Source organism: Lucilia sericata, unplaced genomic scaffold (genome assembly GCF_015586225.1).
Source record: "Lucilia sericata isolate MDLA Ls3-8-SP2 unplaced genomic scaffold, ASM1558622v1 Contig001994F_arrow, whole genome shotgun sequence".
NCBI lineage: Eukaryota > Metazoa > Arthropoda > Insecta > Diptera > Calliphoridae > Lucilia > Lucilia sericata.
This window is the reverse complement of record NW_023995861.1, coordinates 1,403-73,491: the sequence shown is the minus strand read 5'-3', so window position 1 is coordinate 73,491 and position 72,089 is coordinate 1,403. Positions and strand designations below refer to the sequence as shown.

The window sequence follows — 72,089 nt, the reverse complement described above, 5'->3', positions numbered from 1 at the left end:
AAGTGTTGAAAAATCAATTAAAATGTCTTAAAAGAGTGTAAAGAAAAAAAGCACCAAAACTAAAAAACGCCAAAGCGTCCATACTATACACAAAATTTAAAAGAAAATTTTATTTCAAACATTAAATTAATGTGCCATACAAATCAAACAATATAAATAGAGGACAAAATGTAAAAAAAACGTGTTTTTTAAAAAGCACCAATACTGAAAATAACGCTAAATTGGCTTGAATTTGAAATAAAAGTTAAAATTTATAAAGATATTGGTCTTAAATTAATCAATCAATAAAATCAATAAAAAGTCATAAAATTGTGTTTGGAAAAAAGCACCAAAATAAAAGAAACCACTAAAAGTGTCACACTGTAAAATTTTTTTAAAGGAAATTTTGTTTGAAACCTTAAACTTTCTGTGAAATAAATGTAATACAATAAAAAAAGTGAATAAAATTAAGAAAAAAAAGTAAAAAGCACCAAAACTATAAATAACATTAAATTGGAATTCATATTACTAAAAAATTAAAAATTTGTGTGAATTTGACCAAAGAGGCAACACTACAAAACATTTTTAAGGAAAATTTTGTTAAAAACCTTAAACTTCTGTAAAATACATGTAAAACCATAAAGAAAGTAAACAAATTTAAGAAAAAAAGTCATTTTGAAAAAGCACCAAAACTACAAATAACTCTCAATTAGCATTCATATGAGTAAAACGGAAAAAAAATTTGTCATAAAACATTAAAAAATTAATAAAATATCATAAAAAGGGTTTTGGAAAAAAGCGCCAAAATAAAAAAATCACCAAAGAGGCAACACTATAAACATTTTTAAGGAAAATTATCTTTCAAATCTTAAACTTCTGTGAAATACATGTAAAACCATAAAAGTGAACAAAATTAAGAAAAAAGTAATTTTGAAAAAGCTCCAAAACTTAAAATAACGCTAAATTGGTATTTATATGAGTAAAAAGTAAAAATTTTTTGTGAAATTTGTCATAAACTAAAGAAGATTTAATAAAATATCACAAAAAGGTGTTTTGAAAAAAAGCACCAAAATAAAAAATCACTAAAGGGACCACATTTAAAAAAAATTAAGAAGACATTTGGTTAAAAGCTTTAATTTGTTGAAATTTAAAAAAAAACAAGAAATTTGTTAAACAATTTACAAAAACGTAATTTTGAAAAAATCGCCAAAACCAAAAATAACGCAAAATTCCTACATTTTTGTGTTAAAAGTTAAAAATTATAATTAAATGATTCTAATAAGTAAAAAATTAAAAAAAAAAATCATAAAACAGAGTTTAGAAAAAAGCTCCAAAACAATAATAAACGCCAAAGTGATCACACTATAAAAATACTTGAATGAGATTTTGTTTAAAGCGTCAAACTATTGCAAACTACTTATAAAACAATATAAAAATTAATGCTAAATTAAAAAAACGCCAATTTAAAAAAAAACACCCAGCATTTAAAAAGTCGCTCAAATTATTTAAAATGTTAAAGCCATACTAATTTATTTTTTGCAAAAAGCACCAAAATCGAAAAACCGCTAAATTGGTATTATTTAAAAAAGAAATTAATAAAATTTTGTTAATTATTTAAAAAAATGCTTTAAAAAACTTATATTAACAGTAAAATTTGTTGAAAACCCCAACTAATACGACAAAAATAGTTTAAAAATAAAAAACGCAACTTTAAGAAAAAGCTCTGAAACTAAAAAAAACGCTAATTTTAAAGTAAAACAATAATTTTAATTAAAATAAACGTAACAACAATAAAGTAACTAAGTTTTGATGAAAAATATATAAATTTAAATAAATGAGAAAAGCTTGAAGCTTGTTTAAAATTATTTAACAGAAAAAAAACGTCCAAATTTTAAAAATAATGAAAGTTTTTAAAAAATCAACAAAAAAAAATTTATATTAATTTTAATAAAAAAGTGTAAATTCTTTTAAAATGAGATTAAAAACTTCTGATTATAATGTAAAATTGGTAGTAAAAGTGATTAAAAACGTTAGTTATATAAAAAACGCTAAATTTGAAAAAGTCGCTTAAATTATATTTTTAAGCAAAAACCCCATAATTTGATAGAATTTCATAAGTTTCATGTAAGACATACATAAAATCGGTTTTTGGAAAAAAATCAAAATTTTAAAAAATTGCAAAAGAAATTGTTGACAAAAAAATCGCCAAAATAATTTATGTTTTAATTTAAACATATAAATGAAGAATTTATTAAAATATATTGAAAAAATTGTTTAATAGTGTATAAACGCTTGTAATATTAATTAAAACTTCTCAAAAAAGAAAAAACGCCAAAATTAAAAAAAAAACGCTAAAATTACTTTGAACCCGGAAACTGCTAAATTTATCAGTATATTACAAAACTGAAGAATTATTTACACATTATTGGTTAAAAATTTTTATTTAAAAAAAAAATCGCTTAGTTTTTTTTTAAATCTTCAAAATTAATTTTTTGACAAAAAATCGCCAAAATGAATTTAGCTTTAATACTAATAATATTAAATAACCATTATAATTGTTTAATTTCAGTTGTAATAAGGATGATTGATGATATTGTAATATAAAAAAAACGCCAAAATTTTAAAAATCGCTAAAATTTTTTATAAGTTAAAAGCTGTAGATTTTACTGAATTTCCTACTAACAGTTGAAAAAATGTGGTAAATCTATTAAAAAAAAATATTTTTGGATAAAAAACAGTAAAACACTTTTTTGACAACAAAATCGCCAAAATAAATTTTGCTTTAATATAATTAAAATTGGGAAAAAAAGATGAAATAATCTTTATAATAGTTTAATATGAGTTGTAATATTGATGAAAATCCTTTTTTATATAAAAAAAACGCTAAAATTAAAAAAATCGCTAAAATTATTTTTAGTGAAAAATCCTGAAATTTGTTACAAATTCAAACTAAAAGTGAAAAATATATGGAAAATCAATTTAAAACTCTTATTAGAAAAATCGCCAACATTTTTAAAAAGCACTAAAACGTTTATTTATCTTAAAAAGCTAAATTTAACCAAAAAAATTAATAAATTTAGGAAGTTTTTGTGAAAACAGCTAAAAATTTCATATTCAAAAACAATTCCTATTATTTCGTTTTCATTAACGCTTAATAAGCGTAGCGTAACTAAAAATTAGCAAGTGTTAAAAAAAATTATTTGTAAAAGACGAATGAGTAGGTAATGAGCAAATTAAACACTTGTTTAGTTTTTTTTTTTTTTCTGCAAAAAGAAAGTATAACAAATTGTAATTTATTTTTATTATTTGTTTAAGACATTATTAAATTTAACTACAAAAAAACTGTTATTTTACTAATTTGTTGCACAGTGTTTGCTTTTTAATAAAATATGATAATAACTCAAATCTTATCTTTAAAAACTGATAAAATTAGAAATTTAAAACGTAAAATTGTTAAAACAAAATCTTTTATTTATACAGACGAGATAAAGGTGTTCCTAATAAGAATAAATAAAGAAATGTTTTAAAATAATTTATGTAATTACTATATTAATAGAAATTACTTTATTATCTTAAAAAAAAATAAAGTTTAAGAGGTCTTAATGTAATTTTAATTTTAAAATATTTAATGTCTTTAAATTTTATTACAATATATAAAATAATGCTGTGGCATAAAAAGCTTTCGTTGACAAAAAACTTTTTGCCTTTAAATTACATTTCAACCACCAGTAGTTTGTTAATAATAGTGAAATTATTTTTAGTAATTATAGGCTAAATTACATAAAACATAATTATAAACATCAAAAAAAAAAAAAAAATAAGTGGTCAAAAAACTACAGGTAGAAAAACACACATAAAACATGACCAAACTAGCGAGAGATGACAGACAAAAAATTACAAATAAATAAAACTTGTATTAGATTGCATAATACTTTTTTTTGAGATAATTTTATGGGAGAGAAATTAACTAATTTAAAAGTGAAGTTGAAACTGAAATAAAACTTAATTTAAAAATTTTTTTGTTTTAGAAACAAAATCAAATTATTTTTCATATTTTAAAGAGAATTGTTTTTGATTTAAAATTGTTTTAATAGAAAGAATTTTAAGAGATTTTTGGGGGTTTTTAAATTATTTCAAGTAATTTTTCAAGTTTTTTGTAAAAAATTATTTTGGCGTTTTTTTTTATTTTAGCGTTTTTTTTTTTTGTTAAATATTGCATTTTTTAGTTATTTTTGAGCAAAATGTAGCAAATTATTGTTAATTTTTAATAAATATCATATTTTTGTGAAGAAATTTAAAAAAAGTTATTTTAGCGATTTTTATTATTTTTAAAATTATCTTTAAGTTAACAATTTTTTTAAGTTTAATAGTCGTTTTTGTGAAAAAAATCATTTTGGCTATTTTTTATTTTAGCGTTTTTTTTTTGTTAAATATTGCATTTTTGAAGTAGTTTTGAACAAATTGTATTAAATTATTGTTAAATTTCAATAAATTTTACTGTTTTGTTCAGGAATTTAAAAAAAGTTGTTTTAGCGATTTTTATAATTTTTAAATTTATCCTTAATTTAACTTTTTCTTAAGTTTAATAGTAATTTTGACTAATTTTTAATATTTTTTTGTAAATTTCTGTCAAATGTTGATTTTTTTTTGTAAAATAATCATTTTGGCGATTTTTTTATTTTAGCGTTTTTTTTTTTTTTTTTTTGTTAAAAATTACATATTTGAAGTATTATTAAACCAATTCATTTTAAATCTAACAAATCGTCTAGTTTTAAACATTACTTACAAATTTCTATAAAATTTTGTATTTTTTTTTGTGAAAAAATTATTTTGGCGATTTTTTCTACTTTGACTTTGTTTTCTTTTTTTCTTTTGCTAAATATTGCATTTTTCAAGTATTTGTTAACAGATTGTATTAAATTATTGTTAATTTTTAAAAAAAATTTAATTTTTTCTTCAAAAATTAAAAAAAAATGTCTTAGCGATTTTTTAAAAGTTATCAATTTATCAAATTTTTAAAGGCTTATATTTATTTTCGGCCTATTTTTAAACAGTTTTTGCTAATTTCTGTCAAATTGTATACACATATTTTGTAAAAAATTATTTTAGCGATTTTTTTCACTTTTAGCGCTTTATGTTAAATCTGGCGTTTTTTAAAAACATTTTATCCAATTATTGTTAATTTTTATTAAATTTCATATTTTTGTTTAGAATTTTTATAAAAGTTATTTTAGCGATTTTTATATATATATATATATATATATATATATATATATATATATATATATAATTTATTCTAAATCTAACAAAATGTTTATAATACTTAAACATGATTATCAGCTAATTTTGAAAGTTTTCGTTGGAAATTTTTATATTTTATTGAAAAAAAAAAAAGATAAAAAATATTTTGGCGTTTTTCTAAATTTTGTAATTTTTTGTAAAATTTTGCATTTTTGAAGGCTTCTTACTATTTTGTTTAACATTTTAGCAAATTATTTGTTAATATGTAATAAATTTCATATTTTTGTTTTGAAATTTCATAAAAAATATTTGAGCTATTTTTATAATTTGTAAATTTATTTTCAGTCTAAAAAATTTCTTAAGTTCTATAGTGATTTTCTTCTAATTTTTTATACTTTTGGAAAATTCCTATACAATTTTATTTATTAAAAAAAATTGGCGATTTTTTTTAGTTTATTTTTAAATGTATAAATTCATATTTTGTTGAAATTTTTCACATTTTTATAATTTTTTTTTAATTTTAATTATTTTTAATGATTTTTATGGAAAATTTGTTTTAGCGATTTTCTCAAAGTTGATTTTTTTCTTTTTTTTTTTTCTTTTTTAGATGTGTGTTTATACATTTTGCTCAAATTTATGAATTTTTAACAAAATTTTTACTTTTTAATCTGACATCAACTGTAGCGATTTTTTATATTTTGGCGATTTTTTCATAGTTTTATATATTCTACTGTATATACTTATAATTTATGCCTTATGTACAATACATGCCTTAATTAAAGAATTTTTATGATATTGTTTACTTTTTGTTGTAAAAAAAGGTTAGCGATTTTTTCAATTTGGTGATTTTTTTCATATTTTTGCTAATTTTACTTAATTTTGCAAAAAAATTTGAGTATAATATAATTCAAAGTATAATTTAATAAGATATTATTAAGCGATTTTTTTCAATTTGGTGATTTTTTCATAATTTTGCTGCTTTTAATGAATAAAATAAATTTAGTTTAAAAAATTTACGAATTGTCATGAAATGTTTTCTTTTTGTCATGAAATACTTTTAAGCGATTTTTTCAAATTAGGCGATTTTTTCATATTTTTCTTGCTATTGATGTATATTTTTAATTTATTGCTATAATTCCAGAAATTTTTTACTTTTATATAAATAATTTATTTTAGCGATTTTTTTAAAATTAATTTTGGCGATTTTTTTCATTTTGGTGCTTTTTGTAATTTTTATGTTTTTAACTCATTTAACTAGTTTTGCAAACATTAATAACATTTTTCACTTAAAAAACTTATTTTTTTTCCTATTTTTGTTTTAAGCGTTTTTTTCATACTAGCATTTTATTACAGCTGTTTCAATCTTAAACATTAATTGTCATTATGATTTCTGTTTACGCGTTTTTTTTTCTAGCTTTCCTTCATTGTTCGCAAAGTGTAGATATTTATCTTTTCAGCTCTGATAACGTTTGTTGTTTTAACTGCACTTTTATTTTTGCATCTTTCATTTACAACTTGAGTTTGTGTTTAAGCTGTAAACGTGTGTTTATGTGCGGTTTTTTTAAGCGGCTTCTTCATCAGACTTTTATTTTTCCTGAAGTTATCTTTTTCTTTCCAATATAATTAACTTTTTGCCGTTTGTTTAAACAACAATAAAACCGCAAATTTGTAATTTTCACAAAATGTGTAAAAAAATATAGTTGTAATGCGTTTTTTTCTTGGTATGAGAAAAAAATTTAAAAACAAGGTTTTTTATCTGATGATTTTATAACGATTTTGTGACTTTAAGGTCTTGTAATTTGTTGGGAATGTAAAATCATGAATTTAATTTGTTTTTTTAGGTAAAAATACTACATTTATTTTTGAAAATCTGAATTATTGATATCAACATAAAGGTTTGCAGGAATGTACTCCCTCAGCACAGGTGTGTGGGAACATGACACCTTTTAAGAGTAGTTCCGTTAGATTCTATAATAGACAATATTGATAAATATTTTATATAATTTTTTCCCTTTTACTAGCACTTACACTTATGGGCGGTATGCAGACTTCAAATATTGAAAAAATTATATAGAAAACGGCACAGAATAAAGCCACCCATATGCTGATTAGATACAGAATCAAAAACCATAAAATACCATTCAAAATATTGGCCATTTTAGGATTAAAAATGGAAATATAAAATAAAATTTTTTGAAAATGTCTAATTAAAAAACAAACAAAATTAGTAAATAAAAGCGGGTAATCGAAAAATCAAGAAAGTTTTCAAAACGTTTACAGTTTCAGTTTAGAAGTCACGATTATAAGTTATGAAAAATTTTAAATTTTTTCTTTCGGAAAAAATGTTTAATTTAATAATTTGTGGAAAAATTTTATGAATTCTGAAAAAAAAATTTAGCGATTTTTTTTTAATATTGGCGATTTTTTTTTAATTCTTAAGGTTTTTCAACTATCTTTGCTTTTATATTGATACAAGTTAGGAAATTGTATAAAAATGTCATTATTTGTTAAAAACTTATTTAAGCGTTTTTTTTTTTAATTTTTGCGTTATTTTATATATTATTAAAATTTTGTTAAACTTTTTAATATAAAAAGCCTTTAGTAGACAATTTGAAGCAGTTTTGTAGAATATATAATTTTAGCTTATTATCGTTTTGGTGATTTTTTTATTTTTAGCGTTTTTTTTTTAATTTTTGAAAATTTGCATGCATCAACCAAATAAGCTTTTTTTGTTCATAAATTGTTTTACTGATTTTTTTTTATTGAAAAATCTTGTGAAATTCTAACAAAATATCACAATTTGGTAAAAACTTATTTAAGCGTTTTTTTTAATTTTTGCGTTATTTTTATTTTTATTAAAATTTTGTTAAACTTTTTAATATAAAAAGCCTTTGGTAGACAATTTGAAGCAGTTTTGTAGAATATATATTATTTTAGCTTATTATCGTTTTGGTGATTTTTTTTTTATTTTTAGCGTTTTTTTCCTAATTTTTGAAAATTTGCATGCAACAACCAAATAAGCTTATTTTGTTCATAAATTGTTTTACTGATTTTTTTTATTGAAAAATCTTGTGAAATTCTAACAAAATATCACAATTTGGTAAAAACTTATTTAAGCGTTTTTTTTTTTGTTTTAACGATTTTTATAAGTTTTGTTGAATTTTTCCACATTTAATTAAACTTATTTATATAAAAAGCCTTTGGAGAGCAATTTTAACCAGTTTTTGAAACAAAAAATTTTAGCGATTTTTTTGTTTTGGCGATTTTTAATTTTTGTTTCAATGTTTAAAAAATTTATAAATATCAATAAAAAAATCACAAAAACATATATGTATGTTGTGTCGTTTTTGTAAATTTTAAAAATTTTAGCGTTTTTTTTGTCTTGGCGATTTTTTATTTTTTCGACTTTTTTTAACAATTTTTTTTGATATTTAAAATATTGCTGAATATCAATCAAATAAGCTTTTTTTGCTAATAAGTTATTTTAGCGATTTTTTTGTTTTGGCGATTTTTTATTTTTTCGACTTTTTTTTTACGTTTTTTGTTTTAATGTTTAAACAATTTATGAATTTCAATTAAATAAGCTTATTTTTGCTAATAAATTATTTAAGCGATTTTTTTCTTTTGGCGATTTTTTTAGTATTTTTTCTTAAAAATGTTTAAAGATGTTGAATAACGACCTCTTTAGTTTTATTATGGCTGAATTGACTAATAATATATTTAAGCGATTTTTGTAAATTTTGGAGGTTTCTTATTATCTTTTGGTTTTTAAGTTATTTTTGATGGATTGTTGTTTTTATTAGCGTTTTGTTAAATATTTGTTTTATGTATAATTTCTTGTTATTATTTAAACAATTGCAGTTCGTTGAATGGGCTTTATATTTCAGACATGGGAATTTCTTTTCAATATTTAAACAGTTTGTTTTTGCATTTTAACAAAAACAACAATATTTGTAAATATTTCCTTATTTTTCTTTATAATTATGTATTTGTTAAATTGTTGCATTAAAAAAGAAAATATATAGAAAAACCTCCTATCTAACCCAATAATTTCACATGAATTTTAAAATAGTTTTGTTTAAGTTAAACGTTACGCTTGAGTATTTAAAAAAAAACTAGTATTTGATAAAAACTAAAATTAAACCATTAAAGTAAAGAAACAAAAAAAAAAAAAAAAAAGTAAAAACCACCCTAAAGATAAAACAACAAACATTTACATAAATGTTAAATTTAATTAAATTGTTAGATTTTAAAGTAAATCGTAAGTGTTACAGAAGGTTTTTTTGTTAAACTTTTTTAAATTAAAAGTTAAAAGTCATGTTGGTAATTTAAACCTTTAAGTTTTTGTTTCTTGTAAAGTTCATTGAAGTGTATCATTTAATTGTTAAATATTTTTTTGGGTGTTTTTTCTTTAAAAACTTCAAGTTTTTTTTTTTTAATTTAAATGTAAATTTTGTTTAGAATCTGGGTTATTATTTGTATTTTCAGTTATTTCCAATGTGTTTTCAAAATGTTAAATGGTTTTGTTAATATCAAATATTTTTATTGTGTTTATTGGCCGGAGAGTTGTTTTTATTACACTTCAGTGGTTTTCTTTATGATTTATTATTGTATAATATTTAATTACAGGGCTAAATTTAAAAGGTTTCTAATAAAAATTTTTTGAAAAATGTTGCAGGTTTTCTGTTTTTGTTCTTTACTCTAAACATTATATTCTTTGCTAATTTTCAAAATTTTGGCAAATTTACAAATTACTTAGTTAATTTAACAAAAAAATACAAAAATACAAAACAATTTCAACAATTTAACTTGTAGATGAAATAAACAATTTGTTTAAAAAAACTAAAACAATATTCATTGAATTTAAATTCAATTATTTTTCTAAATGAAAACACTTTAAAATGACGTCATGTTAGCTAAATGTGTTGAGAAAAAATTTATAAAAAAATACAACAACAAACAAATTTGGCGTTTAAAATTATTAAGTAAAAAGTATAATATATTATTCTAACGTCATGCCCATCAATCAGAATAGGTACTAGAGTATAGGCTAGATTATAAACTAGACTATAGACTAGACTATAGACTAGACTATAGACTAGACTATAGACTAGACTATACACTAGATTATACACTAGACTATAGACTAGACTATAGACTAGACTATAGACTAGACTATAGACTAGACTATAGACTAGACTATAGACTAGACTATAGACTAGACTATAGACTAGACTATAGACTAGACTATAGACTAGACTATAGACTAGACTATAGACTAGACTATAGACTAGACTATAGACTAGACTATAGACTAGACTATAGACTAGACTATAGACTAGACTATAGACTAGACTATAGACTAGACTATAGACTAGACTATAGACTAGACTATAGACTAGACTATAGACTAGACTATAGACTAGACTATAGACTAGACTATAGACTAGACCTAGACTAGACTATAGACTAACTATATACTAGACTATAGACTGGACTATAGACTGAGACTCTAGACTAGACTATAGACTAGACTATAGACTAGACTAGATATAGACTAGACTATAGACTAGACTATAGACTAGACTATAGACTAGACAAGACAAGACAAGACAAGACAGGACAAAGACATAACTAGACTAGACTAGACTAGACTGGAATAGACATAGACTATAGACTATAGGGACTATAGACTAGACTATAGACTAGACTATAGACTAGATATAGACTAGATTATAGACTAGACTATAGACTAGCTATAGACTAGACTATGACTAGACTATAGACTAGACTATAAGACTAGACTATAGACTAGACTATAGACTAGACTATAGACTAGACTAGAGTATAGACTACACTATAGACTACACTATAGACTACACTATAGACTAGACTATAGACTAGACTATAGACCAGACTATAGACTAGACTATAGACTAGACTATAGACTAGACTATAGACTAGACTATAGTCTATAGACTAGACTATAGACTAGACTATAGACTAGACTATAGACTAGACTATAGACTAGACTATAGACTAGACTATAGACTAGACTATAGACTAGACTATAGGCTAGACTATAGACTAGACTATAGACTAGACTATAGACTAGACTATAGACTAGACTATAGACTAGACTATAGACTAGACTAGACTATAGACTAGACTAGACTATAGACTAGACTATAGACTAGACTATAGACTAGGCTATATTCTAGGCTATATTCTAGGCTATATTCTAGATACTATTCTGGTTTATAGTTGTATAGTCTATAATCTAGTCAATAGACATATCTATGGTTTAGTTTGTTTATAGCCTTGTCTATATTCTAGTCTGTAGCGTAATCTATAGTTCATTAACTAGTTTTTCGTTTCACCTTAAAATTTTTAATTTATTTAATATTTTTTCTGAATTCCTAGAATTGCTTGCTGTTCTATATTTTATATTTATATTTAAATATTTTTTTTTAAATGTTTATTTAGTTTTCCTTAAAAAACATGTTTTGTTTAAAAATATATTTTTCTTCTATTTAATTATAGTTTAATCTTTGTGTCGGCAAAAATATTTATTTGTGTCAATAAAGCGAAAGCATAGCACATACGCTTTTGCTTGCTAAATGAAAGAAATATGAGTCAAACATTTATTTGATGTCATTTTTAATATATTTTTGTGCGAAAAAAAAAAAACAACAAATAATAAACACAAGAAAAATTTTAATAAAATCTCGAGGAATAGGAGACTTAAAATTAAGCTATAGAGAAACTTAAAGTGGACTTAACATGGCGTATTTGTTTTTATTTTTATAAAACATTTTAAATACTGTTAAAGAATATTTGGAAATTTTTGGAACTTTAAAAGTTGCTTTATGGAAACTTTGAATATTTGTCTGGATTTTCTTGAGTAAAAGACCTATTATAGGGTGTTTTGTTCTCTCTGTTTTTATAGAAAGAAATTATTAAACTAATAAATAAAACGTGCCCTTAAAATGTATTCCCTAATTGTCTGTTTAGTTGTCATAATTCTAAGGAATTCTATTGAAAGTATATAATTCTTAATAATTCTCTTAAAAAAATCTTTGCAAATACCTTGTTGTTGTAGCTTTATTTGAGGCAAAACATTTTGAGGTAGGTTCGGTTTGATAGGCAAATAATTGATGTGTTTGGGATTTTTTTTTAAACAATTTATACAATATTTTTTTTTATTTCTATGCCAAATGTGTGTTTATTTTTCTATCACAATGTGGGCTTAATTGGGTTAAATGCTAGATAAAGATAAATAAATAAGAAATATTTAAATAATTATGGAAATTTTTTGGTTAAATTAAAGAAAAAGAAGAAACAATTTGTTAAAGAAAAAATATTTTTCAAGTTTGAATTGAATTTTGAATGATTTGAAATTGATTTAATTTAAAGATTTTCGGTTACTAGAAAGCTTAAAGTCTTAAGTTTTAAAAGCTTTTAAAATTTTGTGAAAATCTCTTTTAGTTTAAAAGTTATAGAGCTTTTAATAAAATTACTACTGAATTAATATTAATCATACGCCTAAGGGTGTGAAAACTAGATATGTTTGAATATTTTGGAAATTTGAAGGAAATTTTTTGAATTTTTTTCAGAAATCTATTACTTTTAGGGTAATTTATCTAATTAAAAGTTTATTTTATTAATAGCTTTCATTGTTTTCTACAAATCTTTAGATTTGCATTAACAACTAACTGCAGTTTTTTTTTAAATTTACTTTTTTCTCAAACTCATTTTTAACAGTCAACAAGGTCACATGCCACTTATTTGTTAAAATTAACAATAATTTGTTGTTGTTAACAGCGGAGAAAAAAATCGTAATAAAAATCATTTAACATAATGACAAATTGTTTTTACCTAAAAGCTCTCCTACTCACAAAAGAAGCCAAAAAAATAAGCAGTTTTTTTTTTTGACAGTTAAGACAAAAATAACTAAAAATCATTTAAATTTTTGTTTGACTTTTAAGCTTGAGGTTAAAACTGCTGCTGTGATTCATAATAAATGTTAAAGCCTCGCCTTCTAAAACCACAATAGTTGAAAAAATAACAATAAAAACATAATAAAGCAGTAAATTATCTGCAAAATATTAAAAGTATTTTTTGTTTAACAAAATAAAAGAAAATGTTAAACATATTAATTTAAATCATAATAAAGTAAAACATTTAAATTATACACAAACTAAAGTTAATACATATTGCTTAAAAATACTGTTAAAATATCCAAAATAACGGAAAATTTTTAAATACCTATAAAAAACTATAACTAATTTATGTTATTTTCTTCTTCTTTCTTTTTGCAGCTCTGGTCGACGGCATATGGTGGGATCCAATGCCCTAGCCAAGTAAGTATTGCCAATATTCATAACCTTATATATTTTTAGCTTAATAATATTAAAATTTATCAATCTTTCAAAAAAAATTGATAAAATTCCATCAAAAATTCCTTTTTTTCGCTTTAATTTTAATCACGACATCAATTTCTTAAGCAAACATTTTTAGATTTGTCTTTAAATTAAAAAAAAAAATCTTAAAATTACTGCCAAATTCCCTTGAACTCTGAACTCTACTACTCAATAAGCATTATGGGCAACATTTATTTAAGCTGGCAACTCTTAAGGTTTCAAAAAGTTTGAGGGTCATAGCTTATTGCAATGGCTTTCTAACTTTACACTTCATATTCAAAACAAGATGCCATAGTCATATTTTATGAATATTTTAGTGGGGACACAAACCTTAAAGAATTACCGCAGTTCTTAGTATGCGTAGTGAAGTCATCAAGTGTTAACTGCAGGAATAATTCACAATAATGCTAATGTTTTAAAAACATTACTATTGTTGTGAATGGTTTTTGGTTAAATTAAAGTGAAGGCACAACCCAGCAAGTAATTTTTTTGACATTTTTAGTTTAGTTAGTTAGTTAGTTAGTTAGTTAGTTAGTTAGTTAGTTAGTTAGTTAGTTAGTTAGTTAGTTAGTTAGTTAGTTAGTTAGTAGTTAGTAGCTAGTTAGTTAGTAGTTAGTAGTTAGTTAGTTTAGTTAGTTAGTTAGTTAGTTAGTTAGTTAGTTAGTTTAGTTAGTTAGTTAGTTAGTAGTTAGTTAGTTAGTTAGTTAGTTAGTTAGTAGTTAGTTAGTTAGTTAGTTAGTTAGTTAGTTAGTTAGTTAGTTAGTTAGTTAGTTAGTTAGTTAGTTAGTTAGTTAGTTAGTTAGTGTAGTTAGTTAGTTAGTTAGTTAGTTAGTTAGTTAGTTAGTTAGTTAGTTAGTAGTTTAGTTAGTAGTGTTAGGTTAGTTAGTTAGTTAGTAGTTAGTTAGTTAGTTAGTTAGTTAGTTAGTTAGTTAGTTAGTTAGTTAGTTAGTTAGTTAGTTAGTTAGTTAGTTAGTTAGTTAGTTAGTAGTTAGTTAGTTAGTTAGTTAGTTAGTTAGTTAGTAGTTAGTTAGTTAGTTAGTTAGTTAGTTAGTTAGTTAGTTAGTTAGTTAGTTAGTTAGTTAGTTAGTTAGTTAGTTAGTTAGTAGTTAGTTAGTTAGTTAGTTAGTTAGTTAGTTAGTTAGTTAGTTAGTTAGTTAGTTAGTTAGTTAGTTAGTTAGTTAGTTAGTTAGTTAGTTAGTTAGTTAGTTAGTTAGTTAGTAGTTAGTTAGTTAGTTAGTTAGTTAGTTAGTTAGTTAGTTAGTTAGTTAGTTAGTTAGTTAGTTAGTTAGTTAGTTAGTTAGTTAGTTAGTTAGTTAGTTAGTTAGTTAGTTAGTTAGTTAGTTAGTTAGTTAGTAGTTAGTTAGTTAGTTAGTTAGTTAGTTAGTTAGTTAGTTAGTTAGTTAGTTAGTTAGTTAGTTAGTTAGTTAGTTAGTTAGTTAGTTAGTTAGTTAGTTAGTTAGTTAGTTAGTTAGTTAGTTAGTTAGTTAGTTAGTTAGTTAGTTAGTTAGTTAGTTAGTTAGTTAGTTAGTTAGTTAGTTAGTTAGTTAGTTAGTTAGTTAGTTAGTTAGTTAGTTAGTTAGTTAGTTAGTTAGTTAGTTAGTTAGTTAGTTAGTTAGTTAGTTAGTTAGTTAGTTAGTTAGTTAGTTAGTTAGTTAGTTAGTTAGTTAGTTAGTTAGTTAGTTAGTTAGTTAGTTAGTTAGTTAGTTAGTTAGTTAGTTAGTTAGTTAGTTAGTTAGTAGTTAGTTAGTTAGTTAGTTAGTTAGTTAGTTAGTTAGTTAGTTAGTTAGTTAGTTAGTTAGTTAGTTAGTTAGTTAGTTAGTTAGTTAGTTAGTTAGTTAGTTAGTTAGTTAGTTAGTTAGTTAGTTAGTTAGTAGTTAGTTAGTTAGTTAGTTAGTTAGTTAGTTAGTTAGTTAGTTAGTTAGTTAGTTAGTTAGTTAGTTAGTTAGTTAGTAGTTAGTTAGTTAGTTAGTTAGTTAGTTAGTTAGTAGTTAGTTAGTTAGTAGTTAGTTAGTTAGTTAGTTAGTTAGTTAGTTAGTTAGTTAGTTAGTTAGTTAGTAGTTAGTTAGTTAGTAGTTAGTTAGTTAGTTAGTTAGTTAGTTAGTTAGTTAGTTAGTTAGTTAGTTAGTTAGTTAGTTAGTTAGTTAGTTAGTTAGTTAGTTAGTTAGTTAGTTAGTTAGTTAGTTAGTTAGTAGTTAGTTAGTTAGTTAGTTAGTTAGTTAGTTAGTTAGTTAGTTAGTTAGTTAGTTAGTTAGTTAGTTAGTTAGTTAGTTAGTTAGTTAGTAGTTAGTTAGTTAGTTAGTTAGTTAGTTAGTTAGTTAGTTAGTTAGTTAGTTAGTTAGTTAGTTAGTTAGTTAGTTAGTTAGTAGTTAGTTAGTTAGTTAGTTAGTTAGTTAGTTAGTTAGTTAGTTAGTTAGTTAGTTAGTTAGTTAGTAGTTAGTTAGTTAGTTAGTTAGTTAGTTAGTTAGTTAATTAGTTAGTTAGTTAGTTAGTTAGTTAGTTAGTTAGTTAGTTAGTTAGTTAGTTAGTTAGTTAGTTAGTTAGTTAGTTCTTTAACTTTAGTTTCTTTAATTTTTCGGACACAACTGCATTTTCGGGCCCGCTACGGCCTTCTTTATTGAGTTAGATCGAAGTTTACGAGCTTTTCCAGTGCTGTAATTCTTATCTATTAATATTTAAGTTTTATTGGCTGAATAGTAAAATTTGTTAGCTGAAAAGCTAGTTAACTTCGCTGAATTGAGTTTTTTACAATATTAATGTATTTTCATTAAATATTGTTTGCTGAATAGCTAAGTTATATTTTCGATTTATTTTGAATTTTCTTCACATTTTATTAGCTGAATAGTAAAATAAGTTAGCTGAATAGTAGAAATTTAGCAAATTAAGTTAGCTGAATTGGCATTTTTTTTTAATAATGCAGATTATTTTAAAGTTTTCATCAAAATTGTTTAGCTGAATAGAGATTTAAGTTAGCTGAATTAAGTTTTTTTTGGCTTATTTATGTTATTTTGCTTTTTTTATATTTTTTTCCAGTCAACTTTATCGTTCTTCCAGTTTCAATTCCTCAGGCCGTAGTTCCAACTGTGATAATTCCGAATCTGATATGTATCCCGATATGGAGGATGTACAAAATATTAACTATAAGGTAACTACAATTTTTATAATTCCCTGTTTTATAGTTTTTTTATTCAACTACAAGTTTTCAAACAAAGTTATTTTCAATTTCTTTGGCATTTCTTTTTCCAATAGACAGACACCCACACTTACACTCTTATTTAGTGGATTTTTTTTTCTCTTCCCATTGTTTAACCAAAATCACAAACTACTGTTTATTGGAAAGTGTTTTTGCTGTTGTTGCTTTTTTAACTTTTATCGCAAGGTCATTGTTTCTAACATTGAAAAAGTTACTCGAGGTGGCGGTATTTTAAACACTTATCTATTATTGTATTTACGTTTAGTTTGGTAAAGAAAAAATATAATTGGTTTTTCAATGGTGATTTTTCACTAAGAGATTGTTACGTAGAGATAAAGTTAAATAGTTTTTTTAGTGATTAAATAATGTTTAGGCAGAAGTAAGAAATTGTTGAGGTAACACTTTACATTTATTAAGTGAATAAATTTTTATAAAGAAATAGTTTTTAAATGGGATTTTTGAAAAAAAATTAAAGTTTTTTGTTATAAAATAATCATTTATTTTGTTTTTGTTTGATTTTGTAAATTTTCTTTTTAATTTTTGTTTTGTTTTTGGCACTTTTTTAATTTTTTAAAATTTGTATAGGGGGGCGTATGATTAATATTAATTAGGAGTTAATTTACAAATTTCTTTATATCTCTCATAGTTTTTTAGGGATTTTAAAAAATTAAATGATTTTAAAAAGCAAACACTTAAGGCTTTCTTTGTGAATAGTTTTTAAATTTTTGCGATTTTTTTTATTAACAAAAATTTTCATGTAAAGTTAAAAGTTTCAAAAATTAATTTTCAAAATTTAATTTTTTAAGATTTTGTTTAATGCTTTAGACATTCTTAAATTAAAGAAATTTAAAATTTTGTCTTATTTTTTAATAATAAACTTCCGTTTCCCGTTTTTTTATTTTGAAAAAGTGTTTGGTTGCCTCTTAAGAAATTACGTGATCTTTTTATGAAGTTTTATACATCTTTTTAACATTTCCTTAACATTGTCTTTCTTGTTTTCATTTCTTTTAATTATTAAACAAATAAACAATAAAACAAATATGTTTGTTGCATGTTAATTTTTTACAATTTGAAAAAAATTTGCATTAAACTTTTTTTTGTCTTTCTATAACCCTGCTTCCTTTAAGTGCAATATGCATAGCAGTTTTATTTATTGATAAATTATTAAATAAGAAATATTATTTCTAGCAATTTTATTATAAATTATGCAATTGTCTTTAAATAGTCATATTTAATTCTTGTTAAACATTCTTATGTGTTTGGGTGTCAAAAACCTCAAGAAACTTTAATAATTCTTAAATTGGTAAAACACCTTAGTTTTAAATAAAACTCATACAAGGTGTGTGTCTTGTCTGTCTGTCCATCCGTCTGTCAAGTGTGTGTGTCATGTTATGTTTAAAAGGGAGTTTGGTATTAAACATTTTGAACACGTGTTAACGTTAAATGTAAATATCCGTTGCAAAATTTGTAAAAAAAAAACAAAACTGAAATAAAATTATTTAACAATTAAATATTCCACCAACAAACATAAATTTTGTATTTTTGTATATTACATACAACATTAGGTTGGTTTTTATTTTTCCTGAAAAATCAAAAAATTTCTTCTAAAGTTTTAAAAATTTTACTATATTTGAAAACTTTACTTTTTAGGCTTCAATAGGTAATATTTAAAAATTTTTTTAAATCAAACTTTTTTAACAAAAAATTTCAACAAAATTATGTTTTTCGAAAAATTGATATTTTTCTGTTATTAGTTTAGTTTTTCTAACACTCAATATTTCAAAATTTTTAAACTAAATCTTTAAATATTTTAGCATTTTTGGAAACTTACAACTGTAAGCTTTTTTATCAAATATTTTAAAATTTTTTAAAAATATATTTTTTTAACAAAAAAGTTTAAATGAAAATAATTTTTGCGAAAAAAATAATTTTTATATTATAGGTTGCATAACTTAATGTGCAAAATTTTCAAAATTTTTCCTTTAAAATTAAAAAATTTTTACCATTTTTGAAAACTACACTGCTAAGCTTTTATATGAAATATTTTAAAATTTTTTAAAATATTTCATATAAACAGTTTTGAAAATTTAAAAATTTTTAAAAACTACACACTCTAAACTTTATTATCAAATATTTTTAAAATTTTTAAAAATATATTTTTCTAACAAAAATTTTTAAATTAAAAAAACTTGAAAAAAATTAATAATTTTGAAATTTTAGTTTAGTTCCCGAAATAAGCAAAATTTCAAAATTTTTCTTCTAAAATTTTAACAATTTTATTCTTTTACAAAACTACATATTCTACACTTATTTATAAAATATTTTAATAATTTTTAAAAATATATTTTTCTAACAAAAAATTTGAAATGAAAATAATTTTTGAAAAAAATGCTTAATATTAAAATTTTTAGGTTTTAACACTTAATGTTTAAAATTTCAAAAATTTTCTTCTAAAGTTTGAAAAGTTTTGCTATTTTGGAAAACTACACTTTTTAAACTTTAATATAAAATATTTTAAAAATTTTAAAAAATTTTTTTTTTAACAAAAATTTTAAATTGAAAAAAATTTTCGTTCAAATATATATTTTTCAAATGTTAGGTTTGTTTACTTTTTTCACAAAATTTCCAAATTTTTCTTTTACATAATTGAAAATGTAAACATTTTTTAAAAATACACACCCTAAGCTTTCAAATGATGTATTATATATCATGTTTAAAATATAGTTTTTTAACAAAAAAATTTAATTGAAAATAAAATATTTCGCAAAAATTAATTTTCTAAATTTTAATTAAATTTTTATTTGTTATAAAATTTTTAAATTTTGTTTTAAAAATTTGTAAATAAATTACACTTTGGTGTCAGTGTAATTGATTTTGTAAGTTTTTTTTTTAATTTTTAGAAAATTTCTGAGCTTTTTAACATTTTACTTAATTTGCTCTACAGTACGTATGATTAATATTAATTAAGGTGTAAATTTACTTTTTCCCTAATAACTTGGGTATTTTGTCAAGGATTTTCAAAATTTAAACGGTTTACTTTACAAAACATTTGAGACTTTCAAATTGGAAACTTTTAAGATTTTTAAAAATTTTATTTTATATAAAAAAGTGGCTCTAAATTTTAACATTTTTTTAATAAAATTTATAAAATTTTATTTTTATCTGTAGTTCCTTTCAATTTCTATTTTAATAATTTGTTATTATTTGTTTCTTAAGTCTTTATTTGACTTAAACAAATTTATAGTTTGGCTTAGTTTTCAGCTTTAATTGTAATGATTGTAGGTGTAGTTTTTTTATACAACCCACTCAATATCATTTAAGCACCCCAGCATATATTGTCAATAAATCATTAAATAATAATTTGCCAAAAGGCTTAACTAGAAACAAGTAATTTTTATAAATAATTTAAATCTGCAATAATATTTCTTTTTTAAATTTGTTTTTGTGGGAATTTTTGCATGTGTTTTTGCTGGTAACTTATCAGCTTACAACTTTGTTATATAAAATTTAAATATTCAAGAAGTTTATTAACCTTTAATTAGGCTAAATGTTTTTTTCCGCAAACCACCTCCACTTATCGTTAGTTAAAAAGAAGAAAATGTCATAAAATGTAAAGAAGAAAAATGGCCTCGAAAAGAAAATCAATTTTTTTCTAGTCAGCAGCCTAAAAATATACTTACTTGGTTTGGTTTTCTTTTTCTTTGCCTTTTCTTATATACTTAAACCTTTAAACTAAACTAGAAAAAAAAACAAAGATTAAATAAAAACTGTTAAAAGAAATTAACAAAAAAAGTGGCAAAAAGGAGGCACAATACTGAAAATGACTCATATTTAAATAAATTCTAGAATATTAAATTAAAAACCTTAATTGTTTAGTAAACAAGCTTATAAATATTTCTTTAAATGTAAAATTTATTTTAAGAAATCTTATTATATAAACACTTTTTAAATATTTTTACATTTAATTTATTTTTGTTCCCCTAAACGTATGATTAATATTAATTTTATCATATTTTACGAAAACCTTTGTAAATTTTTTAATTTTTAATCAAATTTGAAACTTTAAACGGATTTTATTACAAAACTTTTAAAGTTTTATAGAAATTGTTCAAAACTTTTTGAAACTCTTTTTCCTTTATAAAAAATTCTAATTAAAAGTAAATTTTTGAAAAAAAAAAAGAATTTTTTATATTTAAGGTTAATTTGCATTTTAGACAACAATTTAAAAAATTTCTTTTACACTTTTGAAAATTTAACTAGTTTTTAAAACTACACGCTTTGAACTTTAATTTAATATATTTTAGAATTTCTTAAAAATATATTTTTCTAACAAAAAATTTGAAATTAAAATAGAAATTGGCCGAAAAAAATATTTTTGAAATTTAAGTTTAGTTTACTTAAACCTTTAAATTTCAAAAGTTTTCTTTTGCAATTTTGAAAATTAAGCTACTTTTGAAAACTTTTCACTTTAAGCTTTAATTTATAATATTTTAAAAATTATTAAAAATATATTTTTTTAACAAAAAATTTAAAATGAAAATAATTTTTGCCAAAATAAGAAATTTATAAAATATTTAAGTTACTTCTCTTAATATACAAAATTTCAAAAATTTTATTTTATAATTTAGAAAATTTAACTATTTTTGAAAACTTTTCACTTTAAGCTTTAATTTAAAATATTTTAAAAATTTTTTAAAAATATATTTTTCTAACAAAAAATTTAATAAAAAAAATTTCAAAAAAAAAATATTTTTTTATATTTTATATTAACAAAAATTTTCCTTAAAATTTCACAAATTTTCTATTATAGTTATGAAAATTTAACTATTTTTCAAAACTACATACTTCAGGCTTTCATATAAAATATTTTAAAAATTTTTAAAAAAATATATTTTTAACTAAAAATATATTTTTATTTCATATTTTATTTTCTTTAATAAAATAACAACAATTTTGAAATGGATTTGTTATTAATAGACTTTATTAGCTGTTTTATTAATTTTTATTATATTTTCTTGAGTATTAAGTCAAATTTCTAGGATTTTTTAAATATTTTTAAAAATTGCCCTACAGTACGTATGATTAATATTAATTGCTGAGTTAATTTACATTTTCCTTTATAACTTGGGTATTTTTCAAACGATTTTCAAAATTTAAAGTGTTTTGGATAAAAAACACTTTAGGGTTTTATTTAATATATTTTTAAGATTTTTAAAATTTTTTCTTTTAACAACAAATTTTAATTAAATTAATATATTTTTACAAATTTTTCCTTATACAAAATTTAACAATTATTTTAAATCTTATGAACTAGTTTTAGTTTTAAGTATATGCTTAATAAATTATAAAACTAACCTACTTTTCTTAAAACCAATCTCTTTTTGGTGTTTTCTTTATTTGAATATTTTTGTTGGAATTTTTTTTTTATATTTTCTCAAAAAAATATAATTCTAATTAAAATTTTTTTTTAATTGTATAGCAAAAAAAATCACTCATGTATGCAAGAAATTAATTTCTAACTAAGGTGTGTGTGTGTTATAAACAAATTTCCATTTTTGTTTTTATAATAATGAATGAACAAACCATATTTAGAAGAAAAATTATGCTAAAATAAACATAAAGTAAATTAGAAGTAAGAAAAAAGATAAAAATAATGATGTTAAAATACAAAAAAAATAATGTTTAAATTTCCAGCAACAACAAAAGATTCCCAAGCTCTAATAAAACAAATTTTCTGCAACATTAAACTATTAAGAAAAACAGCTAAATATAAAAAACAATAAAAAAAAGAAACAATTAAATTTAGCAGACAAAAAAGAAGCCAGCTGTAAGCTAGAGAATTATAAAAGCAACAAAAACAATCCAAAAAAATTACTCAATATTAAGGCAAAAAAATTTTGAAAAAATAAATCTTTTTCTTTCCCACTCCAGCTACACATACATTAACAACTTGAAAGACTTAGAAGTTAATGCTGCGAAAAAAAACCTTCAAATTGGCAACACTAATGTTTGTTTACAAAATTTATAGACTACATTTTAATAATGCCAACGGCGGGAGTTAGTGAATGTAAACAAATTGTCGGCCATATGTTTTTGTTAGCGGTTCCTCTCTGTCCCCCAACCAGCTCCTCTGGCCCTTAATATTGATTTCTATATAACAAAGTTGTTTAGATTTTTGTTCAACATATGTCTGCTTCTGGTTATTTTTACACACTGTGTTTTTTTGTTAGAAAAAAAAATTCAAATTTTTTCCCCCTGACTTTTGCAATTGTTTACATAATTGTAATTTGTTTTAATGCATAATACAAAGCACAGCATATGTTTGAGAAAAACCAAAAACTAATGGGAATATTACTATATTTGTACAGAAAGTAAATGGAGCAAAAAGAAAACCAAATGAGGGCGTACACTAAAAACTCTTAAGTACAAAACTTTAAAATTTTAAAAGTTATGATTTTCTAAACAAATTTTTTTAACTACAGAAAATGTTTAAAAATTTTTATATCATTTTTCAAAAAAGCTAAAAGTGTTTTAAATATAAATCATTAAAAATTTTGAAAATGGTTTAGAAAATCTCCGAGTTATTAAGGAAAAGGTAAATTAAGTCCAAATTAATATTAATCATACGCTTAGATGGGCAATTTATATACAATTTTAAAAAATCATAGAAATTAAACATAAATCAAAAGAAAAAAGTTAGGAAAACAATTAAACAGACAATAAAGATAATATTTACAACAATATTTCAGAAAAATAAAAAAAGATTAATTCATATAAAAATTGTTAATTCAATATTTTTTTTAGAAAAATATATTTTTAAAAATTTGAAAAATATATCAAATGAAAGGCTAAAGTGTATAGATTTCAAAAATAGTTGAAATTTCAAAACTGTAAAGGAAAAATATTGAAATTTTGAAGAAAATGTTAATTAACATAAAGTATAAAAAAATATTTTTTTGTAAGAAAATTTTTTCAATTATAAATTTTTGTTAGAAAAATATATTTTTAAAAATTTGAAAAATATATCAAAATAAAGCCTAAAGTGTATAGATTTCAAAAATAGTTGAAATTCCAATACAACAGAAGAAAATGATTGAAATTTTGAAGAAAATGTTAATTAACATTAAGTATAAAAAAATATTTTTTTTGGAAAATAATTTTTTCAATTATAAATTTTTGTTAGCAAAATATATTTTTAAAATTTTCCAAAATATTTCCAATTAAAGCCTGAATAGTGTAGTTTTCAAAAGTAGTTAAATTTTCAAAACTGTAGAAGAAAAGTATTGAAATTTTGAAAAAAATGTTAATTAACATTAAGTAAAAAGAAGAACATTTTTTGAATTAAATTTTTTGTTAAAAAAATATATTTTTAAAAATTTGAAAAATATATCAAAATAAAGACTAAAGTGTATAGATTTCAAAAATAGTTGAAATTTCAAAACTGTAAAAGAAATTTGTTAAAATTTTGAGGAATTTGTTAATTAACATTAAGTATAAAAAAAATATATTTTTTGGAAGAAAATTTTTTCAATTAAAATTTTTTGTTAGAAAAATATATTTTTAAAAATTTGAAAAATATATCAAAATAAAGCCTAAAGTGTATAGATTTCAAAAATAGTGTAAATTTCAATACAGCAAAAGAAAATTATTAAAATTTTGAGGAAAATATTAATTAACATAAAGTTTAAAAAAAAACACTTTTTTTGGAAGAACATTTTTCAATTAAGTTTTTTTGTTAGAAAAATATATTTTTTAAAATTTGAAAAATATTTCAAATTAAAGCCTGAAGAGTGTAGTTTTTAAAACTAGTTAAATTTTCAAAACTGTAAAAAAAATTTTTTAAAATTTGTAAGAAAATGTTAATTAACATAAAGTACAATAAATTTTTTTTTTTGGAAGAACAAATTTTCAATTAAAATTTTTTGTTAAAAAAATATATTTTTAAAAATTTTCAAAATATTTGAAATTAAAGCCTGAAGAGTGTAGTTTTCAAAATTAGTTAAATTTTCAAAACTGTAAAAGAAATTTATTAAAATTTTGAGGAAAATGTTAATTAAAATAAAGTGTAAAAAAATATTTTTTTTAAGAACTTTTTTCAATTAAAATTTTTTGTTAGAAAAAAATATTTTTAAAAATGTTCTAAATTTGTCAAATTAAAGCCTCATGTATGTAGTTTTCAAAAATTATTTAAGTTTCAAAACCGTTAAAGGAATTTTTTTTAAAATTTGAAGAAAACTAATCAAAAGTTGTGGTTTTATTACTATAGTTTTATTAAATTTTCTTTAAAATTATTCACAATTTTATTGTAATTTATTTAACTTCCTTGTAAACGTGCCTTTTTATGATTATAGCCTACCTTTTAGGCTTAAGTTTAAGCTTATAAAAACTATTGCCTACTTTTGGGTTTAAACAAATTGATTTAAATTTTCTAATTTTCTTACTTTTTTTCTTTTTTCTATTCTATTTGCAGGTATGTTTTTTATTGATTGCCTTCACTTTTAAGCAAATTTTATAACCTTTCTAAGTAAGTACAAATACCTTAAATAGGATTATGGGGAAAAATAAAACATCTTAAACAGGTACCAACTAATCTTATGAATATAATTTGGCAAACTCAAGTTGTTTAGCCTAAACTCTTGCATTTAACTTAGTTACTCAGTTAGCTAAATGGCTTGTTGACTGTTTTTACCTTTTGTTAGTTGCCATGACAATAAATGTTTTTTTTTTTTAATAATGATTTTTGAAAACCCACCTGGGTTTTCTTTTCTGTTTTGTGTGTTTTACTTTGCTATATTCTAGAAATATTTAAAAATATTTTGTTAAAGGAATAGCAATTATAATGTGCAAAAAATAGTAAAAAACGAAACAGCTTAACAAAATAAAACAAGCGTTAATCTTTTTTGTCAATTGTGTTAGAATAAATATTTGTACAAAACGTTATTGTATTCCTAGTTTTAACACCCTACAGCAAAGTGTTAGGCTTATCATTAGATCGGTCCGTCGTTCTTCCTGTTTTTTTTTCTTTCAAAATAAATATTTATTTAAAATTTAGTACAAATAGCTATATTAAACACTATAGCAATCCGTTAGGTTATATTTAAGTATATCGATGGGTTTGTTATTTTGTGTATTTTCATTTGAGGTACTAGAGACTATACTTACTCTAACTGAATCCTGTTAGCTGCGTCTGTCTTTCTTTCATGTTTTATGTTTTAGACTAAATATTTGTACAAAAAGCTTTGTATTCCCAGTTTAACACCCTACAGCAATATGTTAGGTTATTTAATGTAACATATATCGTTGGATTTGTTATTTGGTCTACTTTCATTTGAGTTAACATAGAATATCTATTTACATTCCAAATTCTTATATTATTGTCCGTCTGTCTTTAGTGTGGTATATAATTTGTAATAAAGATTTATGGATCTTATAAGGACTAGGGGACCCTACAGGAAAGTGTTAGGTTATATTTAGTTATATCGTTAGATTTGTTATTTAGTCTATTTTCATTTGAGATATTACAGAATGTAAATTTACTCTCCAAAACTTTATAATAATGTCTGTCTTTCTTGTGTTATAAAGTTTGTAACAGAGATTTTTTTCTTTTCATAGATTTTATTTGGACAGGGGCACCCTACATCAAAAAGCTAGGTTCTGCATATATAGTTATATCGTTAGATTTGTTATTTTGTCTACTTTCATTTGATATATTATCCAGTATCTCTGTTCTTCCCAAGTACTTATAGTAATGTCTGTCTATCTTTCTTGTGTTATAACATTTGTAACAGAGATTTTTTTCTTTACTTGAGTGTAGGGTTCTTCTAAAATTCTTTATTACCTTATTTTTCATTACTCTCCTACTCGTTTAGTATTTATTTAGTTTATTTAGATCTCTTTTTGTTTCTTATTTATTTGTGCAAAATATGTACAATGACAATAACAATAATGTTGTTGGCCTGTTAAAGCTATTTTAAGCTAAAATAAGAGAGAAACATACACCAGTAATAGATAACTATGTTTTCAATTCGATATATAGGGGAAGTGTGCCAACTTAGAATAATGGAACAAATTTCAAAATTTTAGAAAATCTACTCTTCAATTACAAAATAAATTTTTTCTAATAAAAAATTTTGAATTGAAACAAAAATTTTTCAAAAATCGTATTTTGAAATTTTTAGGCTATTTCTTCAAATTTTACAAAATTCTAAATTTTTCTTTTAGAGTTTTGAAATTTAAAATATTTTTGAAAACTAGACACTTAAGGCTTTAATTTAAAAAATTTTTAAATTTTTTAAAAATATATTTTTCTAACAAAAAATTTGAGTTGAAAATAAAAAATTTTCAAAATTCTTTAAGAATTTTTGTTTCTTTCTAAAAGATTTTCTTTAATTTTTGAAATTTTCTTTAAAAAATATTTCCTCCCTTGATGCTTAGCTTTCCTTCCCTTAATAGTTATTGTTTCGATTTTCACAACATGTTGTATTTTGCAAGGCAAACGACATTTTTTCTGCTGTTAACATTTTCGTATTATTATGGTCTTTAAACCAATATATTTGTTTCTGTTTAATTTGCCATGATATTTGTTTTTGTTTTCTTTTTATTTATAGAAAACAGCTTTTTTTAAAAGTTTTCTATAAATATTTAAAATTTTTATAAAAATAAATAACCTAAAAATTTATTAAATTTACTCAATTTCTTAACTTTTCAAACTGAAAAAATGCCGGTTTCATTCATTAAATTTAACTCTTAATAAGAAAACATGTTTTTTTGCTCTTCTGCTCACCTCAGAGATGGAAAAGTCAGTACTATAGAACTTTAGCAGTACCTTTTTTCTAGTCTACAGTCTAGTCTATAGTCCAGTCTATAGTCTAGTCTATAGTCTAGTCTACAGTCTAGTCTATAGTCTAGTCTATGTCTAGTCTATAGTCTAGTCTATAGTCTAGTCTATAGTCTAGTCTATAGTCTAGTCTATAGTCTAGTCTATAGTCTAGTCTATAGTCTAGTCTATAGTCTAGTCTATAGTCTAGTCTATAGTCTAGTCTATAGTCTAGTCTATAGTCTAGTCTATAGTCTAGTCTATAGTCTAGTCTATAGTCTAGTCTATAGTCTAGTCTATAGTCTAGTCTATAGTCTAGTCTATAGTCTAGTCTATAGTCTAGTCTATAGTCTAGTATAGTCTAGTCTATAGTCTAGTCTATAGTCTAGTCTATAGTCTAGTCTATAGTCTAGTCTATAGTCTAGTCTATAGTCTAGTCTATAGTCTAGTCTATAGTCTAGTCTATAGTCTAGTCTATAGTCTAGTCTATAGTCTAGTCTATAGTCTAGTCTATAGTCTAGTCTATAGTCTAGTCTATAGTCTAGTCTATAGTCTAGTCTATAGTCTAGTCTATAGTCTAGTCTATAGTCTAGTCTATAGTCTAGTCTATAGTCTAGTCTATAGTCTAGTCTATAGTCTAGTCTATAGTCTAGTCTATAGTCTAGTCTATAGTCTAGTCTATAGTCTAGTCTATAGTCTAGTCTATAGTCTAGTCTATAGTCTAGTCTATAGTCTAGTCTATAGTCTAGTCTATAGTCTAGTCTATAGTCTAGTCTATAGTCTAGTCTATAGTCTAGTCTATAGTCTAGTCTATAGTCTAGTCTATAGTCTAGTCTATAGTCTAGTCTATAGTCTAGTCTATAGTCTAGTCTATAGTCTAGTCTATAGTCTAGTCTATAGTCTAGTCTATAGTCTAGTCTATAGTCTAGTCTATAGTCTAGTCTATAGTCTAGTCTATAGTCTAGTCTATAGTCTAGTCTATAGTCTAGTCTATAGTCTAGTCTAGTCTAGTCTATAGTCTAGTCTATAGTCTAGTCTATAGTCTAGTCTATAGTCTAGTCTATAGTCTAGTCTATAGTCTAGTCTATAGTCTAGTCTATAGTCTAGTCTATAGTCTAGTCTATAGTCTAGTCTATAGTCTAGTCTATAGTCTAGTCTATAGTCTAGTCTATAGTCTAGTCTATAGTCTAGTCTATAGTCTAGTCTATAGTCTAGTCTATAGTCTAGTCTATAGTCTAGTCTATAGTCTAGTCTATAGTCTAGTCTATAGTCTAGTCTATAGTCTAGTCTATAGTCTAGTCTATAGTCTAGTCTATAGTCTAGTCTATAGTCTAGTCTATAGTCTAGTCTATAGTCTAGTCTATAGTCTAGTCTATAGTCTAGTCTAAAGCCTAGTCCATAGTCTAGTCTATAGTCTAATCTATATTCTGGTCTATGGTGTAGCCTTTAGTATTTCCCATACCTGACCCAAATCTCCCATAATCAGAAACCCACTCTCTGTCACTCTTTATGCTTTTGTATGCTTTGCTATCTACTTATAGGTGTTTGTTTTCTTCATATAGTTGTTGTTGTTGTATTGTAAATTGCATTGTGTAAAGAGTTTGTACTTGTTTTTTGGTTTGTTTAGTTGTTGTATTATAGTTTGACTGGTTTGTTATTGTTTTTTTCTTCTGGTTAGTGTAGTGGCTGTTGTAGTTGTTGCTGCTATTGCTTTGGCTTTCGTTTTGAAAAAAACCATAGATTTTCATGTTTATTTGTGGTGTTGTTGTTGTTTTTCTTTTATATTATTATTTTTATGGTTTTAATTTTGTTTCCCTGCCTTTAGATCGTTTTCAACGTTTGACGAGTTAACAACTCTTTACATTTAACTACAAATTCGTTGTTTAATTTTTTTCCCTAGAAAATTTCTCAATAAATTTTCTTTTAATTGAAAAAAAAAGTTTTCTATTTCCTAAAGTTGTTTTTTTTTTCTTTTTTCGTGCGCGTTTTAATTGTTTGTTTAATTAAAAATGTTGTTATTGTTGTTTAATAAATTATTTGTCAAATATTGCAATTGCAATAGCAACAACTACAATAATGCTTTATTTGTGGACTCTACTTGAAGAAAAAGAATCGAGCCGGTTAATGTGTGTGGAAAAAGAGAGTAGGAGAGAAAGTGAAAAGTGTATGTTTTAAATAACAGAGCAGGGATTTTTAGAATTCTGTTTATTTTGCAAACAAAAAAGAATAAGTAAGAAATTAAATAAATTAAAAGAAATGTGATTAATTGAATTGAAAAATGAAATATTAATGTGAAATCAAATCAAAAAAAAAAAAAAAAATAAATTAATAAATAAAAAATTTTACAAAATAATTAAAAAATTTAATAACAATAAAAAAATAATATTTAAATAAATATTAATTAAAAATCAGAACATAATTATATTATTATGTTATGAAATCAAATCAAAAAAAAAAAAAATAAATAAATAAATAAATAAAAAATTTTACAAAATAATTAAAAAATTTAATAACAATAAAAAAATAATAGTTAAATAAATAATAATTAAAAATCAGAACATAATTATATTATTATATAAAAAATTTAAATAAAAATTAATAAAAAAATTAATTCATAATAATAAAAAAATTATTAATATAAAATAAAATAAAAAATTATTAAAATAAAGAATTTATAAAAATAAATTTTAAAAATATTAAATATTAAAAAAACAACTTATAAACGTGTTATAAATTTTTTTGAAATTAGTTAGTTATTTAGTTAGTTAGTTAGTTAGTTAGTTAGTTAGTTAGTTAGTAGTTAGTTAGTTAGTTGTAGTTAGTTAGTTAGTTTAGTTAGTTAGTTAGTTAGTTAGTTAGTTAGTTAGTAGTTAGTTAGTTAGTTAGTTAGTAGTAGTTAGTTAGTTAGTTAGTTAGTTAGTTAGTTAGTTAGTTAGTAGTAGTTAGTTAGTTAGTTAGTTAGTTAGTTAGTTAGTTAGTTAGTTAGTTAGTTAGTTAGTTAGTTAGTAGTTAGTTAGTTAGTTAGTTAGTTAGTTAGTAGTTAGTAGTTAGTTAGTTAGTTAGTTAGTTAGTTAGTTAGTTAGTTAGTTAGTAGTTAGTTAGTTAGTTAGTTAGTAGTAGTTAGTTAGTAGTAGTTAGTTAGTTAGTCGTTAGTAGTCGTTAGTTAGTTAGTTAGTTAGTTAGTTAGTTAGTTAGTTAGTTAGTTAGTTAGTTAGTTCGTTAGTTAGTTAGTTAGTTAGTTAGTTAGTTAGTTAGTTAGTTAGTTAGTTAGTTAGTTAGTTTAGTTTAGTAGTTAGTTAGAGTTAGTTAAATTTTTAAAAAATGTTTACAATCATCTTCTTAAAGTTTTTGCTACATTTTTGCTTTCCACTGTTGTTTTACTTTCGAATTTAATACAAATTTAAAAAAATTAATAGGTTCATTGATTTATCTGTCTAAACAACTATTAATCTTTCAAGAGTATAATGATAATTTTATTTAATTGGCAATTATGCTGCAGACAGTTTCGAATCAGCTAATGTTATTAAAAAATTAGTTAATATTAATAATTTGTTTATGTAATTTAAAGGTAAATATGAAAATGACAATAAAAAATTTCATTATATCTGTCAAATTTTTAAGGAAATTTTTTTTTTTTTTTGAGAAATATTAATTTTCATTTTTATTACTTTGATGTTTTGGCAATTTTTTCCTTAAGTCTTAAGGGATAAAGAAAATCAAAAATAGAAAATCATTTATTATTTTTTTTTCACTCTTAATTTTTTTTTTTTTAAATAATAAATTTTTATTGGTTTTTTTTGTTAAAAATGTTTCTACTAAGTGCATACCCCTATTAGAATTATAAGATCTCTATTTATTAGAAGAACAGCTCCATATCGTACTCATTTAAATATTGCTCTCCTGTTTTTCTTACTCCTTAAAAGCAGCAGCATTCAATTGATATCTCATTGTTTACAACAAAAATATTTGAATGAAATGGCAGTTAAAACAACAACATATTGCGTGGCAGGGCTGGAAAAATTTAATTGTTCTAGTTCAGTTCTAGTTCAGTTCTAGTTCTAGTTCTAGTTCAGTTCTAGTTCAGTTCTAGTTCAGTTCTAGTTCAGTTCTAGTTCAGTTCTAGTTCAGTTCTAGTTCATTCTAGTTCAGTTCTAGTTCAGTTCTAGTTCAGTTCTAGTTCAGTTCTAGTTCAGTTCTAGTTCAGTTCTAGTTCAGTTCTAGTTCAGTTCTAGTTCAGTTCTAGTTCTAGTTCAGTTCTAGTTCAGTTCTAGTTCAGTTCTAGTTCAGTTCTAGTTCAGTTCTAGTTCAGTTCTAGTTCAGTTCTAGTTCAGTTCTAGTTCAGTTCTAGTTCAGTTCTAGTTCTGTTCTAGTTCTGTTCTAGTTCTGTTCTAGTTCTGTTCTAGTTCTGTTCTAGTTCTGTTCTAGTTCTGTTCTAGTTCTGTTCTAGTTCTGTTCTAGTTCTGTTCTAGTTCTAGTTCTCTTCCAGTTATGTTCTGTTTCAGTGCTATTTCCTTTCTCAAATTTCCATCCCTGTATTTTTGTTGTTGTTTTTAGCAAAATGTAAACATTCCTTATGAATCCAACATATGTTAATCTGAATATTTTCTGGGAGAGTTTATAGATGAGGGTGTGTGTTTTGTTTTTGTTATTTTATGAGTACTTTTATCAATTGTCTCCCTCTCAATTGTATAAACCGTTAATTTACTTATAAGGGATAATTGTTGTTGGTTTATTGTTGCTGTTTTTTCATTTATATATAAATTGTATTTGTATTTTTTGTTTTCATTGTTAGAAAAAAGAGGAAGTTTAGATGGGAGCGTATATCCCCCCTTATTTTGTTTTTAAAGAGCGGATTTTTAATTGAAATTTTTCACTGTTAATGAAATTTGATTAAGTAATTGTTTGTTTGTGACACTCACGCTCTCTCTCTCTCTCCCATTTGATTGTATTTTGTTGATAATATTTGGTTGTAATTTCGTAAATTAATGTAAACTTTGAACTTGTTTTTTGTTAGAAAAATGATAAAGAAAAGGGGGATTTTTTAAAAAATATGGATGGATATTTTGAGTTAAAAAGAAACTTTTTTTAAAAGAAGACTCTACTTTAAAAGTTTTCATTGTTTTAAAGAACTGCTTTATGCTAATTTGTAATTTTTTGCTGAGTTTTTCATTTTATTGCGTATTTTGCATTTCTTTTTTATTTAATTTTTTTATTGTTATTTGTATTCGAGGGATCTGAGTACTTGGGGTTTATTTTAATGATCATTCTTGTTGGTGGATTTTTTTGTTCTTATTTTTTTTTTTTTGTTGAGAGAGAGCACAATTTTCCTCCATATTTGTTTTGTTTGGCGTGTGTTTTTTTCTTCAGCTCTGTTTATTACTCGCAGGGGGTTCGTGAGTAGTTTGGGTAGTGTTAACCGTGAATTTAGTTAGCGAAGATCGCATTTTTTAAATTGATTAAACGTGAGGCAGAGTAGACATAATTTTTTTCTAATTTAAATCAAATTAAATTAAAAGAAAAAAAAAATTATTAAAAAAATCAATAAAAAAAAGTAAAAGAAAAAACAAATATAAGTTAATTAATAATATCAACAAACAAAATAAATAAATGCACAAATTATTAAAAAAAAATAAATAGAAATTATTTAAAAAATAAACACCACAAGTAAATAAAAACACAAAAAAGTAAATGAAACAAATAAATTAATAAAAAAAAGTCAATAAATGATTTAAAATTTAAATTAAAAGTTTGATTATGAAAGAAATTCTTAAATAAATAGTAAAAACGAATTAAAAAATATCAAATACAATCCATAAAAAATTAAAAAAAAAATATTTATATTAAAAATAAAATTTATAGTAAAAAAAAATAAAAACAAAAATTTTGTGAAATTCTTGAGAAATCCTAATAAAAGCGATAACAATTTCTCATTCAAATAATTGGGCGAATAATAAATTTTGACATACAGAAATGATTCATAAAAGAAAGAAAATTTTATTAACAAAATATTTATTAAAGGAAACAAATAAAAGTTTTAAAAAATATAAACAAAAATATTTTATTATTTAAAAAATAAAATTAAAAAAAAAAAAATAATTTTGTATAAAATTTCTATTCTATTTCAGTTCTAGTTCGGTTATATTTCTGTTCTAATTCTGTTCAAGTTCAGTTCTAATTCAATTCTAGTTCAGTTCTAGTTCAGTTCTAGTTCAGTTCTAGTTCAGTTCTAGTTCAGTTCTAGTTCAGTTCTAGTTCAGTTCTAGTTCAGTTCTAGTTCAGTTCTAGTTCAGTTCTAGTTCAGTTCTAATTCAATTCTAGTTCAGTTCTAGTTCAGTTCTAGTTCAGTTCTAGTTCAGTTCTAGTTCAGTTCTAGTTCAGTTCTAGTTCAGTTCTAGTTCAGTTCTAGTTCAGTTCTAGTTCAGTTCTAGTTCAGTTCTAGTTCAGTTCTAGTTCAGTTCTAGTTCAGTTCTAGTTCAGTTCTAGTTCAGTTCTAGTTCAGTTCTAGTTCAGTTCTAGTTCAGTTCTAGTTCAGTTCTAGTTCAGTTCTAGTTCAGTTCTAGTTCAGTTCTAGTTCAGTTCTAGTTCAGTTCTAGTTCAGTTCTGTTCTAGTTCTGTTCTAGTTCTTTTCTAGTTCTGTTCTAGTTCTGTTCTAGTTCTGTTCTAGTTCTGTTCTAGTTCTGTTCAAGCTCTGTTCTAGTTCTGTTCTAGTTCTGTTCTAGTTCTGTTCTAGTTCTGCTCTAGTTCTGTTCTATTTCTGTTCTAGTTCTGTTCTAGTTCTGTTCTAGTTCTGTTCTAGTTCTGTTCTAGTTCTGTTCTAGTTCTGTTCTAGTTCTGTTCTAGTTCTGTTCTAGTTCTGTTCTAGTTCTGTTCTAGTTCTGTTCTAGTTCTGTTCTAGTTCTGTTCTAGTTCTGTTCTAGTTCTGTTCTAGTTCTGTTCTAGTTCTGTTCTAGTTCTGTTCTAGTTCTGTTCTAGTTCTGTTCTAGTTCTGTTCTAGTTCTGTTCTAGTTCTGTTCTAGTTCTGTTCTAGTTCAGTTCTAGTTCAGTTCTAGTTCAGTTCTAGTTCAGTTCTAGTTCAGTTCTAGTTCAGTTCTAGTTCAGTTCTAGTTCAGTTCTAGTTCAGTTCTAGTTCAGTTCTAGTTCAGTTCTAGTTCAGTTCTAGTTCAGTTCTAGTTCAGTTCTAGTTCAGTTCTAGTTCAGTTCTAGTTCAGTTCTAGTTCAGTTCTAGTTCAGTTCTAGTTCAGTTCTAGTTCAGTTCTAGTTCAGTTCTAGTTCAGTTCTAGTTCAGTTCTAGTTCAGTTCTAGTTCAGTTCTAGTTCAGTTCTAGTTCAGTTCTAGTTCCGTTCTAGCTCATTCTTTACAAAAAACCTAATGAAAATTCATATTGGCGTTATTTTTAAACAAGTAAAATTATGATTTAAATTTTTTATTTTGATTTTTAAGACCTTGAACTTAAACAAATTCTAGAAAACGATTCATTAATCTTTTTCTAACAAAAAAGCTTATAGAAAGACAAAAACTAAAAAAATCACCTAAATAGACAATTTCATAATTATATTGACAAAAACCGATAAGAATTTTTTGGTATTATCAATTTTATTATACAAAAAATAATTTCTAATAAAATTATTTCCCTACAAGTATTTCTCTTAAGTTTTCATTTCATTTGTTAATAAAAATTTCAAAACCTTTTTTTCCTAAAGATTTCACTACTAAAAAGCTGTAATAAATTTCACTTTTTCTTTTAACTTAATTTATGCATGTTTATTAACACTGCAAAAATATAAAAGAAAAACTATTTTTTTTTTTGGTTTTTAATTACTATATAGAAATTATTAAATTGTAATGGCAAAAACTTTAATCCACATAATAAAATAATGTATAATAATAAATATTTAATTAAAAGCTTAAGTTAAAAAGATAGACACCAATAAAATTTAAATACAATACAAGTGTATTTTTTTCTATTAATAAAATGCAAATTTAATGCAATACCTTTGAGTGAGTTATAAAATTGTATGTTGAAATTTCTCTTCGGAAAAAAATAGAAAGAAAAAAATGAAAAAATTAACAAATAAAATCACGCAAAAATTTAATTGATATGTTTATTTAAATTTTTATAAAATCACATAAGCAACGTCTCTGAAAATAAATCAAGACAAATCTAGATTAGCACACTATCAACTGGAGTAGAGACTAGACTATATATATTAAACAATAGTTGAGACTATAGACATATCTATATCAATACTATAGACTTATCTATAGTCCAGACTATAGACTTGTCTATGTCCAGAATATAGACTTGGCTATAGTCCAGACTATAGACTTGTCTATAGTCCAGACTATAGACTTGTCTATAGTCCAGATGATACACTTGTCTATAGTCTAGATTATAGACGTGTCTATAGTCTAGATTATAGACGTGTCTATAGTCTAGATTATAGACTTGTCTATAGTCCAGACTATAGACTTATCTATAGTCCAGATGATACACTTGTCTATAGCCCAGACTATAGACTTGTCTATAGTACGGAATATAGACTTGTCTATAGTCCAGACTATAGACTTGCCTGTACTCCAAACTATAGACTTGTCTATAGTCCAGACTATAGACTTATCTATAGTCCAGACTATAGACTTGTCTATAGTCTATACTTGTCTATAGTCCAGACTGTAGACTTGTCTATAGTCCAGACTATAGACTTGTCTATAGTCTATACTTGTCTATAGTCCAGACTATAGACTTGTGTATAGTCCAGACTATAGACTTGTGTATAGGCCAGACTATAGACTTGTCTATAGTCCAGACTATAGACTTGTCTATAGTCCAGACTATAGACTTGTCTATAGTCCAGACTATAGACTTGTCTATAGTCCAGACTATAGACTTGTCTATAGTCCAGACTATAGACTTGTCTATAGTCCAGACTATAGACTTGTCTATAGTCCAGACTATAGACTTGTCTATAGTCCAGACTATAGACTTGTCTATAGTCCAGACTATAGACTTGTCTATAGTCCAGACTATAGACTTGTCTATAGTCTGGACTATAGAAGAAGGTAATTTTTTTTTATGAAAAAAAACATAATTTAACGCTTCATGACTTTGGACAAGAAAACCCGAAAAAACATGTTTAGGAATCAAGAAAAAACTAATTCTGAAAATGTTTAGTACATACAAATCCATGTGTCCGTCCGTCCCACCATTTCTAAGTCCGTCCTTCCGTTTGTCTCTCCGTCCGTCTGTCCATTCCCCAGCAACATTTAAAAGGTGTAATATGACTGGAAATTGTATTTTAATATGTTCTTTTTTTATTATTCTTTAAAAATAATATTTCTAAAAATTTTCTTTATTTTTCTTATAGTTTGAAAGTATGTATGACAGCCAACCAGCTAAAGAACTTTCTAATGCAAAAAGGCGGAAGTCATGCGCTGCACATTAAGGTAGTTGCAGTCTCGTCAGTTGTTATTCATTGTTTGTTTCAATTTTGTTTTATAACTAAAGGGGGAGGTTGAAAAAATATGATTTTTTTCAAATTACATGTGCAGTCACGTGGATTTGTAATAAAAAATAATTGCCTTAATAAGTTATAATAACAAAAAAAGAACCTTAGTAGAAGAACAGAAGAATCTTTTAAAAGAGGAAAGAAAATTGTTTGGAACATTAATTGAATTTGTTGAAAATTGTAGGCAATGGATAATTGTTACAAGTGTTTTTTTGGGACAGTATCTTGAAATGGTGTGGAATCGAGACTATATAGTACAGACAATAGTCCAGTCTATAGTACAGACTATAGTCCACACTGTAGTATAGACTATAGCCCAACTATAGCATAGACTATAGTCCAAACTTAGTATAGACTATGGTCCAGACTATAGTATAGACTATGGTCCAGACGATAGCATAGACTATGGTCCAGACTATAGCATAGACTATAGTATAGACTATAGTCCAGATTATAATACAGACTATAGTCCAAACTGTAGCATAGACTATAGTCCAAACTATAGTATAGATTATGGTCCAGACTATAGTATAGACTATGGTCCGGACTATAGTATAGACTATGGTCAAGACTATAGTCCAGACTATAGCATAGACTATGGTCCAGACCATAGCATAGACTATGTTCCAGACTATAGTCCAGACTATAGTACAGACTATATTCTTGATTATAGTACAGACTATAGTTCAGACCATAGCATAGACTATAGTCCTGATTATAGTATAGACTATAGCCCAGACTATAGTATAGACTATAGCCCACACTATATATACACTATGGTCCAGACTATACTATAGACTATGGTCCAGACTATAGTATAGACTATGGTCCAGACTATAGTATAGATTATGGTCCAGACTATAGTATAGACTATGGTCCAGACTATAGTACAGACTATAGCTCAGACTATAGCATAGATTATCGTCCTGATTATAGTATAGACTATAGCCGAGACTATAGTATAGACTACAGCCCAGACTATAGTATAGACTATAGTCCAGACTGCAATATAGACTATAGTCCAGGCTATAGTATAGACTATAATATACACTATGGTCCAGACTATAGTATAGACTAGGGTCCAGACTATAGTATAGACCATGGTCCAGACTGTAGTACAGACTATAGACAAGTCTATAATCTGGACTATAGACAAGTCTATAATCTGGACTATAGACAAGTCTATAATCTGGACTATAGTCTGGACTATAGACTTGTCTATAGTCCAGATGATACACTTGTCTATAGTCTAGATTATAGACGTGTCTATAGTCTAGATTATAGACGTGTCTATAGTCTAGATTATAGACTTGTCTATAGTCCAGACTATAGACTTATCTATAGTCCAGATGATACACTTGTCTATAGCCCAGACTATAGACTTGTCTATAGTACGGAATATAGACTTGTCTATAGTCCAGACTATAGACTTGCCTGTACTCCAAACTATAGACTTGTCTATAGTCCAGACTATAGACTTATCTATAGTCCAGACTATAGACTTGTCTATAGTCTATACTTGTCTATAGTCCAGACTGTAGACTTGTCTATAGTCCAGACTATAGACTTGTCTATAGTCTATACTTGTCTATAGTCCAGACTATAGACTTGTGTATAGTCCAGACTATAGACTTGTGTATAGGCCAGACTATAGACTTGTCTATAGTCCAGACTATAGACTTGTCTATAGTCCAGACTATAGACTTGTCTATAGTCCAGACTATAGACTTGTCTATAGTCCAGACTATAGACTTGTCTATAGTCCAGACTATAGACTTGTCTATAGTCCAGACTATAGACTTGTCTATTGTCCAAACTATAGACTTGTCTATAGTCCAGATTATAGACTTGTCTATTGTCCAAACTATAGACTTGTCTATAGTCCAGATTATAGACTTGTCTATAGTCTGGACTATAGACAAGTCTATAGTCTGGACTATAGACAAGTCTATAGTCCAGATTATAGACTTGTCTATAGTCCAGATTATAGACTTGTCTATAGTCCAGATTATAGACTTGTCTATAGTCCAGATTATAGACTTGTCTATAGTCCAGATTATAGATTTGTCTATAGGCGAGACTATAGACTTGTGTATAGGCGAGACTATAGACTTGTGTATAGTCCAGACTATAGACTTGTCTATAATCCAGACTATAGACTTGTCTATAATCCAGACTATAGACTTGTCTATAGTCCAGACTATAGACTTGTCTATAGTCCAGACTATAGACTTGTCTATAGTCCAGACTATAGACTTGTCTATAGTCCAGACTATAGACTTGTCTATAGTCCAGACTATAGACTTGTCTATAGTCCAGACTATAGACTTGTCTATAGGCCAGACTATAGACTTGTCTATAGTCCAGACTATAGACTTGTCTATAGTTCAGACTATAGACTTGTCTATAGTCCAGACTATAGACTTGTCAATAGTCCAGACTATAGACTTGTCTATAGTCCAGACTATATACTAGTCTATAGTCCATACTATGGACTTGTCTATAGTCCAGACTATGGACTTGTCTATAGTCCACACTATAGACTTGTCGATAGTCCAGACTATAGATTTGTCTATAGTCCAGTCTATAGACTTGCCTATAGTTCAGTCTATAGACTTGTCTCTAGTCTAGACTATGGACTTGTCTCCAGTCCAGTCCAGACTATAGATTTGTCTATAGTCCAGACTATGGACTTGTCTATAGTCCAGACTATGGACTTGTCTATAGTCCACACTATAGACTTGTCTATAGGCCAGACTATAGATTTGTCTATAGTCCAGACTATGGCCTTGTCTCTAGTCCAGACTATAGACTTGTCTATAGCACAGACTATAGACCAGAATATAATGTAGACTATAGACTAAAGTCATGTCTGTGGATTAACCTATAATAAAAACTAATGGCCGGTTTTAGGCCGTAGTTGTAGGAATTTGTTTCTATTATTACTGCAACAAAATTTACAAGAGACACAAATGATGTTAAGACTGTCTTAGTTCTGTTAAGCATAAAAATTATTTCTATTTATTATAGTAGAATTTTTAAAACGGTCATCTTTGATAAATACATATTTATGACACAATATGCTTGAGCACATAGTATTGTTGTCTACTTGGCCTCAAGACAATTTAATTATGAAAAGTGATCTAATATTTTGTTATTTAGTATATATTTTTTTTTTATTTCTATAGACAAACACTCATAAAAATTTATCAATTATTCTAAGATGATTCAAAATTTTGCAGGCCTTTGCCAGCAGATGTTAAGAGTTTAACGCAAAATTTATTATGATTTCAAATTCAAGGCAAAAATTTGAATATGAAATGAAAAAAAAGAGACTCATTAACTACATAAAGAAAATAAAATACTATAAACAAATTTATTTGAAAATTTCAAACAAATTAAAGTGAATCAGTTAGAGGAAATTGACGCATCTTTTTGTAGATGAAAAATTGTACTAGAAACACAACAAATTCATAATATGTAAGAATTTTTTACTCAGCGGTATGAAATTGTTTTCTTTATATAAAAGGGTAAAAAAAATAGTATAAATTGTCTTCATAGTGATCATGATTATTACGTTACAAATGATGATCATTTGAGTGGCCATTTATTTTAATTAATAAAAATTCTTTTGTGTTTGTTTTAATTAAAATTTATTTTGCGAGAATTGCAAATTGAGTCATAAGAATTGAGTCTTGAGAATAGAAAAAAGATGATATATGACATGTCTTGACCCTCGTTTAGAACCCTAAATAGACTGAAATCTGCACTCTAGAGGTGACAATAGTGTAGACTTCTAGTGTAGAGTATATTCTGGACTATTGTTTGTGTATTGACTAGACTATATACTTGCTATAGTCTAGTATGTAATCTGAGACATAGGCTGATCTCTACTCGGGACAGGACTATAGTCTCTACTATAGATAGGACTGTTGTTTGTACTAAAGACTATACTATAGTCTGGACTATAGCCTATACTATTGTCTGGACTATAGTCTATACCACAGTCTATAACATAGTCTAAACTGTAGGCTAGACCATAGTCTATACTATAGTCTGGACTAAAGTCTATGCTATTGTCTTAACTATAGTCTATACTATAGTCTATAACATAGTCTGAAATATAGTCTATACTGTAGTCTGAACCATAGTCTATACTTTAGTCTGTACCATAGTCAATACTATAGTCTGGACTATAGTCTATACTGTAGTCTGGACTATAATCTATACTATAGTCTATACTATAGTCTATACTATAGTCTGTACTACAGTCTGGACCATGGTCTATACTATAGTCTGGACCCTAGTCTATACTATAGTCTGGACCATAGTGTATATTATAGTCTATACTATAGCCTGGACTATAGTCTATATTGCAGTCTGGACTATAGTCTATACTATAGTCTGGGCTGTAGTCTATACTATAGTCTCGGCTATAGTCTATACTATAATCAGGACGATAATCTATGCTATAGTCTGAGCTATAGTCTGTACTATAGTCTGGACCATAGTCTATACTATAGTCTGGACCATAATCTATACTATAGTCTGGACCATAGTCTATACTATAGTCTGGACCATAGTCTATAGTATAGTCTGGACCATAGTGTATATATAGTGTGGGCTATAGTCTATACTATAGTCTGGGCTATAGTCTATACTATAATCAGGACTATAGTCTATGCTATGGTCTGAACTATAGTCTGTACTATAATCAAGAATATAGTCTGTACTATAGTCTGGACTATAGTCTGGAACATAGTCTATGCTATGGTCTGGACCATAGTCTATGCTATAGTCTGGACTATAGTCTTGACCATAGTCTATACTATAGTCCGGACCATAGTCTATACTATAGTCTGGACCATAATCTATACTATAGTTTGGACTATAGTCTATGCTATAGTTTGGACTATAGTCTGTATTATAATCTGGACTATAGTCTATACTATAGTCTATGCTATAGTCTGGACCATAGTCTATGCTATCGTCTGGACCATAGTCTATACTATAGTCTGGACCATAGTCTATACTAAGTTTGGACTATAGTCTATGCTATAGTTGGGCTATAGTCTATACTACAGTGTGGACTATAGTCTGTACTATAGACTGGACTATTGTCTGTACTATATAGTCTCGATTCCACACCATTTCAAGATACTGTCCCAAAAAAACACTTGTAACAATTATCCATTGCCTACAATTTTCAACAAATTCAATTAATGTTCCAAACAATTTTCTTTCCTCTTTTAAAAGATTCTTCTGTTCTTCTACTAAGGTTCTTTTTTTGTTATTATAACTTATTAAGGCAATTATTTTTTATTACAAATCCACGTGACTGCACATGTAATTTGAAAAAAATCATATTTTTTCAACCTCCCCCTTTAGTTATAAAACAAAATTGAAACAAACAATGAATAACAACTGACGAGACTGCAACTACCTTAATGTGCAGCGCATGACTTCCGCCTTTTTGCATTAGAAAGTTCTTTAGCTGGTTGGCTGTCATACATACTTTCAAACTATAAGAAAAATAAAGAAAATTTTTAGAAATATTATTTTTAAAGAATAATAAAAAAAGAACATATTAAAATACAATTTCCAGTCATATTACACCTTTTAAATGTTGCTGGGGAATGGACAGACGGACGGAGAGACAAACGGAAGGACGGACTTAGAAATGGTGGGACGGACGGACACATGGATTTGTATGTACTAAACATTTTCAGAATTAGTTTTTTCTTGATTCCTAAACATGTTTTTTCGGGTTTTCTTGTCCAAAGTCATGAAGCGTTAAATTATGTTTTTTTTCATAAAAAAAAATTACCTTCTTCTTTTGTTTTAAATAAAAAAAAGTGTAAAAAGCCAGTTGAATATTTTGTAGTTTTTGCTATTATTTTGTAGTTTTTGCTATTATTGTTTGTACCCTTAAGTTTATTATTACATGAACATGATTTTATTCTAGTTTTTTACATTTTCTTTTAAACCAACCATGCAGCCAGCCAGTTAGCCAACTAACTAACAAGTTTTTTTTGTTTTCTTTCCAAGATTTTCCACCAGTTAAAGCCTGGTTTTTGTTAAAAGTAGTAGTTTTACTGCAAAACTACTTTTAGTAGCCTCAAACATAAGGCTACTTACTTACAGCTCTTAACAATTGTACGCTTTTTTTCATTTCTTTATATTGTTGCAGAAAATTTTTAGTTTTTAGCAAAAATCTTGTATCTAGCATCTAATTGTTTTGTATTGCACGCTCCGTTGATTTAAATAAAGAACTTAAAAAATGTTAACAACAACTGCAATTGGTTGTTGTGTTAAAACAAAACCTCTAAAATGTAATAATAAACTATAGAAAACAAAAATTAAAACAATCTTCTCAAAAGTGGTTGAAAATAACTATTCTAACAAAATTAAAACAGTGATGGCCAAACTATCACACGTAGCTTTACAATTCTTCTATTAAAGACTGGTTTGCTTTGCCTAGTTAAACATACCAAAGTTGCCCCTGTACACAGCATTTGTAAGAAATGCCCCTAACAGCTTTAAACTAACAATTTGTTTTATGTTCATACTTTGTAATAAATTCAAGTTTATAATAAATTTGATACCTTTTTGTTCAAACTTAAATTGAAGATTTCAATCAAAATATCATTAATAAGAAAAAATTTGAAATAAATTAGAAAATGTTGCAGCAAAATAAACAATTTATTATAGAATGGAATTTCTGTAATCAAATATCTTAAATTCTTAACTACAAACTGAACTAAAGGTCAGACAATGGACTAGACTATATACTACTATAGACTAAACTATAGACTAGACTAAAGACTAAACTATAGACTAGACTAAAGACTAGACTATAGACTAGACTATAGACTAGACTATAGACTAGACTATAGACTAGACTATAGACTAGACTATAGACTAGACTATAGACTAGACTATAGACTAGACTATAGGCTAGACTAGACTATAGACTAGACTATAGACTAGACTATAGACTAGACTATAGACTAGACTATAGACTAGACTATAGACTAGACTATAGACTAGACTATAGACTAGACTATAGACTAGACTATAGACTAGACTATAGACTAGACTATAGACTAGACTATAGACTAGACTATAGACTAGACTATAGACTAGACTATAGACTAGACTATAGACTAGACTATAGACTAGACTATAGACTAGACTATAGACTAGACTATAGACTAGACTATAGACTAGACTATAGACTAGACTATAGACTAGACTATAGACTAGACTATAGACTAGACTATAGACTAGACTATAGACTAGACTATAGACTAGACTATAGACTAGACTATAGACTAGACTATAGACTAGACTATAGACTAGACTATAGACTAGACTATAGACTAGACTATAGACTAGACTATAGACTAGACTATAGACTAGACTATAGACTATACTATAGACTAGACTATAGACTACACTATAGACTAGACTATAGACTACACTATAGACTAGACTATAGACTACACTATAGACTAGACTATAGACTAGACTATAGACTAGACTATAGACTAGACTATAGACTAGACTATAGACTAGACTATAGACTAGACTATAGACTAGACTATAGACTAGACTATAGACTAGACTATAGACTAGACTATAGACTAGACTATAGACTAGACTATAGACTAGACTATAGACTAGACTATAGACTAGACTATAGACTAGACTATAGACTAGACTATAGACTAGACTATAGACTAGGACTATAGACTAGACTATAGACTAGACTATAGACTAGACTATGACTAGACTATAGACTAGACTATAGACTAGACTATAGACTAGACTATAGACTAGGACTATAGACTAGACTATAGACTAGACTATAGACTAGACTATAGACTAGACTATAGACTAGACTATAGACTAGACTATAGACTAGACTATAGACTAGACATAGACTAGACTATAGACTAGACTATTAGACTAGACTATAGACTAGACTATAGACTAGACTATAGACTAGACTATAGACTAGACTATAGACTAGACTATAGACTAGACTATAGACTAGACTATAGACTAGACTATAGACTAGACTATAGACTAGACTATAGACTAGACTTAGACTAGACTATAGACTAGACTATAGACTAGCTAGACTAGACTATAGACTAGACTATAGACTAGACTATAGACTAGACTATAGACTAGACTATAGACTAGACTATAGACTAGACTATAGACTAGACTATAGACTAGACTATAGACTAGACTATAGACTAGACTATAGACTAGACTATAGACTAGACTATAGACTAGACTATAGACTAGACTATAGACTAGACTATAGACTAGACTATAGACTAGACTATAGACTAGACTATAGACTAGACTATAGACTAGACTATAGACTAGACTATAGACTAGACTATAGACTAGACTATAGACTAGACTATAGACTAGACTATAGACTAGACTATAGACTAGACTATAGACTAGACTATAGACTAGACTATAGACTAGACTATAGACTAGACTATAGACTAGACTATAGACTAGACTATAGACTAGACTATAGACTAGACTATAGACTAGACTATAGACTAGACTATAGACTAGACTATAGACTAGACTATAGACTAGACTATAGACTAGACTATAGACTAGACTATAGACTAGACTATAGACTAGACTATAGACTAGACTATAGACTAGACTATAGACTAGACTATAGACTAGACTATAGACTAGACTATAGACTAGACTATAGACTAGACTATAGACTAGACTATAGACTAGACTATAGACTATACTATAGACTAGACTATAGACTACACTATAGACTAGACTATAGACTACACTATAGACTAGACTATAGACTACACTATAGACTAGACTATAGACTAGACTATAGACTAGACTATAGACTAGACTATAGACTAGACTATAGACTAGACTATAGACTAGACTATAGACTAGACTATAGACTAGACTATAGACTAGACTATAGACTAGACTATAGACTAGACTATAGACTAGACTATAGACTAGACTATAGACTAGACTATAGACTAGACTATAGACTAGACTATAGACTAGACTATAGACTATACTATAGACTAGACTATAGACTAGCTATAGACTAGACTATAGACTAAACTATAGACTAGACTATAGACTAGACTATAGACTAGACTATAGACTAGACTATAGACTAGACTATAGACTATAGACTAGACTTTAGACTAGACTATAGACTAGACTATAGACTAGACTATAGACTAGACTATAGACTAGACTATAGACTAGACTATAGACTAGACTATAGACTAGACTATATACTAGACTATAGACTAGACTATAGACTAGACTATAGACTAGACTATAGACTAGACTATAAACTAGACTATAGACTAGACTATAGACTAGACTATAAACTAGACTATAGACTAGACTATAGACTAGACTATAGACTAGACTATAGACTAGACTATAGACTAGACTATAGACTAGACTATAGACTAGACTATAGACTAGACTATAGACTAGACTATAGACTAGACTATAGACTAGACTATAGACTAGACTATAGACTAGACTATAGACTAGACTATAGACTAGACTATAGACTAGACTATAGACTAGACTATAGACTAGACTATAGACTAGACTATAGACTAGACTATAGACTAGACTATAGACTAGACTATAGACTAGACTATAGACTAGACTATAGACTAAACTATAGACTAGACTATAGACTAGACTATAGACTAGACTATAGACTAGACTATAGACTAGACTATAGACTAGACTATAGACTAGACTATAGACTAGACTATAGACTAGACTATAGACTAGACTATAGACTAGACTATAGACTAGACTATAGACTAGACTATAGACTAGACTATAGACTAGACTATAGACTAGACTATAGACTAGACTATAGACTAGACTATAGACTAGACTATAGACTAGACTATAGACTAGACTATAGACTAGACTATAGACTAGACTATAGACTAGACTATAGACTAGACTATAGACTAGACTATAGACTAGACTATAGACTAGACTACAGACTAGACTATAGACTAGACTATAGACTAGACTATAGACTAGACTATAGACTAGACTATAGACTAGACTATAGACTAGACTATAGACTAGACTATAGACTAGACTATAGACTAGACTATAGACGAGACTATAGACTAGACTATAGACTAGACTATAGACTAGACTATAGACTAGACTATAGACTAGACTATAGACTAGACTAGACTAGAACTATAGACTAGACTATAGACTAGGACTATAGACTAGACTATAGACTAGTACTATAGTCTAGACTCTAGACTAGTCTCTAGTCTATAGTCTCTAGTCTATAGTCTAGTCTATAGTCTAGTCTATAGTCTAGTCTATAGTCTAGTCTATAGTCTAGTACTATAGTACTAGGACTATAGACTAGACTATAGACTAGACTATAGACTAGACTATAGACTAGACTATAGACTAGACTATAGACTAGACTATAGACTAGACTATAGAACTAGACTATAGGACTAGACTATAGACTAGACTATAGACTAGACTATAGACTCGACTATAGACTAGACTATAGACTAGACTATAGACTAGACTATAGACTAGACTATAGGACTAGAATATAGACTATACTATAGACTATACTATAGACTATACTATAGGACTAGACTATAGACTAGACTATAGACTAGACTATAGACTAGACTATAGACTAGACTATAGACTAGACTATTAGACTAGACTATAGACTAGACTATAGACTAGACTATAGACTAGACTATAGACTAGACTATAGACTAGATTATAGACTAGATTATAGACTAGATTATAGACTAGATTATAGACTAGACTATAGACTACACTATAGACTAGATTATATACTACACTATACACTACACTATAGACTACACTATAAACTGGACTAGACTATGGATCGAAAGTTTTGTTTGATTTTAAAAATTTTACCTTTTAATTAAAAACTTTTAAAAATTACTTTTCTTTTTTTATAAAAAAAAAATGTGAAACAAATTAACACTATTTATTACGTTGCAAACATTCGTTGACTTTATTAAACCACAAACAATTATTTCAAATTACAATTAATTTTAAAGCCAAAACCAACTGACAAATGACATGTTGGTGAAGATGAGAAAATAGAAAATTGAAAAAACGAACTAACGAACGAACGGCCTTCAATAATTAAAACCAACTTAATAATGATTATAATGAAGACGACTATGACTAGTCAATTAACAATATGTATTTTTCTTTTAAACTATTATTATGAAAATGAAAACAAACATATTAAAGTTTATTGTTAGTTTTTTGATTTTGTCATTTGCAGTTTAGAGTAGCTGTTGTTGTTGTTGTTTTTTTATAACATACCAACAACTTTCACTTAACTCACGTTTTTGTGTAGAAAAAATAACTCATGAATTCCTAGTGTGTGTTTTTTTTAACTGGCAATTTTTGTTAGGAATTTTTTTGGCATTGTTAAGAGGATTTTAGCCAGAAAATATGTAACTGAACTGATTGTCAGCAAGTGTAGACGTTTTAAAAATTTCCAAAAAATTTCCTGAGAAATAAAACTAATTTTAGCTAATTTTTTTAATTAATGTAAAACTGTTTTTAATTTTTTAAAATTTAAATAATTTTCATTTTAAGAAAACTTCCTGTTTTGTGTTAATAAACGTCACGTGTAGTTTGTTTTTGTGTGGTTTTTGTGAAATTTTTATAAAGGTGGGTTTAATGGATTTTTATCTAGACTTCAAGGCAACCAAGCAGAAATTTTAATTATTTTTGTAATATCAACCAACTACCAGCTAAAACAACTTAACTCCACCACAAATTTGCTGTCTTGCATCTGGTTTGACCATAATAGTTTTAAAAAAGAGGGAAAAATGTTGCCAGCCGCCTACAATGGCCAGTTGTTATACGTAGCAAATAAAAGACAATTTTATTTCATTGATATTTGTTGTTGTTATTATATTTCTTTAATAAACATTTTGTAATCTTAATAATATTTAGGTAATCACAGCAAAACTAGTCAAATATAATAGAAATTATTATTAAATATAAATTTTTTACAGTTAATAATGAGGTCACGTTTGTATGCAATTAAATAAGAAATTATTATTAAAGTAAAAAATGTACCAAAAGTAAATTTTCTCTCATTATAAAGTTAATTTTTACAAAAGTACCAAATTTGATAAAAGTACCAAAACTCTGCTAAGTTTTCAAAATATCTTTACAGAATTGTTCAATATCATGAGATAATGAAAATTTTAAAGATTTTTATACAAAATATGCTTTTGTTTGAAAATATGCAAAAATAGGCTTTCTTAAATTTGGGAAATTTGTCTTCAAAATTGTTGAAAATAAACAAGAAAAGCGTTTTATACAAAATATGCTTTTATTTGAAAATATGCCAAAATATGCTTTCGTAAAATTACGAAATTCTTACACAAAATTGTTGAAAAGAAACAAAAAAAATCGTTAGATATTGAAATTTTAATGATTTTTATACAAAATATGCCTTTATTTGAAAATATGCCAAAATATGCTTTCATAAATTTACGAACTTTTGGTACAAAATTGTTAAAAATGACCAAATCTAATAATAATATGCTAGAATCTAGAAAATTTTAGCAAAATATGCCATTATTCAAAAATATGCCAAAATATGCTTTCATAAATTTACGAAATTTTCGTACAAAATTGTTAAAAATTAACAAGATAATCGTAAGGTATTAAAATCTAAACGATATTGTGCTAAAATCTAGGAATTTTTGGGCAAAATATACCTTTAATAGAAAATGTGCAAAAATATGCTTTAATAAATTTACGAAATTTTGGTTTGAAGTTATTGAAAATTAACAAGATGATCATGTTGTACTGAAATCTGGTGATATTATGCTAAAATAAAGGAAATTTTTGCAAAATATGCCTTTTTTTAAAATATGCCAAAATATGCTTTAATAAATTTACGAAATTTTGGTACAAAATTTTTTAAAATTACCAAATCTAATGATAATATTCTAAAATCTATGAAATTTTTACAAAATATGCCTTTATTTTAAAATATGCCAAAATATGCTTTCATAAATTTACGAAATTTTGGTACAAAATTGTTGAAAATTAACAAGATAATCGTGAGATATTAAAATTTGAAAGATATTATGCTAAAATCTAGAAAATTTTCGCAAAATATGCCTTTTTTTGATAATATGCCCAAATATGCTTTTATAAATTTACGAAATTTTGGTACAAATTTGCTGAAAACTATCAAGATAATCGTAAGGTATTAAAATCTAAACGATTTTATGCTAAAATCTAAACGATTTTATGCTAAAATCTAAACGATTTTATGCCAAAATCTAGAAAATTTTAGCAAAATATGCCTTTATTCAAAAATATTCCAAAATATGCTCTCATAAATTTACGAAATTTTGCTACAAAATTGATGAAAATTAACAAGATGATCATTTGGTACTCAAATCTGATGATATTATTCTAAAATCCAGGAAATTTTTACAAAATATGCCTTTATTTTAAAATATGCCAAAATATGCTCTTATAAATTTGCGAAATTTTGGTACAAAATTGTTGAAAATTAACAAGTTAATCGTGAGTTATTAAAATCTGAACGATAATATGCTAAAATCTAGGAATTTCTGGGCAAAATATGCCTTTAATAGAAAATATGCAAAAATATGCTTTATTAAATTTAGGAAATTTTGGTACAAAATTGTTGAAAATTAAGAAGTTAATCGAGAGATATTCAAATCTGAATGATATTATGCTAAAATCTAGGAATTTCCGAGCAAAATATGCCTTTAATAAAAAATATGCCAAAATATGCTTTCAGAAATTTATGAAATTTTATTAAAAATTAACGAGATAATCGTGAGATATTATAATCTGAACGATATTAAGCTAAAATCTAGGTATTTTTGGGCAAAATATGCCTTTATACAAAAATATGCTAAAATATGCTCTCTTAAATTCTTACTATTTCTTTGCAAATTTATTGGTAATTAAGGCGGGCAGTGTTAGGTACTTAAATTTTGATGATTTTAGCTTAACATATGTCTTTTATATTAAAATATGCTTTCATAAATTATCAAAATTTTGTTGCGTTATTAAAATCTTCCTAATTTTAGGCTAAATTCTATACAATTTTAGCAAAATATGGCTTTATTTTGAAATATGCTAAAATATGCTTTCTTAAATTTACGATATTTTAATCCAAATTTGTTTACAATAAACAAGAAAATCATGAGATATACAAATTACAATAAAAAACTACACCTTTGAAGCATAATATTACGAATTTTCTAGCTTTCTCTTGTGAATCAAACTAAAAGAAATAGAAAAAGAAGTGAAAAAGTAAAACAATTCAATTAATCACATTTTAATACGAAACTAAAAGTTAAAGTGATCTGTGTAATTAATTAGTTTGTTTTAATTATTTTTATAGAAATCTTCAATTTTAATTAAAATTTTATTTAAAAAAACATGTAAAAATTGTTTGATTATAAAAACAAAAAAAATTTCTTTAAAAGTCTTCCAACAAAAACTAGTGCCTTAAAAAAAACTTAAATAAATACTCAACAAAAAACAACACCCGCCCTAACAACAACAACAAAAAGCAAACTCTCAACTAAATCATGAGTAGTCAACCCGCCAGTCAACCGGATAGTATCGATTTGGCCTATGATATGTGGGCTGGACAATTTGAATTTGTAGGCCCAACAACATCAACTGCAACAAACAGCTCTTCATCGACAACATCATCTAACAATCAAAAGAAATCCTTACTTAATAATACTCTTAAATTTGGAGATCGTTCAGCTAGTCATAAACTATCGAATGAAAGTTTAGAAGATTTAAATTTAAACTTTAACAATCCCACAAACAATACACAAGCCTATTCCCTAGGTTGTGGCAGTGTTGGTGGTTACGAAACAGATTATAGTAAACATCCTCCTATACTTATCGATCAAGAGACATTTCTTAGTTTAAATCCACAAGATTTTGATGATATTGTGCCATCGGGTCCAAATTCCCTAATATTTATCGATAATAAACTAGTGGATACAGAGTGTAATAATAACAATAACAATAATCATAATAAAATTATTAATTACGAAAGTTTAACTAATAAATGTAATAATAAAACAAATAATACCAATACAAACGGTTTTAAATTGGAAAATTTGAAAAATTTTAAAAATAAATTAATCTGTGATTACGAGGAAAAGGCCCTAAGTGAGAATAATAACAACAACAATAGCAAAATGAATGGCATCAGTTTGGAAATGTGTGAAAATTTAAATGAACAAGTAAGCAAAACTTTTTAAAATAAAAATTTTCATAAATTTTAAATTTTATACAAAAAATTTTAATTAATAAGCAATAAAACTTGTTTAAAATTGTTTTAAAAACTAAAGTCTATGAAAATCTAATGATTTTACAGAAATATGCTTTTATGCATTTTCAATTTTTTTTTCTATAAAAACAAACGTGAAATAGTCAAAAATACTTATTCTGGCGAAATTCTATGAATGTTTGACAATTTAAGTAAATATGCTAAAATATGCTTTCTATATTTTATGTCTATATTGTGTTAAAATGTTTTATAAATGGTCTAGAAAAGTTATTTAAGCTAAAATTTATGAAAATCCCACGAATTAACAGGAATATGCCAAAATATGCTTTTAAAAACAAAATATGCTTTAATTTTTTTACAGGTTTTATTGTAAAGACAGTAAAAATATGGTTAAAATTAATTATTCTAGCAAAATTCTATGATAATCTGATGATTTGGATGAAATATGCGAAAATATGCTTTTTAAGCAAAAATATGCTTTAAGTTTTTTAGGCCTATTTTGTTAAAAAACATCAAGAAATAGTCACAAATTGTTATTTTAACGAAATTCTATTAAAATCTAATGAATTTAGTTAAATATGCTCAAATATGCTTTTTAAGCAAAAATATGCTTTAAGCTTTTTAAGATTTTTTCATTAAAAGCAGTCGAAAAATGATCAAAATTAATTATTCTAGCAAAATTATATGATTATCTGATAATTTACAGAAATATGCGAAAATATGCTTTTTATGCCAAAATATGCTTTAAATTTTTTAGGCCTATTTTGTTAAAAAAACATCAAGAAATAGTCACAAATTGTTATTTTAACGAAATTCTATTAAAATCTAATGAATTTATTTAAATATGCGCCTTTTAAGCAAAAATATGCTTTGAGTTTTTGAGGCCTTTTTGTTAAAAAACATCAGGAAATAGTCACAAATTGTTAATTTAACAAAATTCCATTAAAATCTAATGAATTTAGTTAAATATTCCCAAATATGCTTTCTAAGCTAAAATATGCTTTTGACATTTAATGTCAATTTTATGTGAAAATAAGAGATAATTAGTATAAATTGCTATTTTAGCTGAAATATATGAAAATCTAACATATTAACAGAAATATGCTCAAATATGCTTTTTAAGCAAAAATATGCTTTGCATATTTTCTGTAAAAATAAAAGGAAAATGATCTAAAATTGATATTTTATCATAATATTATGAAAATCAAACGATTTTACAGAATTTTGCTCAAATATGCTTTTTAAGCAAAAATATGCTTTCCAATTTTTAAAAGAAAGTAAAGGGAAAATGATTTAAAGTTTCTATTTAAGCTAAAATCTATGAAAATCTTAACAAATTCATGGAAAAATGCCAAAATATGCTCTTAAAGCATATTAGCATATTCTAACTATTTGGTGTGGAAATATGCTAAATTTTACAAAAGTAATTGTTATGGTTACTTTTTAACACTTCTAGCAGATTTTTGGGAATTTTTTGCTTCAAATATGCAAATTTTTAGGGAATTTGCTAAAATATGCTCTAAAAAATAAAAAGCATATTTTTAAATATGTGTGTTATCTTTACAGAAATTCATTCAACTCATTTTCGAGGATATTTTGCTTTAAATATATAATTTAGCAAATATGCTAAAATATGCTCTACCATAATAAAAAGCATATTATCGCAAATTACTAAATTCCTTTTAAATATGCATTTTTAAGTACTTATATATTTTGGAAGATATTCTGGTTGAATTGTGAAATTTTAGCAATTATGCTAAAATATGCTCTAAAAAATTAAAAAGCATATTCTCGCATATTTCTAAATTCCTTACAAATAACAATTTTTAACACTTTTAGAGGATTTTTGTCGAGTTTTTAATGATTTTAGACAAATATGCCAAAATATGCTTTAAAAATTAAAAAGCATATTTTCCAAAATTCAAGTTTTCTTTACAAATAATTAGTTTTAAAAACTTTTAGTCGATTTTTTGGTGGTTAATAAGGATTTTATCGAAATATGCCAAAATATGCTTTAAAAATTAAAAAGCATATTTTGCAAAAATTTCAAAAATCTCCTTAATTATGATGGTTTAAAAGTATTTTGAAGTTTTTAAATGATTTTACGTTAAATTAGGCAATTTAAAGCATCTTTTTCAAAATGTTGCTAAGAATTTGAAAATGTTGCTAAGGCTTTCAGGGCCTTTCTAGCGCATAACTATGCTAAAGTTTGATAAAAAAGTTGGCAATTACAAAATTTATTTATTTTTCTCCTAATTTCAACATGTTGCTAAGACTTTTAAAATGTTGCTAGTGGGTTTTTATGTTGTTTATTTAGTTTCACTTTTGTGTTTAAATTTTTTTTATATTTTTAGTTTATTTTCTAAAAATTGTAGCTAGTATTTGCAACTACAGTTCAAAAATGTCATTTCGATTAAAATATTAATTTGTTTTATTTACATTAGCATGTCTCTCGAGTGTTTTGTAACCCATTCTGCACCCCCTTGTCTTTGAAACTGGAAAACAAAACCACAACAAAAAATAACGAAAAAAACCCCATCATAAATAATTAATAAAAATTGAAAATGAAACACTAATTGCCCTGGAAATATTTAACAGTGGCTAACAAAAATAGCCCAACTAATGACTGAATGCATGACCAACAACCAACAAAAAAAATCTATAAATATTTGAACACATCACTTAGTATAGAAATTTTCGTTTAGTTAATTTTCTAACTAAACTGACAATAGTTATTGTCTGTTCTAAAATACATTTATAAACTACTCGGGAGGGCGGTTAGCTGGACACCAAAACGTAATAATAACAAACGAAAAATAAAAATATTGTCATATAAAATGTTATGGTCATGTATTTAAACATTTAGTTACAGTTAAGAATTTGCGTGTGAAATTTCGTTTAATAACAGGAATATAATAAAAATTTCCATAATTTTTTTTCTCTAAAGATTTTGTTTATCTAAATTTTAAACAAATTTTAAAATTTAAGAAAAAAAAAATTATTCATAATTGTAATATGCATAATTCTCCTACCACTGAAGAAGAAGATGACGTGAGTATTTATGGCGTTTTAGTGTTTGTATTTTTTAAATCAATTTTTATTGATTTTTTTTTATATGTTTCCATTAAAGTGATGTGTGTGTGTATTGCCGTAAAATAAACAGAAATTATTGTAAATATGTAAAGGTATTGGTTGAAAATATTAAAATATTTATTAGTGTGAAAGGAATTTTACAGAGAAATTGTTTCAAAAAAAATTGGGCAAAAAGCCAATACATTTAAAAGGAGCCCCAAATGTTGCTGAAAAGAGACAAATGTTGCTTAAAGTAAAAATCAAGTTTTTTGGCCATAGATCAGTCTATAGTTTTAACCTATAGATCAGTCTAAAGTCTTGACAATCCAATCTTGACTATAGTTCAGTCTATAGTCTTGGCAATAGATCAGTATATAGTCTTGACTATAGATCAGTATATATTCTTGACTATAGATCAGTCTGTAGTCTTGACTATAGATCAGAGTATAGTCTTGAAAATAGATCAGTCTTCAATCTTAACTATAGTTCAGTCTATAGTCTTGACTATAGATTAGTCTATAGTCTTGACTATAGATCAGTCTATAGTCTTGACTATAGATCAGTCTATAGTCTTGACAATAGATCAGTCTCTAATCCTGACTATAGATCAGTTTATAGTCTTGACTAAAGATCAGTCTATAGTCTTGACTATAGATTAGTCTATAGACTTGGCTATAGTTTAGTCTATAGTTTTGACTATAGTTTAGTCTACAGTCTTGACTATAGATCAGACTATAGTATTGACTATAGATCAGCTTAAAGTCTTCAATATAGATCATTCAATAGTCTTGACTGTAGATCAGTCTATAGTCTTGACTATAGATCAGTCTATATCTTGACTATAGATCTATCTTGACTATAGATAAGTCCAAAGTCTTGACTATATATCACACTATAGTCTTAACTATAGATCACACTATAGTCTTAACTATAAATCAATCTATAGTTTTGACTATATATCTATCTATAGTCTTGACTTTAGATCAGTCTATAGTCTTGACTTTAGATCAGTCTATAGTCTTGACTATGGATCAGTCTACTGGCTTGACTATAGATCAGTCTATAGTATTGACTATAGATCAGTCTGTAGTCTTGACTGTAGATCACTCTATAGTCTTGACTATAGATCAGTCTATAGTCTTGACTATAGATCAGTCTATTATATTGACTATAGATTAGTCTACAGGCTTATTGTTGATCAATCTATAGTCTTGACTATAGATCAGTCTATAGTCTTGACTATAGATCAGTCTATAGTCTTGACTATAGATCAGTCTATAGTCTTGACTATAGATCAGTCTATAGTCTTGACTATAGATCAGTCTTTGGTCTTGACTATAGATCAGTCTACTGGCTAGACTACAGATCAGTCTATAGTATTGACTATAGATCAGTCTGTAGTCTTGACTGTAAATCACTCTATAGTCTTCACTGTAGATCAGTCTATAGTTTTGTCTATAGATCAGTCTATAGTCTTGACTATAGATCAGTCTATAATCTTGACTATAGATCAGTCTATAGGTTTGACTATATATCAATCTATACACTTTACTATAGATCAGTCTATAGTCTCTACACTAGATTAGTCTATAGTATCGACTATAGATCATAGCCTTGTCTTGATTATAGATCAGCCTCTAGTTGACTATAGATCAGTATGTAGTTTTGTTTATAGATCATTGTGTAGTCTTTACTATAGATTTGTCTATTGGAGATCATTCTATAGTCTAGACTGTAGATCACTCTATAGCATGGACTAAAGATCATTCTATAGTATTGGCTAAAGATCACTGTATAGTCTTGACCATGGATTACTCTATAAGACCTTTCTTAATATTTACAAATACTTGTGAAACATTTTATTATTTCATATTTTATTTATCAAATACGCAGTTTCAATAACAAATCTCTAGCAATTTATAATTCTTTTGTTCTTAAACTTTATCACAATTTATAACGGAAATTCTATAATTTCACTTTTTTTCTTACAATTAGCCTTCCTTCATTGCCTACATATAAAATGACCTCATTTTTTTCTGTTTGTATATTTTTCTTTTTATCTCAAATCTTCTTTAATAAAGAAGCCCAGTTTCTAGAAGAAATTTTAATTAGTTTTTAATTGACTACACTTTTGGTTTTCTTAGTAACCAGATAATAATAAACCAGATAGAGTTTTTAGAAAATTGGAAACTGCAACAAATTGATTACATTTGCTCGCATTAAATGATTGGAAATGAAATTGAATTTTGGTTAGAGAGAGACAGTAAAAGGGGAAATTTGTAATCAATAGTAGATTACTAAAATATTGATTTTATTTTACCATGGGTGTGTGTGTGTAGACAAGCTTAACCTACAAAAGAATTTTCTTTTGATGTACTAGTTGGTTCTTTGATTTTAGAATTTTTAACCGGAAATAGTATTTATGTGTTTTAATGGGAAACGTATGTAACTGTTTAGTTGTTGTTTTTGTTTTGCAGTTAGTTCCTCTATTTTGTAATTTTTTTTTTTGAAATTTTTATTTGAAATTTTTTAAACATCTACATGGAGGGTAATCTTATTAAAGTTAAATAGTATTTAAACAGTTTTGTTTGTAAAGGGAAAAAGAAAATAAATTAAATGAAGTATTAGGGAGGCTCCAAAAAATTATTAAAAATTTTCTTTAAATTGATTTTAAATTTAAAAAAAATGTTCTTAATTTTTTTTGCAATTTATCCTTTTTTAAACTAAAAGTTAGTTTTTTCATAAACAACATGTTGCTAACAACATAAAAATTTTGTTAAATTTTTAAGCATTATTTTCTTTATGTTATTAAAACAACAATAATTTTCCATAATTTTAATATTTTTTTAACAAAATTTTAAAATGTTGCTAAGGGAACTTATTTTTTTTTCCTATACTTTGGAAAATTAGCTTTTATTTGCAATATGTTGCCAGCAACATGAAATTTTTGTCATAAATTTAAAGCCTCTTTTCTTTAGTTCATTAAAACCCCAAATTTTTTTATAAATTTTAGAATTTTCTTAACAAAAACTTAAAATGTTGCTAAAGGTAACAAAATGTTGCTAAGCTTATTTTATGAAATTTAAACCCAAACCTGCCTTAAACATTATATTATTTATTTGTAATTAAAATTTTCCTTTTCAAATTTTAAATTTTTTCAATGTTGCTTAAAAATATGAAATGTTGCTAAGTTATTTTTTTTATAAAATGTTGCTAAAAACGGTATAATTTTCAAAAATTTCAATAGTTTTTTAACTTTATTTCATTTCCTATTAAGATTTACTAAATTTTAGAAACTTTTTAACTTAAATAGAAAATGTTGCTGAACTCAGCAAAATGTTGCTAAGGCTTTAGCTCAAATTCTAAAGAAGTTTTGAGAATTTGAAAACGTTTATAGAACTGTCTTTGAATAAGATTTATTTTTCCAAATGTTGCACAACATTTTTGCATGTTGCTAGACCTTTTCAATTTAAATTATAAGGAAAAATTTGGTTAAAATTAGCAATAAATTGCAAATTATCAATATTTGATAAATTTAAAAAAATTTTTAAATAAAATAAGTAATTTAGGAACAATTTCCTCAAATGTTGCTAAGGTCATCAATGTTGCCAAGAAAAATTTAGAACTTTTCAGCCAAATTATCTTACTATTTATATAGAGTATAAAACTATTTTAAAAAAACTTATATTTTCTAAATGTTGCACAACATTTTTCTATGTTGCTAGACATTTTAGAGCTAAAATATAATGAAAAAATAGCTAAAAGCTTGTAATAAGCTAAAAATTTCCTTATTTTATTAATTCTTAACAATTTTGAGCAAAATATATTATTTTGGAATTGTTTTCTAAAATGTTGCTAAAGTCAAAAATGTTGCTAAGCAAATTCTCAGATATTAAAACAAAATTTTATAACTTTTTATAACAAATATAAAATTGTCTACAAAAAAATTTTATTTCACCAAATGTTGAGCAACATATTTTCAAGTTGCTAAACATTGTAAAGCAGAAATATCAAGAAAAATGCTAAAAAAACGAATAATTGTAATAATTTTGTAAATTCCTAACAATTTTGAACAAAATATATTATGTTGGAAAATATTATGTTGGAAATATCTAAAATGTTGCTAAGCACACCAAATGTTGCTAAGCAAAATCTTTTTAATTCAAAGAAAATATTATTTTTTTTTTATATAAAATTTGTTTAGTAATAAATTTGGTGTCTTTTAAAATGTTGCTTAACTTATAAACATGTTGCTAAGCATTTTGATGCAGTTGTTTGTCTAAAAAATACATTTTGTTAAAGAATTTAAATTAGGAACTCCCTAATCTTTTAGAAAAACACTCATTTATTCTGATTTTTCTCTAGTTATTATTGTCTTGCTGATCTCATTCATGTTTATTGTACATATTTTTGCTTTTCAATGTTTATTTGTACATTTATTTTTGCATATTCTTCTAAATATTTATTTTGCTAATAATTGTTTAGATTTTTTTTCATTCGCCTAACAAAATTCAATTAGTTTTTATTAGAAATTTTTTGTTTTTTTACTTTATGAGCAAAAATTAAATTTACAAAAATTAAGGCCCCGTAATAAATAAATTTATTTTTAGTTTTACACTGTAAATGTGTTCAACATGTGTTGTTTAGAAAAAAAAGTCATAATAAAAATTGTAATAAATTGAATACTAAAAAAATCTCTATTTGTTTCAAAAATTGTTTTAAAATATTTCAAGAAAACCTTTCATATTATTTGGAAAACTGTTTTATGTCAGTCATTGGACTTTTTCTTTTTCATACAATATTTTTCCATAATTGTTTTAAGTCTTTTTACTTAAATTCCAAAAGCCCTTTTACTTAGCTTTTCCTAAATTCCTTTTTAATTGTGTTGACGCTCATCTGTCAAATGTCTAGAAACAAAAATTGACACTAAACACTTGTGGTCTCTGGCAGTAAATTAAAATAAATATCTTTTAATAAACTCAAGAACTTTATGCAACATTAATATAGAAAATTAAGTGATTTTTGTAATACACACAAGTATTATTATAGCTTAAGGGCAATAAGAATGCAATCTGTCATAAAACAGAAATGAAATGCAGATGTAGATATAGAAATATACAGAAAATTAAATGGAGTAAAAGAAATAACATAAATTATGGAATTTTTTAAATCATTATGATCAAAGAAAATTATATTTAATACTTTAAAGTTTAAAATAAACAAGAATTCTTGCATTTAAACAACTTGAACTTTGACCTAAAGTTAAAAATGTCAAAAATTTATAAAAATTTAAAGAAATTTTGAGTATTTTCTTTAAAATTTTACATAATCTAAAGATTTTACGCATTTTATAGTTTTTAAAATTTAAAAATAATAGATTTTTTAACAACTTGACCTTTGACTTTGAGAAAGAAATCTCAAAAATATATAAATTATTAAGAAGTTTTGCTTATTTTCTTATTTTTATTAATTTCCAATGGATTTTACGCCTTTAACCAATTTTAAAACTTAATAATAATGCATTTTAAACCACTTGACCCTTGACCTTTATATAAAAATGTAAGAAATTTAATAAATTTTATATATTTTTTTGTATTCAAGCATTTTCAAACAATTTAAATGATTAAAATTGGAAAATAACAAGTTTTTAACAACATGACCTTTGACCCTTAAGAACAATAATAAAAATTGTCATAAATACTTATAAATCGAAAGTTTTTTATTAAAAAATTAATTTCCTTATTACTAGCAATGACAAGGTATAAAATAAGCTTCAAATAAACATTTTCAACAATATGACCTTTGACCTTAAGTTAGTAATTTTGAGAAATTATAACAAAATAATTTGTTTCATAATGTTTGATTTATTTGAAAACTCTTCTTCATTCTTTCTACGAAATTATAAAAAATTTTGTTAATAATAAGAAAATTAAAAAAAATCAACCTTTGACCTCAAGTAGGAAAAAGCGATAAATTATTACAATTTCAATAAGTTTATTAATTTTTAACTTCTTTTGGAGTAATTATGAGTTTCTTCTTTAAAATTATGCAACTTTTTATCATAATATACGCTTTTTAAACAAGTGACCTTTAACCTTAACTTGAAAAAAGTGTTTATATTCTTAAAAAAAATGCAAACAATTTTATACGTGGCATTTAAATCAACTTTATATTTTAATTAACTAGACAATATGACAATATTTACCATGGAATTGTGAATTTTTAAAACATGACCTTTGACCTTTTAGCATTTAATTTAAAATTTCCCATAGTTTCTAACAATTTTCCTAATAATTTTCAATAGTCTGTAAATACACACATCGAATTTTGAGATTAAGTAGCAAAATAAAACATTTTTATAGATTGACCTTTGACCTTATCTTAAAAAAAGTGTTAAAATCACACAAAATTCCTAGAATTTGTATTGCGTTTAATTTGTTTTTAGTATTTTCTACCTTTTTTCAAATTTGTTTATAGTCATAGTTAAAATAAAACATAAATAACAGACATTTATTAATATGACCTTTGACCTTTTCAGTGAAATAGTTTAATTTATTTGATTTTTTACATATTTTCTCTATAATTTCAAATTTTCTAACATTAGAGTTGAAATAAAACAATTTACATATAAACATATGAATTACTAAAGTGTGACCTTGACCTTTTTGCTTAAAAATCATAATTTAGCAGATTTTTATGCGTGTTTTTGCAATAATTCAAATTCTTGAAACAATATAATTAAAATAAAATAGTTTTAATTACACAATAAAGTTATTCTAAAAGTATGACCTTTGACCTTTTATAAATTTTCCTGAAATTTATAGAAAAAATTATAAATATTGTAAAAAATTTGATGCTTTGATGGTTTTAAGAAATATTTATGGTTTTTTAATTGAAAAATAGACATTTTTAAAGGTATGACCTTTGACCTTTTATAAAATGTTAATGATATTTTCCTAAAAAAAATTAAAAAAATTGTATATAATTTGACTGTTAAAGAATGAGATATTGTTATAAAATGAATTTTATAACTAATAAATTTTACTAGAAGTGTCGCTTAACGCTTTTATTGTATTTTTATTGTCAAAATACAATAAATTCTATTTAAATTTAGAAATGAAATCAACAATGTCTACCCAAATATTTTGTAATTTATGACAGACATTATTTTGCAATACAAAGTTTCTTCTTTAAACTAAACACAACAACAAACTTATTGTGTTGTTGTCTAAAAATCTTTGGTTGCTTTGAAATCTTGTCAAACTTTAAATAAACAATTTCTAGTTTTTGTTTGCTAACTGTTACATTTAGTTCATTGGCCATTTTTAAAGTATAATGTAAAGAATTTTTGTATTGTGAGAAAAAAATTTGAAAAAAAAGAAAAGAATGAAGACAATTATACTACATTTAAATTTAAAATGAAGACAACAAGTATTTTGTATGCAGACAATGTGCAAAATATGTGTAATGGTTTTTGGGTGAGAAACCTAACCCAGCAGAATGTTAAGAAGAATAAAAGCAGGAAAAATATTTAAATTAAATTAAGACAAAAAAATGTTTGGTTGGAAAAATGAACAAACAACCCTCGTATAATATAGATAAATTATTTAATTGTAGTCTTATATGATTATGCTATAATTAAGATTAAAAAAACCTAAAAATTTGGACTTTTTTCGAAATATTAAAAAAAAATTTTTAGAATAATTTTCAAACGCCCCTCGCATAATGGCGAAAAATATTTTTATTAAAAAGGCCTAATCTGTGAAAATTTTCTATAAATTAATTTTGAAACTAGCCTCGTATCTTAAAGAAAAATGTTTTGATTAAGCCTTATTTGTTAAAACATTTAATTTTGCTTAAAAATTAAAAAAAATTGCAAAAAACAAAGAATTTGAAATTGTTTTCCAGCGACCCACGTATCATGTATAAAAATGATTTTAGTAAAGCCTAATTTTGTAATTCAGATGCTATGTATTATAAATTTACTTATTTATTACATAAATTTAAGGAATTTTAAAAAAATCAAAAATAATTTCCAAACTACCCTCGTCTAAAAAATAATTAAAATAAACGTTATGTGATAATATTATAATTTAGCTTAAAAATATTGCAAATTTATGAAGTTTTCCTAAAAACTATTTAAATAATTTTCAATTGACCCTCGTATGATGAGGCAAAATGGTTCAAATCAAGCCTTGTATTGACCAAATTCTAATTTAGCTTGAAAATTTGACAAATTTATGAAATTTTCCAAAAAAAATTGAGATAATTTTGAAACTGCCCTCGTATAATGAAGAAAAGTGTTTGAAATCAAGCCTTATTTTGATTAAGTTATAATTTAGTTTAAAAAAATTATAAATTTATTAAATTTTTCTCAAAACATTCCAAATAATTTTCAATCGACGGTCGTGTGATGAAGACAAATGGTTTAAATCAAGTCTTATTTTGATCAAATTATAATTTAGCTTAAAATTTTTACGAACTTAAGAAATTTTCAAAAAAATTAAAGTAATTTTCAAACTGCCCTCGTAAATGAAGAAAAATAGTTTAAATCAAGCCTTATTTTGTTAATATTATAATTTAGCTTAAAAATTTTACAAATTTAAGAAATTTTCAAAAAAAATTAAAGTAATTTTCATTTCAATCTACCCTCGTATATTCAAGAAAAATTTTCTAAATCAAGCCTAATGTTAATCAAATTATAATTTAGCTTCAAAATTTTACATATTTAAGACATTTTCTTAAAAACTAACTAAAATAATTTTCAAAACTACCCTCGTATGTGGAACAAAAATGGCTTAAATTCAGTTTTATATAGATCAAATTATAATTTAGCTTAAAACATAGACAAAATTTATGAAATTTTTTAAAAAAGTTTAAGATAATTTTCAAACTGCCCTCGTATAATGAAGAAATTTTTTTAAATGAAAAATTATTTTGATTAAAATATAGTTTAGCCTAAAATGTGACAAAATTAAAGAAATTTTTCAAAAAAAAAATTTTAAGTAATTTTCTAACCACCCTCGTTGTTTGATAGAAAATAGAAATAGAAATTATTTATTAAGGCTAAACTTTTAAATTTTATAAAAATTCTTTAATTCTTAAAAATGTTTGTTTTTTGGTAAGAATTTAGATCAAAAGAAAGTTTTTATTTCTTTGCCTTAAAACTTTTCACACCACCCTCCTGTTATTTGATTTTACAATATTCTCTTTAAGTGTCTACTAGTTACTGGTCTTTTCGTTTGCTACTGCATGCTAAATTTAGTTCTATTTTTTTTTTAAGAATGTTTATGTTTTTTTTTGGTTGATTCTTTTTTTGGTTTTTGAGGCCGTTTAGTTTTGGTTGCTGGTATTGTTGTTGTTGTTGTTTTTGCTGATGTAAATTTTGTTGTTTTTTTTATTATTTCGCCAGACATTTGCCAACATGTGAAATAACAAAAAAAAAAGAGAAAAAAACTAAAAACAAATACAAAAACTTTTTTAGTGTGTTTAAATAATTTCGTCGGTTTAATTTAGTTTGTGGCCCGGCCCGTTCGACACAGTATTGTTTGATGACGTTCGCGATCGTTGATATTTCATTTTTTCAAAATTATCAATCTTGTTGTTTTAATTCTTATTAGTGCCCCCATCTAAAGTAAATTGGGTTCTTTTATATAAAACGTCATTTTAAAAGATTTCGTTTTGCTAAACTGTTGTTGTATGTCGTTTAAACCTCGCTTTAGTAAACAACCGTTGATGTCTTTATAAACGAAACGTGTTAATTGTTTGTTGTTGTGTTTATTCTGCAGAAATTTCAGTTAAAATTTTGTGGTGGGAATTTGTGCTCTCTTTGCTTCCCTTCCCTCTCCGTTTAAAAGGGGTTCGCTCTGTTTTTAACGTGTTTTTTTGATTTCAAAGTCAAACTTTTGTGGTATTTGTGGTCTTTTTTTTAATAAAAGTCATTAACTTTTTAAAGACTAAAAAACAATAATAATAAAAAACATTTTATAATTGTTTTATAAACACTTTATAATGTTATTATCTAGTTAATTGCTGTGTGTGTGTGTGGTTGGTTGGGTGTAAATATGTGAAATTATGAAAATTTAATAGGAAAACATTTAATTATAAATTTAAAAGTAAAATTTTTGTTTATATTGTCATAAAAAAGCAACAACAACAACAAAAGTAAAGAAAAACAACAAAAAATGCAATTTTTTTTAAGCAAAAGTAAAGAAAAAGAGTCAATGATCTCTTTACAATAAGAAAAGTAAAGCAAAACAATTGCAGTAAAATAACAAAAAAAATCTTAAAAAATAAAGCAGGAAACAAAAAAAAAAATAAACAAAATTCTTTAAAAAATTTAAACAAAATAAAATCTATTAGAAAAATTATAAAAAAAAACTTTTTTTTTTTTAAATTGTCTTCAGGAAACTTTTCCCCTTTTATTATTATTTGTTTATAAAAAAGCTCTTTTGTTTATTTATAATAAATTATTAACTAAATAGCTGCATTATACACACCCGCTTTTATCAATATATTCTACACTACATGATATACTGCTGGGTGCTGCTACACTAAACCACCACCGACTGCCCACACAAAAAATTCTATAGAAATGTCATTGTTTCGCTGTTAAAAATGATTTCATATTGAAAATTAAATAAAACAAATAATAATAATAAATATATAAAAATGTATTTATTTATTTAGTTACTTCAGAGTCAAGCGTAATAAATTGTATTTCAAATTAATGGGAAAATACAGGGTGTTGAGTTGGAAAAATAGAGGAAATTTCGAATGAAAACAAAAATCTTAAAAATTTTGCTAAACTATATGTTTTCATGTTTTTTTTCCAAAGCATTTTAAAATTTTTCATTAAAAGCTTTTTTTAGAATTTTCCATTAAAAAGCTTTTTTTTAAATAATGTTGTTAAAAAAAGCTTTTGTTAAAAAGCTTTTTTAAGCTTTTGTTAAAAAGCTTTTTTAAAGTTTTTGTTAAAAAGCAGTTTTAAAGCTTTTTTTAAAAAGTTTTTTAAAGCTTTTGTTAAAAAGATTTTTTTGTTAAAAACTTTTTTTTAAGCTTTAGTTAAAAAGCTTTTTTTTAATAATTTTATTAAAAAGCTTACAGCTTTTGTTAAAAAGCTTTTTTATAGCATTTGTTAAAAAGCTTTTTATAGCATTTGTTAAGAAGCTTTTAAAAAAATTGTATTAAAGCTTTTGATAGATTTTATTTAAAAGTTCTTTGGATGATTTTATTAAAAAGCTTTTTTAAAGCTTTCATTGAAAAGCTTTAATTAAAAAGATTTTTAAAGCTTTTATTAAAAAGATTTTTTAAATCTTTTATTAAAAAGCTTTTTAAAGCTTTTATTAAAAAGCTCTTATTAAAAAGCTTTTTTAATGCTTTATTTAAAAAGCTTTTTTAAAGCTTTTATTAAAAATCGTTTTTAAAGCTTTTATTAAAAACCCTTTTCAAAGCTTTTATTAAAATCCGTTTTTAAAACTTTTATTAAAAAGCTCTTTTAAAGCTTTTATTAAAAAGCTCTTTTAAAGCTTCTATTAAAAAGCTTTTTTAAAGCTTTAATTAAAAAAGCTTTTTAAAGCTTTTATTAAAACTTTTTACTTTTTTAAAACTTTTAATAAAAATTTCAAAAGCTTTTTAGAAAATCCTTAAAACAGTAAGCCTTTTTTAAAGTATTATAAGCGAAACTTTTCTATAAAAAGCTTTTTTGAGTAATTAAAACGGGTTTTTAAAACTTTTATAAGAAATTTTTACAAAATTTTATGAAAGTTTTATTATAATATTTTATTTAAACTTGTCTAAGAATAAGCTTTCTTTATAAGCTTTATGATTCTATTAAAATCAAACATTTTGAAAGAAAAATTTTTTCAACTGTAAAGCTGTAATTAAATCATTGCGTTTGTTAAAACGCTTGTTTCTTCTTTTCAAAATATCTTGTTAAAAGCTTTTCTGAAACGATAGTTCGATAGTTTAATAGTTTTTCTAAATTATTTTTTGTTAAAGCTTTTTTTAAACGAAAAATTTTCTTAAAAGATTGTGTAAATGTTCTTAAAAGATTATTTAAAAGCTTTTTAAAAGGTTTTTCAAAAACTTATAAGAAGCTTTTTCAAAAAGGTTATTTAAAAAACTTATTTAAAAGCTTTTTTCAAAAAACTTATAAAAGCTTTTTCAAAAAACTTATAAGAAGCTTTTTCAAATAGCTTATTTAACAGTTTTTCCAAAAAACTTATTTAAAGCTTTTACAAAAGCTTATTTTAAAACATTTCAAAAAGCTTAAAATAAGTTTTTCGAAGCTATTAAAAATTTTTCCGAAAAGTTTTTTAAAAAGCTTTTACAAAAAAACTTATTTAAAAGCTTTTCCAAAAAACTTATTTGAAAGCTTTTTCAAAAAGCTTATTTGAAAGCTTTTCCAAAAAGCTTATTTTAAAGCTTTTGCAAAAATCTTATTTTAAAGCTTTTTCCAAAAAGCTTATTTTAAAGCTTTTCCAAAAAGCTTATTTAAAAGCTTTTCCAAAAAAGCTAATTTAAAAGTTTTACCAAAAGCTTATTTAAAGCTTTTCAAAAAGCTTATTTAAAGACTCTTTCTAAATTTTTAGTTTAAAATGTTTTCTACAAAGCTTTTCCAAAAAAGCTTTTAATTAACAATATTTTGTTTTTTGCAAATCTTAAGAATTTTTTGCTGTATTGAGAGGCAACACCCTGTATTTCATTGTTTCAACTTTCTTATCACTGCAAGATTGCCAACTTACTTGAGTCTAGCGAGCAAGATAAACAGTAAAAGAGAGAGCAATTTGTTTTAATTTTACAACTTAAAGAGAGTTTAACAAAAAAAACCGTATTTTTATGATTAATTAAATTAAATGAAGTGAAAAAAAATAACAAACAGTTCACAATTTGCTGTTCAAACAGCAAAGATGCAAAACACCAACAACAGCAAACTGTAGGAAGAAGCTGCAAATAATTAACGCCTTCGTTTAAATATTTTTATTAGATTTTTTTTTAATATTTAAAAAAAAATTTCGCATATGCACGAAAAAACTGACTAACGCGTGGCTAATTTGAATAGAGATAAAATAATATTGCAAACTACAATGCAACACTAAAGAGTGGCAAGTGGCATGTAAATGCTAATGAGTTAAATGCGGGAAAAAAACTAAAAGATTTAAAGAAAGCAAACGGAAAATATTAGTTTTTTATTTGTGGGCAAAATTAAATTTTAAAATTACAACACCAATGTTTGTAAAAAGCTCCATGGCTGACAGTGTAGTGGATGATGTTTTAAAAGATATTTTAAATTTAAAAAATAATTGTGTTAGTATTAAAACAAAAATCAATTTAATAAAAGAATTTAAACTTAATTTAAGCTTTTTGTAAAAATAACAAATATTTTAATAATTTCTTTTTTTATTTTTGTAAATTTTCCAGCTGGAATTACTACAGCGTCAGGTGACAGATTTAACGGATACAAAACTACTGTCGAGGATTTAACCTCACGCACAAAAACCGAATATGCGGTATTGCAGGCACGCTTATCACATGCTGGAAGAGCAGTTCCGGGAGGTAAGCTTGCTTTTCTACTTATATAAAAAGCAAAACGTTTTTCTTATTTTCCTTCTCTTTAGGCTGAATTTCGTGCCGAGGATCGTTTAGCCGAAGAACAAAACGCCATCGCGAGCTTTTAGCTCGTGTAGAGCGTGAGGCTGCCTTACAGAATGAAAACTGTCAGATCAAAATCAAAACCATAGAAATCGAGGCCAATGCTTTGCGTGAGGAGAAATCAACGTTTGCGTGTCCTATGTGACAAACAAGCCAATGATCTACATCGCACTGAGGAGAAATTTGAACTGGCTAGAGATCAAATTGTGGCTCTGCAAACAGGATCTCGATGAGGCTTTACAAAAGGAACGTAAATATGAAAAAGAAAAGAAAACTTCAGAAGAACTAATGCTGGAGTTACGTAAAGAATTGGAACGTTTGAGGGCGGAAACTGGGCCGGCCTTGCCCACCACCTCACCCGAATCCATAAGACTGGAAGAACTACATCAGGAGCTAGAGGAAATGCGTCAAAAGAATAGAGGTTTGCTTTCATATATCCCATAAAAAAATTCCAAAAATATAAACATATTTTCTCTTACAGCTTTAGAAGAACAAAATGAGGAACTGCAAGCTGCTGTTTTAACTCGTGGCGTGGAGGAGGGTCGCCATTTGTTGAATGGCACTTTAATAGTTTGGCTCAAGAATTGAAGAAAGAAATGTCACAAGCTCAGGTATGTTTAAACAAATTTAATTTCCCCTCTTCTATTTGAATTCAATTAAGCAAAATAAGCACTTATTTAGTTAGCACTACTTTTTTCTGTTAACGCTTTTAGCTTCTCAAAAAAAAGCTTTTTTTTTATAATTACCATATTACACCTACAAAAAGTTTGAAAATATTGGCTACGTAGACCGTTGTTAAGGCTGCAGCTTGCATGTTTGTTATTTTTTACTTAATTTTAAAAAATTATTGCTTCACAGCTTTTATACTAAAAAAGGCTTTTAATATTCTCTATGATTTGCATGATTTTTAGTAATTTCAGTGACATTTACATCATTTTCTGTTTTGAAAGCTTTTACTGAAATGTTTTAGTTAAAACTTTATTACACTTTTATTTAAAGCTTTTATTAACTTTAAACAGGAAGATTTTTTTAAGCTTTTCTTTTCCCAAAATTGTTTATAAAGTCGATTTTTAAAGCTTTATTTAAAAGCTTTTTTTGACACCTTTTTATTAAAAAAGCTTTTGTAGCAGCTTTTTAAAGCTTTTTTTTAAATTTTTTGTTAAAAAAGCTTTTATAGCAGCTTTCTAAAGGTTTTATATTAGCTTTTTAAAGCTTTTATAGCAGATATTATTGAAAAGCCTTTATAGCAGCTTTTTATTAAAAATTTTTATAACAACGTTTATTCAAAACAGTTTTTGTCGCCTTATAGTAAGCTCTTTATAGTATTTTTTTTAAAGCTTTTATATAGCTTTTTTAGTAAAAAACTTGTCTAACGCTTTTATCAAACGTTTTTATTTAAAAACGTTTTAATCTAAAGTTTTTATAAAGCATTATTTAAAGCCTTTTATTAAGCTTTTATTTAAAGCCTTTTAGTAAAAAGCTTTTTAAAGCTTTATTAAAAGGCTTTTTAAAGCTTTTATTAAAAAGCTTTTCTAAAGTATTTATTAAAAAGATTTCCTAAAGCTTCTATTAAAAAGCTTTTATAAATAGATTTTCTGAAGCTTTTCTAAAGCTTTTATTTCAAAAACTTGGCTAAAGCTTTTATTAAAAAGCATTTCTAAAGCTTTTATTTCAAAAACTTGCCCTAAAGCTTTTATTTAAAAACTTGTTTAAAGCTTTTAAAGGTTTTACTTAAGCTTTTAGTTGAAAGCTCTTTTCAAAGCATTTCTTTAGAAACATTTACATATGTTTTTAAGCTTAAATTTTAACTCATTTCTTAAGCTTTTGCTAAGTTATTTCTCCAAAAATATATTTCATTCGTTGTAGTTTGCAAATCCATACATTTCACATTTTAGAGAATGCTTTTTAGAATCAAAACAAGTGAAAGCTTTTTAGAGACCATTTTATTCATCTTCATTTGTTTGTCTTTCATTGTCACATTTTTCATAAAAGTAGGTTTCAGTTTTGGCACTCATTTTATGTTTAGCATGGTTTTAGTTAAACTGCAATGGAGAGCTTTAAAAGCTCTCTTTATACACTAGTCATGCTTTCATTTATATTACAAGCTTTTAGTTTTACATTTCTTTTTATTTAGTGTGATGTTCTATATAATTATTATAAGGTTTTAGACGAATATTGAAGAAAAAAACTTATTACACAAAAGTTTTCAAAGGTCTTATGAAAAGCTTACATATTACATATTAAAGTTTTTAGGGATTGCAAAAAGCTTTCTGAATAATTTATTACTAAATCTAGCCTTTAAAGTGTTTAGCTTTAAAACAAAACTTTAGTAAACAATTTGTCTTAAAAAATTTATAGAAAGTATTTTTTTTTAAATCTCTTAAATAAAGCTTTTTCGTTAATTTTTTTTAAAAACTGAAATTGAAAATAGCAATAATTTTCTTTTCAGAAAAGCAATGAGTTTTTATAAAAGCTTTTGTAATGAACATTTTAGAATGGCTTTTTAGAAAGCTTTTACAGTGAGCTTTTTAGAAAAAAATTTATAATGAAGTTTATAGGAAAGCTTTAACTATGAGCGTCTTAGAATGAGCTTTTTAGAAAAGCTTTTACAATAAACTTTTTAGAAAAGTTTTAACAATAAGCTTTTTAGAAATGCTTTTATTATGAGTTTTTAAGAAAAGCTTTTTTCAAAAGCTTTCACAACAAGCTTTTAAGAAAAGCTCTTATAGTGAGCTTTTTTAGAAAAGTTTTACTATGAGTTTTTACGATAAACTTTTTT

The 72,089-nt window shown here is 25.0% G+C and overlaps 1 pseudogene; it reads left to right on the top strand.

Annotated features, from left to right (window-relative positions):
- The first annotated feature begins 32,907 nt into the window (after nt 1-32,907).
- LOC119613168 lies at nt 32,908-70,076 on the top strand (annotated as a pseudogene).
- Nucleotides 70,077-72,089: the final 2,013 nt, after the last annotated feature.